Source organism: Buteo buteo, chromosome 1, assembly GCF_964188355.1.
Source record: "Buteo buteo chromosome 1, bButBut1.hap1.1, whole genome shotgun sequence".
In the NCBI taxonomy this organism is placed as follows: domain Eukaryota; kingdom Metazoa; phylum Chordata; class Aves; order Accipitriformes; family Accipitridae; genus Buteo; species Buteo buteo.
Genome location: NC_134171.1, coordinates 67,453,428 through 67,514,375, shown reverse-complemented (window position 1 = coordinate 67,514,375; position 60,948 = coordinate 67,453,428). Strand labels below are relative to the sequence as shown.

Here is a 60,948-nt window from a genome sequence, read left to right as displayed (position 1 = left end):
ACTTCAGAAAGGCTGTTTCAAAAACTTCCTGTTTCCACGGTAAGCTACTTCTTCCATTTAATTCCTAGCCTTAATGTATTTACAACCACTTTATACACATTTGTTCCTAAACCCCCTACATTTTCATTCAGAATGGAACTAGATCCTCCTATGACTAATGTTGCACTGGAAGGACTTGGGAGTCCCTTCTTCTTCAATATCATTAGAATTGCTTGTGTGTACATGGAGGGAGTCTGGAGCTTTTAGATGTGTACAGAGCTTACTGTAGAGAAGGAGTAATCTCTTTGACAGTCTCTTGCCTGTGAACAAATCGGGCAACGTGAAGCCCTTCTAATATTATTAGCTATGTCACATAAAACTAGTTTTAAGAAACAACAAAAAATCTTGTCAGTGCTTGTGGCAGCCTTGTTAACAGCAACTTACATCATCAGTCTCCCTTCAAGTCATAGGCTGGGATTCAAACTTCAATTCAAACATAAAAGCAGTGTGTCCTCTATCTCCAAGTAGAATAATTGTGTCACATCAGCTAGGTGATCCAAAGAGATCTCTCATTAGCCAAATTATTGACTATTCCAAAAGTAGATGATAAGAATTTTCCGTGGTAGATTGCCAGGTAACTAAGGGCTGCTTCTGAGCAAGCCATGTGAAACATGACTGGAAAGAGCCCATGCTTTGTCAATAGGCTTAAACCCAGTATACAGGGTCCACACCTCCAGTGGATCTTTCTTTAGGAGTCTGCCTATTGAGAAAAGTGGAAAAAAAACCCCAGATTAAAATAAGCATGACATCCAGTGTCCGGAGAACTGAAATTGTAGTAGAGATAAGCTACAGCCTTGGTATATTTGTGTGGACTCAAGGATAACAAAACACAGTTCATGCTGTCTATAATCAGAAGTTACCTGGTGCTTTTCAAATGGCTAGATGTGTTAGTCTCTGGGCCCATGTTACCACAATACCATGCGATTTCCTCAGAACCCCAAATAGTTTCCCAGAATATTCTAGCTATTGGTCTACAATCGTCTCTCAGTGTACCCATGCATTGCAAAACCTCTATTGCAGGGTTAAGAAATAGATTTAATGTGTCTTAGCTTTTCATTGATTTATGCAGACTGGTACTGATAATTATCTGTCAGCAACATTGTACATCTGTACACCAGCATACAGTACTTTAAACATGTAAAAATGACACTTTACCTTGAGTCACAAGAGGAAAGAAGAAACTCCTGGCTTTGTATGGTTTCATCATTTTGGCCAGCCAGCTTTTGCAAAAAAGGTTTTTTAATAGGCAAAATGAATGCTTAACCAAAACTTCTGGAAGAAGCCATGTACGAATGTCCCATGGCAAAACTACAACCAACTCAGTACTTGGGTGTCAGCTTCCTCATGTTCTTTATTTAATTTTTTTCATGCATAAATACTGCCTAAAAGAATGGGTTCTTCTCTCAACACCCAATTGCTACTATCAGATGTGAAACGTAGGCTTCTGAAAATGAACTGAAGCCCCAGCTGGAAGGTCTATAAATGTACCTCCTGAGGCAAGAGAAGTGGTTGCGGCTTGATGTAATGCACTGTCGTGCTTTAATCCCAGCTGGCAGCTAAGCCCCACCCAGCCACTCACTCCCCCCCCACCCCCGCAGTGGGATGGGGGAGAGAATCGGAAAAGTGAAAGTGAGAAAACTCATGGGTTGAGATAAAGACAGTTTAATAGGTAAAGAAAAAACTGCACTCACTGGTGGGGCAGTGTGAGGAGCAGAAAAGGCCTTGACTCTGTGTAAGCACTGCTCAGCAGTAATGAAAATATCCCTGAATTATCAACACTATTTCCAGCACAAATCCAAAACATAGCCCCATAGTAGCTGCCATGAAGAAAATTAAGCCTATCCCAGCCAAAACCAGCATATCCACTTCTGAAGTTCAAGCCAGCCACACAGGTCAGTCAGACAGGACGGGGTTTGGACACTACCTTGCCAGATGTATATTCACCCCAACAGTGTCTGTAGCTAGTGGGGATATTTTATTGCTAATGGATAACATGTCTGAAAATAAGGCTTGGGTATGAAAGGCAGCAGTTTCCCTGCATGATTTTAAGCTTACTTCTTCTTTTTCCTTAAATCAACTGATCAAGAAACAGACAAATTAGCTTGCATATTTATTTTAATCCTCTCATCTCTTCTCCTGCCTCCTTCTCCTCCATCATGTGATCATTTCTTCCTCAAAACACCAGATAGTTTTGTACATTGTCAGCAGTAAGAAAACAAGTGCAGGACTCTCTGGAATTTGATGAGCCTCTGACAGAAGACATTCCTGAGTGTTATTACACACTTGCTGTCACTGCATGTGCCACCCTCCTCTCTCAAAACATCCAAAGAAGGCTTCTGGAAAACAGTTCCTTCCCACAAACTCCTCCTGCTGGTGTTCCCTCATTTGGAGTGCAAATCTTTCAACCAGTTAGCTGTCTCTCCCCATCATTTCCTCTTGTCCCCTCTGAAGAGATAAACTGCAAATCCTGCAACTGATTTTATTTCCACTTTCAGGCACAATCAGAAAGGCATGGGGATATACTCTTATCAGCAGAAAATGCTGACTATCACAACTGAGCTAAGAGAGGACAGTTCCTGCAAAATCTGTGTTCTGGGAACTGGGAAGTGGCCAACAGAGCTTGAAAAATCTCTCTTAGCTGGCTAATAGGAATATTCACTACCTGTGTCTAAAACCTTACATTTTCCAGCAGATGCTACAGGAAGTAAATCAAGGTAAAGGAGTGATATCTATAAGGAAAATAATGAATGTCATATTCAATAGCTTCTAAATGTTACAGAGATGGACCCGTGCAGACAACACTTCAGCTGTTCCTTCTCCATGTCACCTGATGAAAGATCATGCAAGGAGATTTTCCTTCCCTGTTTGAAGGAAAGCCACAAACCACCTTTTTAGGAGAAGAGGACTGTCCTTAGCTTAGCTCTTCTTGTCAAAGCCAAAGAGGTAAGAGGTAATGCTTGCAGACACAGTTGCTGCAGTAATTCTATTCTCCAGCTTCTTCAAGAGGTGCCAATCTTTTGGCCACTCAAAGCCTCAGTTATCCCTCATAAGGAGGTCTTTGATCTAGCTTTTTCTATGATTTATGACACAATATTGAATTATTACCAAAATGACTCACCTTTGGGCAGAGATAAAGACTGCAGGAGAAAACATGCTGGACTTCAGCCTCTGTGATACAGACTCACCAGTTACAGATGCTTATCTTCTCATTCCCCTCACTCAGGAATCACAGCTGGTTCTTAAACATACCTATTACAAGTTTGAGGAAAAGACTCCCATGAAGTGGTCTTTGGTCCAGATTCTAGTAGAACAACTAGTGAAAAGGAAAAATGAAGCAAATTCAAACAAATACCAGGACTAAAGCATAGAACATCTTGAGTTCACAGCACAATCCATACCAAGAACTGAATTTATGGACTGGCAGTATTGAATTAATATAGAGGACTTTAACATTTATAAATGATGCAACCTTAAACAGGAAATATTAGTTGGGGAAAAAAAAAATCAATATAATTTTAAGTTACAGGATTTGTTTTTTCCTCCATGACTGTCTAAAGTCTGGGGGAAGACAAGACAAAACAAAAAACTCAAATTACATTGGCTCACATGCCTCCTAACACTCTGAGAAAGGAATCACATTTCTGTGACAATTTTCCAGTAGTAAAATAGCTTTTAAATTCAAGGTGAGATTGCTTTGTCAACAGGGCTTGATGGTATAGTTGTACCTGCTGTAGGGGATTGTATTACGTGACCTACAAATGCCATTCAATTCCTGTTTCTCTGTCACACAAACCACCCATCAGATTTACCTAAAATTGAAAGGTGACTCAATCTCCCTATCCAGAAATAATGCTGATATTTTTTGCATGAGTGTAAGCTGTAGCTTGCACCGTGATGATAAACTCCTTCCTGAGACACCCGAGGAAGATCTCTACCATGTAGGAGTTTCCATCACCATTCCTAGAGGCTTACTGAGCAATTCACATGCTTCCCACGTACCACATTTCCACCATCTGCAGCCTTCACGTGGTTTCCAGATGTCCTATTGCCACTAGCAGCCCTTTGTAAGGCAGCCTCCAGAGCAGGGCTTTCTCGCTGTTTCCAGGGCAATGCCAACACGGCCACATTGTAGCCCCAGCACACCAAAACACCACGTCCAGCCTAGGCAGCATCTCGGCACCTTCTCACCACCAGCCAGAAGGCTAAACTCAGGCCAGACTCATCTTGCTTCTAATTGCACAAAGCTGCTTAGTTTCTGATTTAGAGTCACGCCCTGCTTTTCTGCCTTTCGCCAGTCCGTTTGGCACATTCAGCCTTTCCCAGTACCCCACGTGGATTTTCAGAGCCGACTCTGCCCTGTCCCCCCGCAGCAGCAGGCAATGGCACACACCGCACCTGGAGAGACTTTTTCCCTCGTTGCCCTCCTGCAGGTGCTATAGGGGTGGGATTGCACTGTTGCTGCACATGCATGCCAGCTTATGTGTTTTTTTCTGCAGGGGAGCAGTGATTTGGAGCAAGAGGAATTGTGTCTAACAGGCTGCAGAGGGGATTTTTTGGAGATACGTTGCGAGGGCACAGACGTGCTTGAAAGAGCCAGGTGCAGTGAAGGGCACAGAGCTTTTTTTTTGGGGGGGGGGGGGGAGTGGATGTTTTATAAGTTGAGCAAAAAAATGGAGGTGGCCTGAAGAGTATCATTTGTGTACTTGAATAGGTCCAACTGGGCTTTCAGCCGGGAAAGGCTGTGTGCTCTTTCTGAGGGCCAGACACAGCATGCTGGTACATGTGAGCAGCATAGATCAGGGGAACAGATCTCTGATTTGGCTATTTTGCACAACTGCTTTCATTTTGGGTCATCTCATTCCATATAGAAAAGCCTTCATTTGCTTCTTCCCTCACCCCCTTCCCAAAATATACAAACTGCTATTTTTTTTTTTGGCTCAATGAGCAGGTGAGAAGCAGAAGTGGCCAATTCAGGAAGATGGTCTGCCCAAAATTGTAGGAGATACTTGAATGCTATTGTGAAAAAGATGTGGCACCTGGATATATTACTTTATTTTCAAGTTGTTGCACCTAGAAGAGTCAAAATGTAGACATTTACTTGATTTTTTAAATAGCTACTTCCAGGAAAGTACCATCTTTCCCTCAAGTTTGGGGTTTTGGTCTGTGAATACAGCTAATTTAGGCATTACACTTCCGTCCCTCAACTGGGTGGGTGTTGGATCAGATGCTCGTGGCTCTGTGGGAACACCAGGTGGGTGCACTCTGCAAGGCCACCCTCTGTGCCATGGGCTGCAGGCTTGCCTTCAGGGCAGCTGGAACCTGAGAGTGGCACCTCCAGCACCTAACATTCTAAAAAATGATAAAGCCATTTTCCAGCTACTGGGTCCACTTCGAGGCGTTTTTTTTTTGTTTGGTTGGTTGGTTGCTTTTTTTACAAAGTCTTGCAGAGGAGATGCCTGGCATGGTCTGTGTTTCACAACTGAACAGGTGAATCCTGCAGCAGGGCTGCAGGTTGCAGACAGTTTGCAAGGAGGGGAGCTGACTGTGTGTAGGAGGAGGGAATTGGTATCTGCTCTGAAGCTGCAAGTAGCTTCTGGAGGCAGCTACACAACCAAACTCCCTCCTCTCCTCTCTTCTTCTACTTGAAAAATCAGGCAGCCTTCAAAAAAAAACTAGCCTGGGTTTTGTGGAATGAAGGGCCATACTCTAAAGACATTGGGAGGAGGTATAGCATCTAGCTTGGTCCTTTCAGTCAGACAAAAGGAGATAGGTTTCATCTGAACTACCAAAATATATCCTAATTTGGTAGTCCCAGGCAAAAGTACTGTTTTTTAAAATATTGCATTCAGCTGTTAGTCTCTCAGGATCCATGTGAATGCATTTCATTTCTAAGTTTCTCTTTAACTTGTCTCTCAAAAGTAGGGATTGCTGTAGGGATTTTTGCTTTAGTGTTTTTATGTGTTTGTTTTTAAATACAAATAATAAAAAACTCCACAGACAGCTATCTTTACAGCCTATCTGAAAAGGCATACAAGTATAAAATAACCTATTTACTAACTGTTAGATAGAGAACAAAGATTAATCCTGATAAGGTTGAATTATAACGTATTTTCAAAAAAAACAGTTACTGAAACAAGAATGTGAGAACCAGGCATAAGCAACGGAGAACTTGCACAGCATTTATAAAAGTAAGTTGCTATATTAGTCCTCTGTAAAACAATAGTTCAGTCCTTCTCCACTCTAAAGTATACCAGAACTACAGTCTGAGCAAATGCAATATTATGAACCCAACTGTATTCTCACTTAGGTCAAGTTTAATCAAGACAAGTCTTAATTCAAACAGTAATATCGCAACCCTGATAAAGAGCAAGTTAAACCTCCCCTTGCATCGAACACCATCATGTTCCCAAGAGTTTCAGTGTTAGCTCAAGTTAATTATGTTTAAATTATTTCCTGGTGTACCGATGTAAAGATCATCATCTGACCCCTTAGAACAAGAGCAGCGAATTAAAGCTTAATGCCACTTACAGCAAAGCCTGCCTTATTGCACCCTCATGGTGGAGTTTGCCTGCCTTAAATTTTAACGCTGAAGGGATACATTGTTTAAAAAAAAATCATTGCTTAGTTATATTGTTTGGCTTCCTACCTCTTAAAATTCTTCCAGGAAGGTTTTCAAAGTCCTCACCTTTCAAATACCTTTGCCTTGCAATGGCACAAAACCAAAAAAATTGCTGCAGCCTTCCTTTATGCTTTTGCTCATGGCTTACCACACTGAACTTACAAACTACTGCAAGGCCTCAAGCTTTTAAATCTAGAAAACACATTAGCTGTTGTTAATGGTTTCACCACTATGTTGGTGATTTGCAATCGCCGCTTACTCGAACTTACTGGTGTAACAGCAAGCTTAAAGGCGGTAGCAGAGGGGGTCAGCTGGTTTTCCTCACTGCCTTGACAGACATTAAGTGCAGGCTGGGTCTCCAGTGAGCTGTCATACTTGGCTATCACAGACACAACTGAACATAAATGTTCACCTGTGGAAGTTTTCAGGCATAGGAGTAAATGTGTAAGTTGGAAGAAATTTCTAGCTACAGCACAGTTAAAGACAGACACCTTCCAAGTGAGGCAATTAAGAAAAACCCCTGCACTTCTTGGGCAGCATTCCTTTTTGTTTGTTTTTAAATGAGACCTTCAAAAAGGGAAGGGGCAGGAGTGGAACAGACTGAATAAAATTGCTCTCAATTTAATCTGTTTTACAAGGGAGTTTTCAAAGTTTTTAGCCTAGGAGCATCCAAATTATCAGGCAATTGGGACTTCTTTCACATACTGGGGTTATACAGATGCTCCAGCCACAAAACCAAACCAAACAACCATGAAGCAAAAGAATTTGTGTGAAGTTAGTGTTATTGAGCCACTGTGGATAAATCATTCTTGTGTTAAAGACATCCCTAATCTCTGCACAAATTAAAAAGCAACCACGAAGTACACAAGGGGACCTTGTCTGATTCTGACAAATGCTCTCTTCTGAACTTTTGCGGTATGCGAGTTTCTACAGACTGTAAAAAACTAAATAAAAAAAGCATTTAAAGCTTTCTCCTAGAGATTTACAGTTTGTGATCTGGTGGCTAGGAATGATGCCACCTGCAGCAGACAGGCCATTCTGTTGTCCTGCTGCACGCGGATCTTCACAGAAATAAAAGCTCACAAGCAGCAGATGTCTACAAGCTATTTTTTTTTCTATCTTACAGCCTCTGTTCAAAAGGGGTGGTACTACATTTGCTGTATACCAGATGAGATAAATATGATAACTTCAATGCTGACAAATTATTTAGGAGAGCATAGAAGACATATACCATGTTGTTTTCTAGCCAAAGCTTCGGAGGACATTGTCCTTGGTTTGAAGTAAGGTCAAATACACCAACACGTACAGACTAGCACTCTTTTTCATGCCACCCTAGCAGAAGCAGTGTTATCTACCAAATCTTACAGTGACTTATTAGATTAGCAAAGATCCTTTTGGTTTAATGGTTAGTGCAGTGGAGGCTTGTGTCCCCACTCAGTGACATTCTTGGCCTTAAGAGCTGTTATGAGTGTCAGTCTCCGGGCTTCCTTTATAGCTATGTCTTCTGTTTCTCTTGGGATAGGAAGTGTTTGTAAACATGTATTTTTGCAGCATGAAATTACTTTGGTTGCGTAATGACTATAATTTGTCAGTTTACAACAGAGGAAGCTAAGGACAAATTTACATTCTGCTTTTGAAAGTACATCTGGCATTAGAAGAGGTGAGGATGCTGCAAGCTAAAGGAAAAGCTTCCCCTCGCCTTTGTTCACTTCGCCAAGTGGCCTCCCTGGTTTTTGTTTGAGGCTGAAATTAGCTAGCTTGGGACTGGTTTGGAAACATGTCTTTGCTGGAGACAAGAGGGTCATTCAAGTGTGGGAAAAGCTATTTAATAACAAGGCATTAGATGGCTTTGAGCCTAAATTGAAACCCTAAATTTTTCCTTTCTATTTACTAGGTATATTTAGTCTTGAAGTACTACTGATTGCATGGGGCAATTTGGTCACTTTGCTCAAGTGTATGGGTGTAAAAGCTCTTAGGAGAAAATCCATCAAGGTAAACCAAAGGCTTTCAGATCAACATGACGTGTTTTGATTAAGCCTATTCCAGTTAATGTGAAAGCTAGAGTTAGCAGCCTTTGCTGCATGTTTGGGAAGCCGTATTCTTGAAATACATTTGATGTTACTTTTGCTTAGACAAACAGAAAGGTTATGGGGGATTTAAAAACCCAAATCCAGATTTGCGCGCTGCAGGATTTCTGCTTGGCCACTAACTAACCCTGAAGGTTTTTGAAAACATAAATGCCTATGCACTTTCCGATTAAAGCTCCCCATGTTCACCAACTTCTGCTTCTGGGACTGCTCAAAACACAGGTCTCCTCCAGCCTGAGGATTAGCCTGCAGATCCACGCTCATCCTGAACACACCAAGCCTGCGTACAGAGCCTTCCACATTCCCTCCTCTGGAGGTGCTTGGCACGCAGCATCTGCCAATGCCAACTTTTTCCAGGAAGGAGCAGGAAGACGTGTTTGCTTCCCAGCACAGAAATGGCACTGGGAAATGGGACCGAGAACTGCAGCTTTGGAGATGAATGCCTTGCCCTTTAGGATAACTAAACATGCATTTTCCTCCTCAGACAATCTCCACATCAAAGATCTCTGCTACAAAGAGCCACTGTGGGAGATAAGGAGGGTCTCATTCCTGACATAGCACAGAGATGCTCTCAAACCCAGCAAGGAGACTGAACCCTGAGCTGGGCAACTACTCTTCCACTGCTGTATGCTGCAGTAGACATGGAGGGGTGATGGCTGCACCCCTGCACCTCTCCTGGGCATGGGGGGAATGATAGTTCTTGCTTGGCTCTCAAGAGAGAAGAATTTGTTCTCTCTCTTCAGCAGCAGGTACCTCACTATAAATCACCGTAGCAAAAGACACAGTACTCTGACCAGAAATTTAAGGGTCTCTAGGATGTAGATAAAGTTTTCTGCAGCTGGCTTTGCCAGCATCCCCCATTCTCAAACGCCTAATTCTTACAAACATTTCAAAAATTACCTGATGCCAAGATTATCCTGAAGTCCCCGAATAAATCTGGTCATCCAGCCTTCTAGCTCCAACGTGGTGTACCCCTGGTGAAACTGGGAGTCTGCTGACATACAGCTTTGCCCAGTAAAACCTGTCCTTTCTGCCTGTGACCTGTGCCATGGCTGGCTGTCCTTTGCTGTGCTTGCCAAGGAGAGCCCTCCGCAGGGCAGTCTTCTCCCCCAGCGAAGGCTGGTCTCCTGGGGAAGCAACCCGAGTGGAGATGATGATCTTCAGCAGGGCTCATTTGCTTGGGTGTGGGCCTTCCAGCCCAGGCAGTCTGCATACCTGCTGAAGCCAGCATGCTTGGTCAGCTCTTTTTATCTGCTCTGGTCTCCTCCATGTGATAACCATTCTTCAGGTTCCAGGTTCTCCTGTTTGTTTTGAGAAAAGGACTCAAGAAAACTGTACAAATGATGGCTCAAAGGAGTAGAGAAGATCCTATGACACAGAGGCTTATACCCCTGCCAGTGAATGGAATTCATTTTTCCCTCTGCTGTTGCTCAAACATCTGGCTTCAAGACTTTGAGCCTTAACAAAAAAATTGACACGTGGCTCACTTTGTTGGTGTTTGCAGCTGTTCCACATCAGGTCTGGGAATAAAATTAATAACATGTAATTGAGCCAGCCAGAAGTTTTATAAAGCATTTCTTCTGACAAGAGAGGGTTAAACACACTCTTGGAAGTACAGTAAAAGGCTCATCTTCAACCTGAGTTTCAGCTAGCTTCAAATGCCACTGTACTCAATGTTTTGAAAACCTAGTCGTTAGAGTTCCTGAAGTAAGAGTTCCCTTCTAATCCTAAAAGACTGATGTGTTAGCATCTCCTCTCCCAGTGAAACACAGGTGACAGAGGGAAGCTCCTCTTTTAAAGCACAGCAAGGTGCTTTTTGCTGCTCACATCAATGAAGTAAAAGCCAGTGGTCACCTAATGAACAGCAAACAGGCCTCAGGTGGAGACTATGCAATGCCAGGAGCTTTGTCTTCTGTGAAGGAGCTCAGCCTTGGATATTTATTCAACTCCATATGTATTTCCTCTGTCCAGAAAACAACTATTTCTTGAAAACAGATTTGGAAAACTGCCTCACAAAAAATAAATCATTGTAAGCAACTGCTCAGTAAAGCTACTTGCTGCTAGAGGGTTTATGAAAGAGTCACTTCATGCACACAGCGTCCATAGCACTCAGAGCAGGCTTGCTGATGAGGAGCAGTGCCTCCCACATTTAACCAAGGCACAAACTGGACACTCCAAAGGGTTTAAAACTATTAAAAACTTCAAAGTATTATTTCCCTGATGGAAAACCAAGCTAGACACTGTCTCCCCTTACTAACCCCCACCTCCTGCTTGCACCCCTGCCACAGCCACACCATTCTGGTCTGGTCTTCCTGTCCAGTCTTGCAGGCAACCCTACGTTCACCGCAGCTTACGCCGCAAGCTACAGTTCTGTGAAGACGTGACATGAGAAGCAAGGAAAGGATATCACATGCATCTGAGCACCACAGAAAACTGCAGTGCGCTGCACGTTCTCTAGGACTTACAGCAGGGTTTGTGCCACAGGCTTGCATGACTGGAGGACAGTGGGCAGTTAAATGGGTAATTCTGGTCAGCAACATCCCCCTTCACCCATCTTTTTGCACCTCTTCCTTTGCTCAAGCAAGGCAGAAACCTCTTGGGCAACTACAAAAATGTAATGGGAAAAAATCTGGGTGAAACCTTGTTCTGTTCAGATCTCAGGGTTGAAAGGCAGCTATGCAAGGAGCAGGCTTTTCAAGGTCAACAGGCATAGTACCGACAGTGAAAATTGGCTGAGGGTCGTGGGGCTGGCAGTCAGTGGGTCCATCACACGGTGTGCAGAAGGGCGTGAGGAAAAGAGATTGCGGTAGCAATAGAAACGTCAGTCCAAGGATACCTGCTAATGCACAGATTGTCTGCGTCACCTCTTTTTAGATCATGGACACTGATCATAATGCTAGAAACTGCTGACTAGCTTTTAGTGGATTACTATGCACTACAGAATTAGGGTTTCCAGAACACTGCCTGTTTTAACAGCATACCTTGTTGTCTTGGGTTTTTCCTGAAGCCCACACCCAGAAAAAAATACATAGTAGCAGGACATGCTGTTGCAAACTGGTTCAATCTTAATTGTTAACCCAAGGTAATAAATCAGTAAGAAAATGTGGAGTAAAACAGAATCACAAGTTATTCAGGGCAAACTTTGCAATGGGCAGCACTGAGCATCAGCCAGAGTACTTGCTCCTGTGCTCTGCAATTCGGCTGCACGGTCAGCTAGCTGACCATGTAGTCCTTGTTCCTGCTGGTATTAATAGGAGACTGGCTGGAATGACATGCCACAACTCTCCAGACTGTTACAGCTTCTCTATATTTAAGCTGGTTATATGAGGTAGGTTTTTTTTTTCCATCAGGGCAATCATAATCTAAGATTGCCTCAGCTAAAGGGCTGTAGCTCTTTTCAGCACTGAGCAGCAGGAGGCTGCATCTCTCAGCAGCTCTTTTAAGGCCACCCTTGGTCATGCAGTCCCAGCCCTCAGCATTTCCATGTCCCCTGACAGGGGAGAGCCCTGTGTCTGCCTGAAAGCCACAGTGCTCTGCAGAGCTGGCTTACACCCAGCGTAGTCTCCCTGGTGTTCCCTGATATTCACCAGCTGCTTGCTTTTTGGCTACTGAAACCCCAGGAGGCTTCAGTGCAATAAATCATCTTTTCTGTGACCATAACCACTTCACCGTCTAGAAATATGAATTTTTGTCATATCCTGATGAGCATGCTGCTAGCCAGGCAGGGAGGTGCTCTCTGCAAGGGGTCAGTGCTCTGCAGCATGTGTCTCTGCAGAGCCAGTCCTTCCAGGTGTGTCCATTTGCAAGGAGGCTGGAGGTGAAGGCTGAAGGGAGGACGTGGAGGAGGAGGAGGAAGAAAATAAATGGATGGCTAGAAGCATGGCAGGACATAGTATTGCTTTTGTCAGTCACTGCAGGACTTACCTGCAGAGGTACTAATTTGTGCCCCGTAAAAATCACAGGGGATACTAGTAGAAGGGCTTTGGTTCTTGAAATCTTCACATTTACATTAGCAACTTTTGCATTTAATCCAAGTGAAGTCAAATATGTCCTTTTCCTGAAGAGCTCAAGCATTTGGGATTACAGACTTCATAAACATCCCTCTGTGTGAACACAAGCAGTTGTATGAGAAACCGGCCACTGAAGCCCTGGTACAGTCGCAGCAAAGGTGTTGGTTTTACTGTACCCAGCAGGGCTCCCCCTCACAGCTCTGGCCCTCCTGCTGCGGTGTCTTTCACCGAAGCTGCTTTCATGGTCCAGGCTTGCCCGTTCTTTTTCCAGATTGTGACTGCATTACTATTTTTGCTGAGTTGGCAGTCTTGTCCTATCTAGTCATAGAATCATAGAATCCTTTAGGCTGGAAAAGAACTTTAAGATCATCAAGTCCAACTGTTAAACACTGCCAAGTCAACCACTAAACCACATCCCAGGTCCTTTTCTGCCAGGCAGCTTTCCAGCCACTCTTCCCCAAGCCTGTGTGGGGTTGTTGTAACCCAAGTACAGGACCTAGCACTTAGCCTCATTGAACCTCTGTCGTGGTTTAATCTCAGCCAGCAACTAAGCACCACGCAGCCGCTCGCTCGCCCCCTCCGCCCCCAGTGGGATGGGGGAAAGAATTGGAAAAAAAAGTAAAACTCGTGGGTTGAGATAAAGACAGTTTAATAGGACAGAAAGGAAGAAACTAATAATGATAATAATAACAATAATACTATGACAATAATAATAATAAAAGGATTGGAATATACAAGTGATGCACAATGCAATTGCTCACCGCTTGCCAACCAACACCCAGTTAGTTCCCGAGTGGCAATTCCCCCACCCCCTCCAACCAGTTTATATACTAGATGTGACATCACATGGTATGGATTATCCCGTTGGCCAGTTTGGGTCAGCTGCCCTGGCTGTGACCCCTCCCAACTTCTTGTGCCCCTCCAGCCTTCTTGCTGGCTGGGTGTGAGAAGCTGAAAAGTCCTTGACTTAGTCTAAACACTACTTAGCAAAAACTGAAAACATCAGTGTGTTATCAACATTCTTCTCAAACTGAACCCAAAACATAGCACTATACCAGCTACTAGAAAGTAAGTTAATTCTATCCCGGCCAAAACCAGGACAACCTCATACAATTGGCCTCGGCCCATTGATCCAGCCTGTCCAGATCCCTCTGTAGAGCTTTCCTGCCATTAAGCAGATCAACCCTCCCTTCCAACTTGGTGTCATCTGCAAATTTACTGAGGGTGCCCTTGATCACCTCGTCCAGATCATTGATAAAGATATTAAACAGAACTGGCCCCAACACTGAGCCCTGGGGAACACCACTTGTGACCAGCCACCAACTGGATTTAACTCCAGTCACCACAACTCTTTGGGCCTGGCCATCTGTCACATCCCAATTTCTCAGGATGATGAGTCAGGTTTGCTGATTCTCAGATCAGGATTAAGGTGAAATGACACCAGGGATCCTTTAACTCACAAAACTCAGTTTTTATTTGCTCACAACAAGAATTGGCATGCTCACCACAAAAATTGGGATGAAACCATGTCAGTAAACTGTGTAAACATGTGCTAATAATACATCACCAAACATATACTACAGGCCTTGCTTATTTGGGGATAAGTTCAGGGAAGACAATAACGAGACCCCTTCCCATTGAGTCACAAGGTTCAGAGTGGACCCCCTTGCTTTCTAGACTCCCTCTCAGAGAAGGGCCTAGGGCGGCTGGATCCACTCAGTCCCAGACTTGGTCAGCGGTTTATGTCTAAAGGGATGAGGTGTAGGGAATACAGAAAAGGGGGGAGAGAGATGTTTCACCAGTCCTGGATTCAGCGTTGGTTCAATCAGCCAAGGGGTCCAGTTCCAGTAGGCTTACACACGTGGGGCTTCAGTTTGTGTCCTTTTATCACCCTTGCCCCTCCTTTGGGCAGGCACTCAAACTCATTAGGCTAATTAGGTAGCCTTTGGGCCGTGGGCTTGGGGGTTGTTTGGGGCGTAGCTTCCCCTTCCCTGCAGACCTGATCTTTAGCCATACATGGTGAGCTGCCCTGTTCAGCATACTAGAACAGCAGAACAGAACAGGGAGCTGTGCACCCTCCAGCACGCCCTCCCCCTCCTGTTGCTGATGGGTGCTGATGGGCTTCTTCTCACCTGTGGTTCCTTGCTAGGCAGAGGTCATGGTTATGCAGAACTTGCCCTGCCTCAACGTTTGAGACATTAACTCCTTCAGTCTCTCACACCATCCTGCCAGTTTTTTACCCAGTGAAGAATGTACCTGTCTGGCCACGAGCAGCCAGTTTCTCCAGAATGCTGTGGGAAACGGTGTCAAAAGCTTTACTAAAGTCCAGGGAAAAAACATCCACAGCGTTTCCCTCATCCAGTCACATCCCTTCTCATCTAGTACATTCCTCTTTGCGATGGCCTTTCACAACTTTCTCTTGCGTGTTCCCTTTCAAGTCATCTGTGCCCCAGACTGACTCCGTTGGGGTGATCCAGGCATCCCTTCTAGGCTGCGTGTTTAAACCTTCCTCTGATCATTCTGTTCCCTTGAAAAAACTCAGTCTGGTTGGCGTGTTTCTCGTAGTACTGTGCTTCAGCGTGGAGCGGCCACTCCAAATGAGCTGAGCAGAGCTCAGAGAAGGGTTATTCTGTGCATCCTGCGTATTCCTTTCTGCACCTACAAACCAGGCAGCCTGCCGACCTTGTGATCCCACTGGCCCTCAAGAAAAAGGGCAGGAGAAGCAGTTACATGCCACCTACTCCTTGCTTAAGCGTGGTTCCTTCTCCTTGCCGAACTGTCCCAAATAACTTCTGCGTCGTGCCCGGGAGCTGGCAGCCCCCCCGCTCTGCTTGTGTCGCTTACAGATGCGGCGACGCTGCCCTCCCCTGCCGTTGTGAAGGCTCCTGCCTCGCCAGACCGAAGCCAGAGCCCAGGCATGATTTGGGGTCCTGCTGCTCCGCTAGATACTTGGTGAAATGCTCGTGGAAAAAGGAACGGCTGTTTCTTTGGACTACGTGGTCTGCTTTGTTTGAAAGAAGGGAAAAAACCCCAACCAAGTTCAATGGGAGGGATGGCCGCGTATTGCGGAGGGAGGGCTGGCTGCAAACCTGTGTGGTTGGGTCTTCAAAGCGAGGCTGTTTGTGGGTGACACTTGCTTGTTATTTAGCCTGACCCTATTAGGGATGTTTGAGTCTTACAAACTGAGCCTAAAAAGGGAGACCAACAGTTAGACAGGAAAAGGAAAGTCAGCAAAAAAAAGGGCTGTACTCGGTCTGGCCAAAGGTTGACCTGAGTGTCCCGTGTCCAACGCTGACCATAAGGAGATGGCAACAAAAGCATAAAGCCAGAGCAGGTATTTAAGATACTCCAAGTACTATTCTGGCCTCTCGTAATTTTCAGCTCATCCTAGGCCACGTGCCGGTGTTACCTATTCAACAAACCTCGGTGTTGCCCAAACTTGTCTCAAACCCATGTAAATATTATGCATCCAGAAGATCCTTTGGCAAGAAGTCCTAGAGGTTTTCTGTCAGTTGGCTGAGAGGCCGTCACCGCAACAGCCATTGCGCCTTGACTTCACTGCCTTGCCACATGGCATGGAGACCCTGGTAGATGTCCGCTCAGCCCAAGCCATCCCCTCTCATGCATCCCCTGCACTCCTTCAGGAGCCTCCCTATGTCGTGGGGCTCAGCCTCTCCTCCCCACCGCAGCATGTTGCCTTGTACAGAGGGGCAGAAGGCAGAAGAGGATGGGGTCTGCCCGCTGGTTACCTTGTGTTGCCACACATGCACCGAATGAACTCAGTGTTCAGGGTTTCACCCCAGTCCTGGCAAGGACTTGCTCTGGAGCGGCAGCGCCCCCCCCCCCCCCCCATCTTCTGCTTATCTGTTTCTCAGAGTGGGTCTCTCTGGCTGTGTCCAAGATAAACACGTTTTTCTCCTCCAGTATGTGAAAACCAAGTTAATTTGCCTGGTGCATGCGATGAGCTCGCTGGGTGCAATGTTTCCAGAAAAAGTAGGGGGTTTTATGCTCCTTGACTAGAAGCCTGAGGTCCAGCCAGGTTTAGAACCCAGTCACTTACCCAGGTGAGGGCTTAGGAAGACATGAGGGAAGGCTTAGGAGATATACTGAGGGAAAGCCCTGACTTCTCCAGCGACCCAGCACAGATGGGCAGCTCACAACCAGACCCACGCTGACACAAGGCTTCTGCAAGACAGACAATGAGCAGGATCAGGCCTCCCTTGCCAGGCTGGATATGTCCTGGGGCAGGTGTCTGAGAAAACCAAGCAGCAGGCAGGACGCTGTCTGCTGGGCTCAGGTATAAATCAGGTGGATTGCAATATGGTAGATGCGATACCTCAAAGCATCACTAGTGCCAGTTGTGCAGGGGTTGAAAGTTAGCCTGCAGGATGCTGTACAAAGAAAAGGTTGTGCACAATTAGGCATGATTAGATTAAAGGCAGACGTGTTGTTTTTTCACATTCTTCTTCAAAACAAATATGAGTCAACTGTCCAGAGGCTTGCCTGCATCTTAGCTGCTACAGGAAGAAAGGACCTGGCCTGGTGTTTTACAGCGCTTCCACCTGAATTTGAAGTCAGAAACTTGTTTCGGTGCAGCTGGACATAGCACAGCACGGAGTCTGGCAGAGCTTGCTTCTCACTATCTCGGGATAGCCTACATTTGGCAGGTATGATAGTCTGTCACACCAGAAGCAAGGTCAAAGTACGCAGAGCTACACATGCTCTTCAAGTACATACAAACGCCAATGATTAGCCACAGTTAGATAGTTGATATAAGCTACTATTGGGCAATTAGAGCTCTTGCTATGCTTTCTTTAGAGGTGTGCACAATTCCTGCCAGATAGATAGCACAAGTATTTGATTTCTTGTGATCAAAGAGCAGGGTTCTAACAGCAGAAGTAAAAACCTATCCTCTTGCTCTTAAAGCTGCACGTGAGATATTAGCTCAAAACGTGATTGCCTGGTCACTTGGCATGGGAGCAACAACCGCTTGAGGAAGCAAACTGCTGCTATTGCACCTTGACTTAGGCAAATGCAAGTGAACTGGTGGCACTTAAATGGGGCTGAAGCCTTATGCCTTGACTTCCCTATGAGAAAGGAGTCATATTCACTTGCAAAAGATATGCCTGTGCTAATGAATTCCTAATAATACCAGTCTTTCTCACCTGTTCCTTTAGAGATCAAAACGTGTCCCTGTAATTCACAGAACAAGCAGCATTATTGGGAAGTCAGTGCAATATGTATGCAATGAAGAAATCATAACGTCTGTAGTATTCTGTGGTACATTAATGGTTGGACTTGAGAATCTTAAGGGTCTTTTCCAACCTAAGTGAGTCTATGATTCTATGTTTATGAGTGATACATTACCACCTGTTTCTGGAATCCTGTCAGATACAGGACTTATGTCTAAGTTTATGCTATTTGAAATTTCTAAACTATGAAATTGACTATCCATTTTATAATTGAGAAACTATTTGCAAGAGAAAGAGCAATTGTACCTTAGCTATGTGCAGATTCTTGTACAAGCTGGACAAAGGGACTCTGCACAGTGTGGCTTAAATGTTATGTAGGACAACTGAAGTCAACATTTAAAAAAAAAAAAAAGTTACTAATTCCCTCTGCTGCAACTGCACAAACAAGGATTACTTTGGCTGTCAGGCCAGTCCACTGCTATGCTAGTGTCCCTGAAAGCAGCTCTTTCCAACTGCCTCAGCAAATATGCCTTGGAAGTGTTCTGCCTGTTGAAACTAAAAATTTCCGGTTTCTGTGCAAGTAACAGTCCAAAACATTGTCTAGCAAGAGAAAACCCACCACTAACTTTCCCCTTCCTTTCCTCAGAAGAGCTGTGGATGCAGACCACAGGAATGCTCCCTCTGTGCTTCTCCAGTAGTTTTCTAAAGTCTGAGGAGGTGCACAGCACAGACATGATTTGCTGATTGTGAGTGTTTAACAGATGTTGCAGTCTTCTTTATAACTCAGAAACGAGATGCATTTGTTACCTGGTTGGTTTGAGGCTGCAGGAGGTGAAGGGCCTCAGACCCAATGCTTAGGAACAGGAAAGCAGGGGAGAGGCAGCTGCCAGCTGCTGCCCCTTCGTGCACGGTGAATACTGACAGGCCCGTGCCAGCAGCTCCAGGAATAAAGAATGGGAAGTGGTGTTCCAAATAAGACACTTTCACAACCCCTGTCATCAAGAAAACTGAAAGATTACTCATGTTTCCAGAGGCAGAATGTGTCAGGGTGGAAAGAGGAGTCACTAGGTTCTCCCTGAGCAGGAGCTTTAGTCTTGGTGTTGCCGCACCCTCCCCTCTCTGCCGTTTCTTTGCGGATACCTGGAGTGGAAGCAAGAGGGACCAGCGGTGGCTGGGAGCAGCAGTACTGTCCTTGTGACACAGTGGGGGCCCAGACACCAGAGAAAGTCCTACCTGGCCATCTCAGGAAGCGTCCCTACAACTGGAGCTCACCCGTTGAGCAAGCGCCACGCTCACCGCAGCGCTTCCAGTTGTTCGGTCTAGCCCAAGTGAGTGACCTCTCTTACTGGTTGTAAACCATGGGGAGAACCAAGAGAGCCAGGATCAGGTCTTGATGCCTGTGGCAGCCTCTTCTAGCTTCTCACTGGTGTGCTGTAGAGGCTGCGGGCAGCACCCACGAAAGTAGCAGCTTCCTACATGGAGGGAAGTAACTGCAGAGGGCAATGAAAGCATCGCTTTTCCATTCTGTCAGCTCCAGGTAACTGCAATAGCCACACTGCATTGCACACTGTGCCCCAACCACTTGGGGAAAGCACACGATGTTGAAGTGTGCATCTTTTGGAAAAGATTATAAGTTTGCATGTCTTTGGAGATGAGGCACATCATACAAGTTGCTTGCAGCAACAGTCAAGGATGGCCTGAATTCTTGAGGGGCAAAAGGTAGGAAATGAATAGCGGGCTTTGCTATTAAGAACACAACTTTACGGAATAATATAAAGGAATATAAATTCTTGTTAAGAAATCTACACCCACTGTGCATGCTATAGGAAATACAAGACAGGAGGACTTCTGTCCTAGTTTTATTTTTTTTTTACAACACCTGCTTCAATGAAAGATTGAAACAGTCAAACTAAAACAGACATTATATGCTCATACCATTTACAATATTTACATAATATACATTTTTTTTGCTCAACAGGTAATTATAGTGCAAGTGAAAAGAATCACTGGTGTAAAAAGTTAAATTTTCCTGCTTGAACTAACGAGTGGGGTAAATGCACTTCACAGTAAGCAAGCGTAGTTGTCACTTCACAGTGACAGGTCCTGCTGAGCTTTATTTACACCAAGCCTAAGCCAGAAAATTGATGACTGAGTTCACAAGTGATCCCTTCTTCATTCTAACATTGAATATCAGAATCGCAGTGTTGAACTTTCTATTGTGCAAATAGATAGCAACTAATTGCAAATGCTGTTGTATTAAATGCTAAAATATATTTTAACTTCCTTATTATACATGCTATAAAATTACACTAAAAAGTTCAAGTTTCCAAAGTAACAATTAGCTTTATATATATATAGTCTATATATAACTTTTTAATTTTAAATTTTTTAATTTATTTTTTTTTTTAAATACCCAGGATAAAGATATACCAGCTTCAGTATAGCTGTGGTTTTTCATAAGCATCTACCAAAGTACTGTACATAACCAAAGCCTCATCTAAGACTTAGTTTTCCGGGTATGCTACTTTGGTCACCCTTTCGTTCTCCCTCCCCTTCTTTTTAAAGTGCCTTTCCACACATCTCACTCCCTGGCTGTGCTACCTTTTAACCTCAGACTATGCTGCCCTTCTGGCAGAAGGGCTGAAATTCAGTCCCCTCCAACTAATAAGCCAAGTCACTTGGCCAGACGGACAAGCAGCTGGCGACGTTTTTCACCTCTTGGAGTGTTCCTTCAATAAAGTACTGCAATCTCCAGGTCAGACATAATTTAATTCGGTCAAATACCTGACATGAACAGGAACTACTTTAGACCGGATTTCATTTCATAGCCATGTACAGGCGTGCTTTTCCATACACAAGCTGTACCCACGCTACTATGGCCTAAGTGCAAAACAGAGTGCACGGTGGTCTCAGCTGCATGGTTCAACAAAAAGCAGTCAAATTTTACAGATACACCTTATCACCCACCCTAGTTATTTTCTCCATGGTTTTATCCTCAAGTAGCACCAACCATTTAAAATTTTCACCTTTAATATATATATACACACCCTTTAATATTTTTTATATATATATATATATACACACACATATACCTGGTATTGGTACGTTCACCACAGGAGAAACTTATTTACAATTAGTCGGAAAAATTAAATTGTATCAAGTTACAGTATACCAAAACAAAATTGGCATTTGTGCTTTCTGTTTGTACAGGAGTAATTTTTGTCATTTCAAAAAAAGTTTGTATTTTTATTCGCATCAAGACATCACATGATGAAAAAAGTTAGAAAACAGCTAGGATTGAGAATTACAGAGCATCAGCTTTCCTCACATGCCCCACTAAGTCTACAGAATAGCTGCTTTCTATAAAAATTCTCCATTCAAACACCTATGTGGTTACCCAAGCTTGCTTGAGGATCTTCTTAATAAATAATAACACAGAGCAGAAAAACCATGCATCCCGTCTTGCACTGTGCACATTCATGAGATAAAAGTTTCTGCCTTCACTGAGTAACACATTAATAAAACAGCAGTTAAACTTCACTTTTTACTCAGGACCTCAAAGTGCTTTTAAAAAGAATGAAATACCCCCATTCTACGTGGTAGTTAAAAGAGGCACAAGGAATAAGGCTTGAATTACTGTCTTCAGACACTGACCAGGCCGTGGAAACCCAGGGCTTAAACTCCAGATTCTCTCCAATCTGTTCACCAGGTTGGAGAATCCCATTTTCTCAGGTAATCTCTACTCTTGGATGTAGATGCTTGTTTATAATCTGTAACATTAACAAAAAAAATAGTGGCTCCACAGCCCAAACAGCCCAGCTGTACTTCAGTAAAGGTAGTTCTCTCTTGAAAGCATGAAATAGTTTCATAAGAAAGCTGTTTGATTAAAAACAGAGCTAAGTTTAACCTTCATAGCAACTTAGTAAATACAGGTAGTCTGATACAGCAGGCATAAGTAGCTCTTTGACTGGGCTAACAAGTATTTTCTGGGCAGTTGTAATTTCAGCACAGGGCTACGTAAAAGTGACCACCTGCCTCATCTGTTTATGCTTCAGTAACCACTGGAGACCAAAAAAGTATTGCTAAGATATATAATATTAAATAACTCATTAAAAACTAAAGGTGAATTTTTATTCTTTTTTAAAATACAAGGCCTGTCAGGCTGGGCGCTGAAGGCAGACTGCTGCCATCCACTTCAGGAACTAAAATATACAGCATGTGTACTGTTACTTTGCAAGCATTTTCATTGCTTCAGGAGTAAGAGATCTTCTGTGTCCTAATAGGAAGTCATAGCATTCACATTCATTTCAGGAAACATTAACCTCTGGCGGACCACAAACTACTCTTCCTTTAGCTATTATCTATGTGCACATTTGCAATGCTTTTCCACAGGCTTCTTGTAAACGGAGGTTTCTTCTAGTCCTCCGTTTCGACAAACTACCCTCTCAGAGATGGCTGCAGGATCCCTTTTTCAACGAGGTGAGATTTCAGGGATTTATACACGCTTAATTGTTGCTCGGGCTGAAGTATCAACAGCTGTTTCAGTAATTTGCTGGGACTTGGACCCCTGTCAATGAAAAAAGAATATTTTTTTTTGTGAGCAGGAGCTCTAAAGAAACTTTTCAACAGCTTTCCATTTTCCTCTTGCTGCACAAACAATGCCTTCCCTTTTTTGGGGACACCAAGTTACGGATTTCTCGCAGTCTATCTCTTCAGGACGCATGGGTGAGCATTACTGGCAAAGCATACTCCTTAGCTCAATTTGAACAGAAACTAAAAAGCATTTCTTGTATTTGCTGTCAAATGGGGATATTAAGAAGGCTTATGACAAGTAAGATTCACTGATTCATCCTCAATCACTGTAATCAACATTTTTCATCAACAGATCTTTTTCAGTTTAGTATCTGTTGCCAGATAAGTTGTGTACTGTTGAACTAAACGGAAAGTTGTCTAAGTTGGTAAAGAAAACCACAAATTAAACCAAGCTTTTCTAAATAACAGCCTCATTTTTAGCTAGTCACTTATTTACAGTCTACTTCTAAGATGGACCAAATACGAGGCAAAGGATCTGTTGTTAATTAGGTATCTAATAATTATTTAGTCATATGCATTTACAAAACTAAGGACATGTATCACTTTGGACACCCACAGCCCCTTGATCCCCTCCCTGCCCCAGGAACTAAAATGACTGACTGTAAGAGAATTGTCATTCCCATGATTTCTTCTTGAAAGCTGGTGTGGTTCAGGGAAGTTGAGCAGTATTTTTAAGAAGTTGTCTCCTCTCATTAACCATAGTGTTTTCATCTTACTCAGAAAATCCCAAGTTAAGTGACTGAGAAATACTGAAACTTAGAGGAAGAACTGCAGTCTCATAATCTACAGGCTCTTCAGGAACCACACAGGGAAAGCAGATGCTGCAGCAACCCTCCTGCCCAAAACCCCATCCTTATACCTCCCTGTAAAGGAGGTAAATTCTAGTAAAACTTCTAAGAGGCTGGTATGCAAAACTTTCTGGTATTCAGGGTACACAGGTTACCTTTAACAGTAGTCACAGAAACATTAAGGCATAGCTTGAACCTGACACAAATGCTAGGCAGTGACATATGTTTTCTTAATAGTTCTGTATTTGAAATCATTGCATAAATCAGATTTCGAAACCTGCAATCTCTGCTATGCTAACAGTGCGGGACATTACTTATATGAAGGAACTATGGTGCAGCTCCTATGCAAGCTTAAGCAGTTAATATTGTAAAAAGCCCATACCTTATGAAGCTGGTGATATAGACATGAACAAAAGTGGCCATCAAGTACTGACAATCAAAGCGATCCATTATCCCACCATGCCCAGGGATTGTGTCTGCGAAATCCTTTTGGGTGTGAAGGATGGGGAGAACCGGGGGGAGGGAAAAATCATGGTCAGTGATTCTGATGAAACACACTACGATGTATCACTTGACAGCAGCACATTAAGGCCGCAATTAAGCTACAGTTTCACTGCATTGAGCCAAAAAGTGCAAGAGCCTCCTTTGCTAAAGTAGTTTTTAACTGCAAAGGTGAGTCAAGGGGTGAGAAGAAAAAGAAGAGATGAAGCACCTTGTCCATAGTATCACACAAGAGGACAGTGGTAGGTCAAGTGCAGGTTTGCCAGTACTGAGTACACTTGTGTGCCTATACGTACTTCATTTTATAGCAAGCCTCTTAAGCTAAAGGCTGTCGTCTCTTGCCTCTGCAGAATCTAATTCTCCTCTTTTTTACTTTTATTGCTTTATCCTCTACTGGTAGCTGCCACTGAAGCACTTGTTACCAGGGAATATATATTTGCTACAAGAGAAGCAGTAACCTGCAGACTCTTTCCACTGTCTAACACTGGCTTTGCAAGTCGTACTGCCCATTCACCTGCTGTTTTTTTCACTGGTCTCTTGGTAACCATAGTTAAAAACCTCAATGTATGCATACAATAGAAATATATTTAACTGAATCAAAAAACCCTGTAGTGAAAAAATTATCACTACTTAAAGAAAAATATTTCTGATCCAAAGCTCAATACACTACCTTTGTGTTACCCAGCCTTGTCCGTAGAACAGGTTTATCAGTCAAATGACCCACATATATCCTTTTCTTCATCCACACTCACTTGTGCACTCACTGGGTGAAAACCCTGACCTTAGTCATGTGGGGTGGCTGCCAGCAAGTTAAACCAGTACTGTGCTGGTGCCACTCCAGCACTCCAGTGCTGAGCAGGCATGGAGTGTCTAACCTAGCCTATGTGCTGCCTTCAGTAATGATTCCACAATACCCCTGTCTTCCAACAGTCCTTTTGTCACCACCTTGGGGGCCAGAAGTATTAAAAAAATATTTACTTTTTAATGTTCTGCTTTAAGAATAAGTGCTGCTTTTCAGAAGCATTTTTTTCCCCCAAAAGCCCTTCTTCACACAAAGTCTTTTGCTACCTGGATGTACAGGTATGACAGCACATGAGGCTGTAGCTAGCAAAGTGCTGGACAAGCTGCTTGGACCGGCATAAGAAAGAGGGGTAAGTACAAGCACATGTATGGGGGTTCAGCACAAACAGAGAGGTTTATATGCTTCTGTGCAAAGCATGTGCCAAAACTGGTGGACAAAGGGAACAAGAAGAACAAAAACAAGCAACAGGATAAGAATTACAGCAGTCCTACCAAGACATAAAGAAGGTCAGAAGGAAATTTGGGGCTGCCCTCTTCCCATACTCCTGCTGCTACTTAATACCAGCCAGGGACAACACTGCCACAAGCAACAGCGCACATTTTGCAATAAACAGAGGTTAGCACGTCACATCATTTGCCAATACACACTTTTGTTATAAGGCGGCACTGTATTGGCAAAGGCAGCCAAACATCGCATGCTTTGGTCAACCTGACAAGTTAGCATCTGTGTACTACACAAATACTATTGGTAAAACACATCCAGCCACAATCCAAAGGGTAAACGACAGTCGGTGCTTCTTAGGCATCTACAGATTGCCTTTCATGTCAAGTATAGTATCTCACATCTTGCTTCTCTAAACCACTTCTGCAATGTGACCTGGATGAGTAATTATCAATCAAAATATGAAACCAAATTATTCTTAGATTTCCAACACTAAAGTCACATGTTGATGATGCAAAGTTTTAAGAATAACACATACATATATCTGATAAAACTAAGTACTGCTGCTGATGCTAAAAACCAGCTCGAACATCATCGCACCTTAGTAGGAACACTAGGTACTACAATGAAGGATTAAAAAAACCAAACAAACCCACCGATTTATTTAATTCAAAGAGAAAACCAAACAAAATTGGCTTACAGAAGTTGTTACACACCTTGATTTTGAAAGCTCTTTTAAATCCACTGGCAAAGAATCCTCCAAATGGCCCAATTAATGAGGCAAATGTTGACAGTGCAATGCTGTGCATCTGAAATGGGTACATATTCACTGTTTCCTACAAGAAAAAATAATTAGCACTGTATTTCAATATGTTTGATTGTAGGCATTTTAAGCTTAAATATTTTTAAATGGGGCTCTTACAGAGCAAATTTCTGCAAAGCTCCAGTTTTCCTGACACAAACTAATACTGTAGAGAAAGGAAAAGTAGACACACTGCAGAAAGCTGCTGAAAGGTCTGGTCATGTGAACAGGATGAAGTATTTGGGGTTGCTAGAGCAGCTGACTTTAACAAATGATGTGGTTTTCAGCCAATCCTTTAGCTGATCATAAGGAACAATACTACTAATCCTGTAACGTACGATGGGACTCTCTAGTCTTTCCTGGCTCTGCTTTTCCAGCTCCGTTTCCTGTAAACAAAGGAGCTTTCCACAAATTCCTAGTATTGCTCTAGTAAGTGACCCAATGCTCTCCACAAACTTGTCACCTTCACGCAATTCACTGTCACTTCTTTCAAGTGCTCTCACAAGATAGATATGAATTTCTCACTAGTCCATCATACTGTCGCCTTTGTGTATGTACAGCAATAATGGGAGATAAAAGGTTTACCCCCATTAATACTTTTTGGGTTGCATTTAAACAGATATTTTTCCTCTCAGCCTGTTCACAGACTTGAAATTTGTTTTGATCCTTTCAGGTTCTTACAGATAAGAGAGACTTCACTGGCAACAGATATCTGCTTTCCTTCCTGACACAGATTAGAAAAAAGGGGGGGGGGGGGTGGGTGGTTGGGGTGTTTTGGGTTTGTTGGGTTTGGGGTTTTTTTTGATTGGGGTTTTCTGGCTTGTTTGGGTTTTCTGTTTTGGGGGTTGGTGTTTTGGTGTTTTTTTGTAACTCAGCTTTGAGCACTTTCAAGTCAATGGTAAAACCTCCAGCCTTTGAGGGAATGCTATGCTGGCCTCATCCCTGAGGGCAGAGCACACCTTGCTAGAAAGTCTTGAAAAATACCATCTGTAGCTGAAAAATCCTGTACCTTGTGTTTCTAATTTGCATGACAGCTGGCCAACACCAATTAACTCCTTGACTGGTTTGTGCAGTTATCTCAAGACACCTTTCTTTTAGGCTAAACTATTCAGTTGGTCAAACAGAAAAGTTTATGAGTTGGAATTAAGTCCATTTTGTTGGAAGAACACAAGGCTCAACATCTTTTGACACCAAGCAAAATGTCTTCCAAACATAACATCTGGTCATACTTCTGAGAGAGAACATCAGGAATTGAGTAACAGAGGGAAAACCAAACCCAGGCTGTTGCCCAAACAAGTAGATTCAATTTTACTTTCTATAAAGTGCTAAAACTAATTCTTTCCTCAAAAGGCTTGTTAGAGCCTGGAAAAAGTACTCCAGAAGTGCCCACGGAACTACAATCTCTATTTAGTGTTAACTGATAGCTCTCTATTAGACTGGCACAGAGCTGGGCATTCCCATCTCATTGCCCTTTACCAAATACACAATATAGCTGGACGCAGATTTTTCTCTGCTCAGTCCACATCATGTTTTTGTGCAGAAAAACCTTTATTAAATTTGCAATCAATGCCACAGTCCCTGAGGCAACAATACATTAATTCGGTGTGAAAATCTAAGAGCTCCTTCTAGATGTAATCTTGCTTTTCCAAGTACCAACTGTAGCCATTAATTACTTTTAGTCTTAGGTTTGGTTGCTACAGTTTCCAGTTTGTGCTTTCTTCTTGTAACCATATCAACTTTTCTCCTTCAGTGTTACACCCATGTAACCACAGGTAACATTCATTGCCTTCCCCAGTGCTGTGCACTCACTCTCTGTGCTGAGTCACTGCACAAGAGAGGGGAGCACTGCAGAACCCGCTTGTTCTGCATTTATCCCAGTCACCTCCTCATTGCCCTAAAGGAAAGATAATGACAGACCTCTTTGTTTCTCTTTGGTATTCTCTTCCTGTTGGAGTGCCTCTAGAGCCTGTGACTTTGGAAGCACTGCTTTGTATGGTAGGATAATTGATGACCTATTTCCTGACAGGTAAAGATACAACAGCTTACTTAAAAAGAATTTGCAGGCTGGGTGTGAGGAAAAGGGTTGGTGACTACATTACTCATACTACTACTGGAACTATTACTGGTAGTCCTTTTTCACTCAGCACAGAAATAATGGGATTAACTCGCAGGATGGTATGTGGTGAAGAAAGTACAAGTCCAATCCTACTAACAGCAGTTACACACTAGCTGAAAACAGAATGAACTTCTACAAGATTACTTAATCTTGCTACTAATTTGGGCCATAACAAGCCTTTGTCCACTTTCCACAAAAATGTAAAGGTTGCTCTTCAAAAATAGGTTTGTCTGCAAAATGCTTAAGTGACATCCATTGCCAGCACAAAGAGAATACCGGCCACAAGAACACAGGTGGGTTTCCTTGGGTTACTCCAGCAATGCATTTAAATTCTGCTTGGGTGACCACCTCCCCTGTCTGAGCAACAGGGAGGCTCATGGTATCGATTCAGTTCTTACCCTTCAAGCCTTACCAGCATTCATATACCTTCCTAAAAAGGTTTAGAAAACCATTCGAGCTGCAAAGTACGATTTCAATTTTAACCAAAGCCTTGATTTTTTCCTTACCCATCCCAACACAGCCTGAAGCAATGGTGGCACAGAGTACTTCTTCATCTGAAAGAGCTCTGAAGGTTCACACTCTGTCACAAATCTGTTGGTTTCGCTGTTATATTCCACAGGGCAGACAAAGTACTGATGTTGAGCCAAAAAGTAGGAAAACTGAAAAGCAAAACAAGGACTCCTGACATAGGCATTTGTTGTTACAGTCAAAAATCATACTGTAATGGATGACTTTGTCATCACAAGCTGAGGATAATGAAAATCTTTTTAATAACAAAGAGACCCAGAATGGAGTAAAATTAGCCTGTTTAAATTAGAGAATGCCTCAACAAGGCAGACAAATGTGGACGTTCAATGCACTTAGTGATGATTTCCCAACTTGTTTTCATTTTCATATCTCTCAAATTCATATCTACTGGATGTTTCTGCATTATGAAATCCCAAAATGTTAGCCACTCATCATTTCTTTGCAGTTCACTTCTCCATTAAAACTTGAACTATTGCTTCTACCAAGTTTGGCTGTTACGAGTTCTGCTGACCTTGGGGATAAATAACTTACCAGAACAGTTACTGTATGCTGTTAATCATGTTCTATGCACATGGTCAGCATAAACTACTTCTCAGGAGGAATGTCATTATAAAGTATGTAATAAAAAAATACTACTTTAGAAAGATAAATAATGCTATCTATAAACTTCAATTTCAAAATAGATGCAACTAATAGATAAAACAATTCCAGATATATTAACAGTATTGGCAAAAATGGTCACTATAACCTATTCAGGAGAGGTGCAAGCCTTGCCTAGCCTTTCTAGCTAGTTACGAATTGGCAGAATTCTCTAGCCACAAAAAAACCCTAACTCTTAGGCTTTCAGCAGTTTGAGATGACCAAATTTGTCAGTAATTTCACTTCAAGTAAAAACAGGAAGTTGAAGACTGAACCTACACAAGGAAAGTCCTGTGGTTACTTACAATAAATCCAAATACAACTGTGGAAAAGAAGCCTCCAATGAACCCTTCCCAGGTCTTCTTGGGAGACAGCTAGGCACAAAAGAGATAGCGTTAGCCTCATCAGTTGCATCACTGAACCCTTTTTTACTCTATTTCTGGACCTTGTTTGTGAAAATCAAGCTCCTACTCGGTTTTGCAAAGATATGTGTGAAATACTGAATGTTAGCAGCCGCAGCCACTGAACGTGACAGATAGAGGAGTATGGCAAGGACCTGTCCGAGACAAGGAGGGAAAGTGTCACAGTTTGGTTGGTGCCACTGGGCAACTTGAGGGAACAGAGAGCTCCCTTCCCATCTGCTGCTGCTGTCTGGAGGCTGCTGCCTGCCTCTGGCCACAGCTGACCCTGATTAAACAGCTGAGCTCCTTCAAGCAGAAGACTTGGAAACCTTCATGAGCATGCTATGGCTCTGCTAGAGACCTCTGCTAGCAAGTGCACATTTAGATAGCAACAGAAGCCTGGGCGTTAGGCAACTACTGCTAGGGATGCCCCTCGGGAGACACTAGCTTCCTACATACAGACTGGCAAACTAATACAGCAAATAACTGCAGGCCTCAAGAGACCAGCGTAGCAAGCTATTTTCTTGATCAAATTCTATCACATTTTCAATTTAGGAACAGTTTAATATCAGAACCAAGTAAATACCCAAAAGTTAACATGGCAACATCATGAAAATAGTAATTCATGGCTTTCTGTAGGATCTTGTATATTCTACCAGAATAGGAAGATTACTACTTGAGCCCTTCCCAGTGCTACGTCAGCAAGGTCAAATGAGGAACAGGTATCTACGACCTAGAGGCTTATTTCAAATTACAGTTTCTGTACAGTAAGCGTGCAGTTAAACCTGAATATGAAATCCAAAAATGTAGCGATTATAAATGATGATGCAATAGACTTGAACTTTATTATACTGTAATGTCAATAATATGTTCACATTAATCCCAGTTTCCACTTACAAATCTTCAGAAACAGGTTAGTCAATTTGTTTTTTTAGCAAAGATGTGTATCATGCAGTACAGCAGAAAGTATTTTTTCCCCATGAACATTGTTTTTGAACAAGTATCAAAAATGCTATAAATTGTAAAAGGTTGTTAGTGAAGTGCCTAAGTACATACCTTAATTAATGGAGTTCTGCCAAAGAAGAATCCAAAAATGTAAGCGGTAATATCATTGCAGATAACACTTGAAATTGGAACCAGAAACCTAGAGAAAGACATTAAAAGTTTCATGGAGAAAAAGAAAAGCTGCCCAAACCTAAACACAGGACAGAAATTGAAACAGCAACATTTCTTTCTGGGAAATTTTTCTGTAGTATTTAGAAGGAATTACATTTCATAACGTGCTCACCTTGTTCCGTTATGAGCAGCATATTTAGCTATACTAGTTTTAGTCTTCAGCCAATCAAGACCATTACAAATCCATGTTAGTTCAAGTTAAAATATCGTTTTGGTGCATGAGCTTAAAATATGAACAGGCTGGCTTTTTCCTATCAGGCTTGAAGACTGGTACCACAGTTAAGAAGAAATCAACAAATATAGACATGTTAATGTTATTGGTAACATCAAAGCAAGCAAATTCCTTGTAAAGTTTAATGATACTTAAATTTAAAAAAGAAAAGTTTTCCTTTTTTTCCTCTTCTCAGTTTGGAGCAGCCTGTGTTAGCTTTCTAAAGCTTCTTTGCATGCAGACAGCACCTGTTACTCAAGTCTGCTAACCTCTTTTTTTTTCCCCCTTTTCAAAGCAGGGATGTAATAATAAGCCAAAAGTCAGATTTTGTGGCCATCTGCCAAATTGCCTAGCACCAGTGGAAATACGAAATAGTAGCTTAGCAAGGCAACCAGGTTCAGTTTTTGGCACACGATCATGCTTTGTCAGAGGCTTTGGGTTTTCTTTCTAACTATGAGCACGTCTTTTCTGCAATAATCTCCCCAGCCGTACATTTATCAGGAAAAGAAAAAGGAAAACATGCAGTATTGTGTCCTTGGAAGAACACAAACCATCTTCCATGTGCTTCTTCCTTCCTCCTCTTGTAATTTACCCTGTCCCTAAAGAAGTGGGAGGTGGGAAAACATACCCTCTCTTTCAGGAGTGGTGTTAAGTAATCAAGTTTAACCGCATCATCAGAATTTAATATATCACTGGAAACGGGGCATTAAGATGGCCAAACAATATCCAAGATTTAAACTCTTAAAATATTTCAAGTAATCTGAATTTATCTGAACAGGGGAGTGAGCAGGGAGGGTGGGAGAGAAGGCGGCGAGATTGGGGATTTCAAATTAAATGGTCCAACTTCACTACCTCTGAGCAATCTGAAGCTCCCAAGTAATTGAAGAAGAATTGCTGGATATTCATCCATTCAGGAAAATGCTATGGAAACTATTTCACCAAGCATGCAAGCAATCCTATTCCTTGCAAGTAAATGAAGTGGTTGTTCAAAACTACCGTATTTGTGGCTGCCAACCTAAAGAGGTTTCTCCTTCCCCTCCTGTATCCTTTATCTCATTGCTCCCAACTCCCCTTCCAACTAGACATTAATGGTCTTTTAATTTGTGCTGCTTTAACTGTTCCCATGATTATTCCATAACCAGATCTATGTAAAAGAACCAACCTTTCAATGCAATAGACTTACAAATCAGTTTATTACTGTCCCCTTACCAGATCATGCCTTCAAAGAGATTTTGGATGACAAGATGAGATTGAGTTACAGTGATCAGCAAAGTGACATGAGTCCATGCGAACTGTTAACAATGCAACAACACAACAGTTAGTGAAAACACCGATCCATACACCTTGATAAATACTGGCATGTCAGCTAGAGGAGCTATTTAGGAGCTCACAGGAAAGACCAGTTCTAGTGATAATGCAAGAAATGTGTGCATACAGTATATCACAAGTTACCTGGCTTTCTGAAGCAAGTACTGAAACTTTAACAGGTTTCCCCATCACTTACCTCCACCCAGAATTTTTTAACATGCAGTTTAACATCTGATTTAATAAGACGTACACCTTCAGCATGAAAGCAGCAAAGAAACGTAAGCAATGTGATATTCTGTATATACATATAACAGACATGTTAGAACTGTAACAATAAAATGGCAATGAACTATTCATGAACGAGTCGTGTTACACAGATGTGGATATCTCTCATAACGGAATACCAGTCCTCTTATGAAACATGAAAGTTCTCAGGATTAGCAAAAACAAAGTGTTAATTTTTCTGCGCATGGTCATTTAAACAGTCATTTTCTTCACATTACTGTACGTATTTGGTGTTTATTCCGTAGCACCAGTGTACAATAAACTGGTTTCCAAACAGCTTACCAATAAAGATTCTCAAATAGATTTTATTTTCCAAAAACTTTTAAATCAAGAACTGGTAGTTTTTCCACAAAACACCGAATTTAAGCACTCTACATGTCTGGGCAATTTAACACTCAGAGAATTAAAGAAGTAGGACATTCCATCATCTCATGTGTTTTCCTATGGCAGCCAGCATCTACTTCCAGTTAAGACAACTCAAGAAGGCTGAAAGGGGGGGGGTGCAAAAACTGACTAAAGGTTTCTGAAAATATTACCTGCTGGTTAATTAAAGCATCTCTGCAGCAAAAGTTTTAGTATTTGTACAGTGCTATTGGAACACCACCTAAACATTGCCACCAGAGATGAGGAAAAGGCTGAGGTACTCAGTGCCTTCTTTGCCTCAGTCTTTAATAGTGAGACCAGTTATCCTCAGGGTACTCAGCACCCTGAGCTGGAAGGCAAGGATGGAGAGCAGAATATACCCCCCCATAATCCAGGGGGAAATAGTTAGGGACCTACTAAGCCGTCTGGACACTCACAAATCTATGGCACCAGATGGGATCCATCTGACAGTACTGAGGCAGCTGGTGGAGGTGCTTGCCAAGCCACTCTCCATCATTTATCAGTAATCCCGGTCAACAGGGGAGGTCCTAGATGATTGGAGGCTTGCTAATGTGATGCCTATTTACAAGAAGGGTCAGAGGGAGGATCCAAGGAACTACAGGCCTGTCAGCTTGACCTTGGTACCGGGGAAGATTATGGAATAGTTCATCTTGAGTGCGCTTACATGGCATGTGCAGGACAACCAGGGGATGCATGAAAGGCAGGTCCTGCTTGACCAACCTGATCTCCTTCTACAACCAGGTGACCCACCTAGTGGATGAGGGAAAGTCTGTGGATGTTGTCTACCTGGACTTTAGTAAGGCCTTTGACACTGTCTCTCACAGCATATTCCTTGAGAAGCTGGTGGCTCATGGCTTAGACAAGTGTACTCTTTGCTGGGTAAAAAACTGGCTGGATAGAGAAGCCCAGAGGGTTGTGGTGACTGGAGTTAAATCCAGTTGGTGGCCAGTCACAAGTGGTGTTCCCCAGGGCTCAGTATTTGGGCCAGTTCTGTTTAATATCTTTATCAATGATCTGGATGAGGGGATTGAGTGCACCCTCAGCAAGTTTGCAGACAACACCAAGTTGGGCAGGAGTGTCGATCTGCTCGAGGGTAGGAAGGCTCTACAGAGGGATCTGGACAGGCTGGATTGATGGGCCGAGGCCAACTGTCTGAAGTTCAACAAGACCAAGTGCCGGGTCCTGCACTTGGGTCACAGTAACCCCATGCAGCGCTACAGGCTTGGGGAAGAGTGGCTGGAAAGCTGCCCGGCAGAGAAAGACCTGGGGGTGCTGGTTGACAGCCGGCTGAATATGATCCAGCAGTGTGCCCAGGTGGCCAAGAAGGCCAACGGCATCCTGGCCTGTATCAGAAATAGTGTGGCCAGCAGGAGCAGGGAGGTGATTGTCCCCCTGTACTCGGCACTGGTGAGGCCGCACCTCGAGTCCTGTGTTCAGTTTTGGGCCCCTCACCACAGGAAAGACATGGAGGTGCTGGAGCGTGTCCAGAGAAGGGCAACCAAGTTGGTGAGGGGCCTGGAGCACAAGTCTTATGAGGAGCAGCTGAGGGAGCTGGGGCTGTTCAGCCTGGAGGAGAGGAGGCTGAGGGGAGACCTTATCGCTCTCTGCAACTACCTGAAGGGGGGTTGTAGTGAGGTGGGTGCTGGTCTCTTCTGTCAGGTGGCTGGAGATAGGACGAGAGGAAATGGCCTCAAGCTGCGGCAGGGGAGGTTTAGATTGGATATTAGGAAAAATTTCTTTACTGAAAACGTTGTCAGGCATTGGAACACGCTGCCCAGGGAAGTGGTTGAGTCACCATCCCTAGAGGTATTAAAAAAAGCACATAGACAAGGCAGTTCAAGACATGGTTTAGTGGGCATGGTTGATGGTTGGACTCAATGATCTTAAAGGTCTTTTCCAACCTAAATGATTCTATGAAAACCAAATGGCTACCCTCCTTGTCTGTCCAAACACTGTGTTACCACACAGTGGATACATGTCTTCCCTCTGTTTTCCTGCAGTTCTTAGGTAGTAACACCTTAATGTTTTCTTAGGTAGTAACACCCTAATGTTTTCTGGGCAGGCACCAAGTGATATGACTGACACCACTTTTTTTCTGCCTTCTTTCCAGAAGGGGGAAAAAGGAAAAAAAAAAAAAAAAAATCATGGAAAATTTACCTTGTGCCAATCTGAAGACGAGGACTTATTTTGCAGGTTAGAAGATAAAGACCACCTCTCCCAGAAAAGCTGCATCTCCCTGTCAGGCAAGTTCTCCCACAATCACGGTAAATTTTTTTGAGTAAAAGATTTTTTTATATGCTCATACAGGGCTCAGCTAAGTCCTAGTCTAGAATTAGGGATCCTCAATGGTAAAGTGCTACCTAAAGCACTGTGGAAACAGAGGGGTTAACTGCAGTCCTAGAGCTTTAGGAGATCTTTAAGGTTGCACAATGCTCTGACTGGTCAAGTTCTTTAAAGACAGAAGCTGTACTGCGTTACTGGTTTACTGTTGCTTCTAATCATTCCTATATATAGGAAGGGGGGAGGTTCAGTGGGACTTTTGGGGTTTGTTTTGGTTTGGTTTTGGGTGGGTTTTTTGTGGTTTGTTTCTTTTTACCTGTGATGTTACAAAATCAGTTTTTGACCTATGAGATACACATAAGAAAAAGGTTCATGCTCTTGATTAGCTACTATGCTGTTTATCAGGTGGACAAATAGAAGAGATGAGAACACCAGTTTCTTTCAATAGGTTAATGATCTATTGAGGCACAGCAGAGCAGAAGACCAGAACTGCTATTAAGTGTCACAGAATAAATCTTCCACACAGGGGTTAAGATCAAGTTCCCTTCATAGTACTTCAGTGAGGCCTCTACAACACTTGAGTCACAAGAACCACTCCCACGCTATGCTGAACTATATGGCTTCAGACCTGGGAGGGAGATGCACACCCCTTTCTCCAGGAATCTCTTTCCTATCAGCCTAAGGGAAATGTATCATGTTGTATATGCACAAGGCCTCACCCATGAGAGCTTGTATTGACTGAAAGGTCATATCCCATGATATAATTATAAGCTGCAAGGTGAACAGATAGCAAACAGCCCAACACGACTTAATTTCATGTTACTGTCAGTTTAAGCACATTTTCCACACCCTTTTCCAAGCTATTTTATGAACATAGGGACATGACTGTTTCTAGTGACATTCATAATGTGAGTGACCACAGCAAAGTGGGTAATACACACCATGTAAAACTGCAGACGATAATGTTTCTTCACTAAACTCAAAACAAACATGCAGAAGCCTGTAAAACAAAGCAAGTGTAGTTTGTACCATCTTATATTTAATTACACTAAACTGTGATATACCAGTAATTCTCTTCCCTTGAAGCAGCTTTTAATCCCTCTGCTGCTGGGAGTGTTTGCTTGTATTCAGTTAAGTGTACCTATAGAATTATTCTCATCAGAGCACAAGATTTAGTTAACATCAGTAAAAAGCATCCATTTAATTACAAGGCCCCATCGTAGACATCAATTTTTAGGGGAGGAGACCATCACCTTTAAAAAATGCTCAGAACACTCAAAAACCAGGTCGACAAGCTGGTTTTAAATAATTAACAGAAATAATTGAAAGGAAAAGACCAGCTTGCCCCTTTCCCCCAGACAGGCATATGGTTGCATGCAAGGCAAGCGTAAAGTGCAGGCATTGGAGAATTCAACTGACTGAAGGAAATATTCTGGGGGGCTAGCAGAGCCCCTGGGACAACTTTGTATGCCAGTAGGGGTCGGAGGCCCTCAAAAGACCCTTAACACTGGGGACAGACCTTTAGTGATCCCACGATCCCAATGCGACAGCCGCCAAGGGGCTCTGCTGCGCTCTGCCTCCTGCTTTTGCTCATGACTGGTTTGTCTCATCTCTCCCCTCACCGCCCTTCAGTGGTCATGAGGCATTAGTTAAGTCAGTTTCCTCATACCAAACCCAGCTGAAAAAAGTCAAGTTTTGCAAAGCTGGTTTCAATTTTGCGATCTAAGCACCCAGTAGAATTTTTATCTGGTTTAAAAAAAAAAATTAACGGTAGACAGACTGACAGTTCATCATGAAGATCAGGTTTCTTAATATATTTTACAAGTATTTGCAGCATAGCAGTCTCCTGTCCCTTAGGCCAATCCGAGTCTTCAATTGATTTAATTTTAGGCTAAAGTAATATTAACTGCATTGCTGAAAACACTGTGGACTATATTTACATGTTCACAAAGCAATACCCCACAAGACTGCCAGCTTTTGTCTCTTCTTCCTAGAGACGAGACCTTTAAAAAGTCTTTCTTTGGATAAGGAAAAAAATCTATCCATGAGGCAAGCATCTGAATATCTTGCAGGCAAAATAAAGCCTCAGTCATTTTGAATAATCAGTTTAAAATATATTAGTAAATCTGATTGCTGTAGACCTGCCAGAACACTTGCACAATAAAGCACCAACCCAGCACAGCAATTACATATGCAAGTCATCTCCACTGACTGCCAAAATAGCGTTCACGTATTCAGGTACTGAGCCCCAGTTCTTCATAAATCGAAATTACTTAATGCTTACTTCTCTTGAGCACTATTGGCTCAACTTTCTGAAGATCATCTACTTGTTTAGGCTGCTTTCTTCTTCTCAGTGAATGCAAAATTTATATTCATTTTTTCACAGGAAAACCTGAACTGCAAACACCTAATTTCCTTGAACATCAAGAGGAAAAAGAAACTGAAAGTGCATAAAGTTGGGGTACGATTATTTTTTTTTAAAGAGAAATAAGCACAGAAACAAATGCAGCATGAAGTTTCATTCTTGCAATTACCTTCACTTACCCGTTAAATAGAGCGCAAAAGATATAAACCTGTGGTAACGAATTAGGAATTGAAGCTGTTCTCTTCTCTGAACAAATGTAGCAAAATAATCAGCTACAGTCTCTCCATAAAAGAAGTAGTTCACACAGAGCAAAAAGTACCTACAACATAAAACAGCTAGAAGTTATTTTAACAAAATAATATATATTAATTGTCATTCTTAAAAACAAAACAAACAAAAAACCACAACAAAAACACCACATAAAAGAAAAACCAGAAGGGTAGTAAAGACATGTGATAAAAATAAAATTCAAATATAAATCCAGTCTTATACTTTTGGGTCGGTGCCTCCTCTGACGAGCCAATTTTTGTAATTTACTTCTTCTAAAGCAACTGCACTAGAAAACCAAGCACATTTTGCAGGATACAGTTGGAAGATTCATTCATCCTTAACTACAGTATTGAATACTCCACACCTATGCAAGTTCTTTTCAGATATTCTAAAAGCAGAGAACAAGTATCCGCTATCGTCGATAGCAATTGTGCATGTTCTTTTCCTGTATGCTAACAAGGGTAGTTTATGATTTCTGCCCTACAAACAGGAAAAAAGGTACTTGCATAACGAATCCTCTGAGGACAGTGAATCTGACATGGGGCTTGAGGATCTGAATGTAACTAAACCTGTCATCTGGCCTGAAGACTCTCATCTGAAAGAGTTACTGCTGCATCTCCTGCTCCACTCCACCATGCAGTTTGCCTTTTAGCTTTCTTGACTGACCAATAATCTCACAGGGTTAAATCCATCAACTAACTAGTAAATGCAGCTATGACTACAAGTTTTTCAAAACAATTTTGTGGGAGTAAGTCCACAACAAAGTTCAACTGATGTGAAATGTCACCTTCAGCCATCTCTTTTTGCAGGATCTTCAGAGAAATTCCTTTCAGTCAAAACAGTCAGTACACAAGTAATTCTGTCACAGGTTTTCATACAAGTTCAGTTACTCAGCTTTCTAGAGTTAAGTCACAAATGGGATCCTCAAATGCCAAGGCAGCACTCAATAAAAACCAATAAATAGCAAATCCAAAACCACTAGGAGATGCAACATACTAGGCAACGTACTCTTCGGCTTATTACCAAAGTCAGCCACAGAAGATAAAAACTTGTGATTCAAGACTGGATCTCCAGATAGTCTCAGAATGATCCATACTCATTCTCTTCCCCCTAGCAAATGTTAACACTCACTTTGCAAGGCTTCACATGTCTAAATAAGCCAAATAGGTGATGTTCGGACAACTAACAGGATTCTCTCATCTCATTGAGATGTCTTGGTATTTAGTCTCAGTGGCAAGATGTTGGACTGAAAGGAGCTTTGATGTTAACTAGTGTGGCAATGCAGAGGAGTTGATTTTGTGCTCCACATATGAAAGTGACAGTGATCAACTGCCAAAGTAGGCTAAGTGGTAGAGTGCACACCTCCTCTAAAAATTTTGGGAAGACCACAGAATCATTCATGCATGAGTCTGCTCTAGCTGCAGGACCAGAAGCCATGGAATAAAGCAGACAATAGATAAGTCCCCCAGATAATCCAGGAGTGACCAGAGGGGAACTCATTAGCATTTACAGAAGAGCCGACAGCTGGAATCCACTCCATTACACAGTAAAGTTGCTTCTAGAAGTGAAGAAGCAACGTGACAAGAGACAGGGAATAACCTAGCTATTTCAATTCCTTAAAAAACCAAACCAAACATGAAACCAAAACAACACAACATAGGTCATGTCTGAAGCATTATGTCCTTAAGCACTTTAGAGACTATATTTCCCCAGCACCTTACATAATACTGACTCTAATCAAAAGCCTTTATTTTTCCTCCCAGAGCTCAGAAGAAGAGTTGATTTCCCCAGTTCTATCCAGCCCTATATAAGCTAGACATTGTCACAAGTATCTGGGATTTGCCAGAAAAATTAATCTCATCTTTTGGCTTTCAGAAGATCCCCTAACACTGTATTTATGCAGTCCTGTGATTAAGTGTACGATTGGAAAGGATTTAAAACTTGTATATTATTATTTTAATTCTTTGTGTGTGTGAAGAGGAGCCTTTAAGATACCTGTTCTATATATTTCCTGTGCAAGGTTAACAGCCAAAAAAAAAATAAAATAAAAAAATCAAAGCAGTTCAGGTAATACATATCAGATGATTATTTGGCTATGCACATTTTTAGATAGCTTACACATGCTCAATTCTGACTTAAAGCATATATGCATGCATACATATATGGGTACATATATACATATTTATAACAAGGAAAAAAATTGAAGTAGTAAAAGGCCAACTGACTTGTCCAAGTTCACAGGTGGAAGACAAATACAGAATCCTGTATTAGAGACAGATGTCAAGTTTTATGTCTGCACATGACCTACAAAGCTATCATTCCACCAGGACAGGATATGAAGAACACGAAGATTTAAGTTTCACATCCCTACTTATTGATGTTCTTGCTTGCTACTCACCAGCTGAGGGATCTAAACCATGGTAAATCATACGAGTGGTAGACTCTGTAACCTATAGTAATGATTTCGTGGTAACACTTCACTTGGATGCTTAAGACCTAAAATAAGAAAAATAAAAAGCTATGTAAATATGCTGCAATTGTTTCTTAAAGGCAGTAAGTAGTACTGCAACCTGCATTAAGGGGAGAAATTATTCTGAATTCAAATTCCACAGGAAACAGACAGCTTTAAAGCAAGTCCAAGGAAAACTAAAGCTCCATCTAACCCCCCCCCCTCCCCCAAAACCTCAAAACCACTAGGTATGCTGAGAAAAAACACATTGGGTTAGCTGCAAGAATATGCTCATGAAACAAGGGAAAGCTCCTGACTTTTCTTCATTAAAACAATTTGGCAGCAGCAGGTCAAAAGTACTTCCTGTAAAGAAGGCTCTTCTATTTCTTTTGGCTAAGTTTTATCCTTAAATTTAGTTTAAGAAATATTTTCTAGCCCAAATGGAAAAAACTAGCTGTTCAACACAACTTGGACACCCAGGTCTTCCACTTGCAAGCATCTCATTAAGGGCAATTAGCACTGATGATTAGAAGCAAAGCTCGTCTAACCCAGGTCTGAATGTCACACCCTCCACAGCCTTTATTTTGTTTTGCTGATCTCACTACTTCAGCGCTTGCCCATGCAAGTCTGGTTGTATGTCCTGTCAGTCTTTGGGCTCCAAAGGACTCTCTGCCAGTCCTGTCTAATCCACAGTCACCAAACAAATTGCCCTGCCCAGATATCAAATATTGCCAAACACAGGTCATCAGTAATCCCATGCAGAGGCAGGAGTAAGAACCTACCCACACCGATCGCACATGCTGGCATGCTAGACTTTGCAGTATTCTCTTACCACCTGCATTCATTAATAAATTTCATCTTGCTCAATGTGTGAACACAGTCTAAAACAGTCTTACACCACCTCAGTGAGTTAATTTTGAAGCTCCCCTATCTCATGCTCTTTCTTCTACTTAGCCTACATTAAAAAACTTAAATGCTATATGCAAGAGCAACATTAAGGACTGCAACTTACAGTGGAAAAGGACACTGGGGTCCAAAGGCGTGAAAGCTTGTGCCCGTTACCTTGGTAGCAGGCAAATATAAAACATGCCTCCCAACTTTTTAGAGCAGTCTCAGGGCTTGTCCTCCAAACTTCACTGGATTACCCCTCCAACAAGTCTCTGAGCATTTTCAGTCTCAGTATTAAGATGTGGTTTTAGCATGACAACTCTTGCTTAAATACAAGCTATTTGATTCCAGTGAAATGAAATTCAGCTGGGTTTTTCCTCCATTCTTCTTACGTAGTCTCAATTGTCAACTTTATGAACAGTTTATTATATTGGAAGACAGAGGTTTGCTTTATGGCACAACAGAGGAAGAACTCTATTCCAATTCTATACTAATTACTTTTTGGTTCATGTCTTGTTAGTTTTGCCCATGATTGCAATCTCAGAGTACATGATGAATATACCGAATCACGCTGCAAATTAATTTGTTCTTTTTTGTTCCTTATCATCATTTTCAAGCGTAACAGACTACTAAAGGAAAGATTGTGAAAAAAATATCTCTCTACAATGACCTACACTTTAAAGGGGCTTTTTTTGTTGTTTCTTCACACACAAAAAAGAAAATCCTCCACCAATGAAACAATGAATTACTAGTTTGCTATGTCATTCACCTGAAAACAGGACATATAAACCAGACTAATTCAGATGTAACGCAGACCATAATACTCGTGAAACAGCATTGCAGTCTCTCAGGACAATACAGGCAAAAAAAGGGAGTTTATGACCTTTGGAGGAAGGGGCAGGCAACTCAGAAAGACTACAAGGATGTTGTGAAGTTATACAGGGAGAAAAACAGAAGGGCCAAAGCCCAACTAGAACTGGCTACTGCCGTGAAAGACAATAAAATTTGTTTCTATAAATACACGAGCAACGAAAGGAGGGCTAAGGACAATCTCCATCCTTTATTGGATGCAGGGAGAAACATAGTGACAAAGCATGAGGAAAAGGCTGAGGTACTTAATACCTTCTTTGCCTCAGTCTTTAATAGTAAGACCACTTGGTTTCGGGGTACCCAGCGCTCTGAGCTGGAAGACAGGGCCAGGGAGCAGAATGAAGCCTCCATCGTCCAAGGGGAGATGGTTAGCGACCTGCTACACCACTTAGACAGACACAAGTCTATGGGGCCAAATGGGATCCACCCAAGGTTACTGAGGGAGCTGGCAGAACTGCTCACCAAGCCACTTTCCATCATTCATCAGCAGACCTGGCTAACCAAGGAGGTCCCAGTTAACTGGAGGTTAGCAAATGTGAAACCCATCTACAAGAATGGCTGGAAGGAGGATCTGGGGAACTACAGGCCTGTCAGTCTGACCTTGGTGCCAGGGAAGGTTATGGAGCAGAGTGCCATCACATGGCACAAACAGGACAGGTGATCAGGCCCAGTCAGCAGGGGTTTACAAAAGGCAGGTCCTGCTTGACCAACCTGATCTCCTATGAGCAGGTAACCCGCCTAGTGGATGAGGGAAAGGCTGTGGATGTTGTCTACCTGGACTTTAGTAAGGCCTTTGACACTGTTTCCCACAGCATTCTACTGTAGAAACTGGCTGCTTGTGGCCAGACAGATGCATTCTTCACTGGGTAAAAAACTGGCAGGATGGCCAGGCCCAAAGAGTTGTAACTGGAGTTAAATCCAGCTGGCAGCCGGTCACAAGTGGTGTTCCCCAGGGCTCGGTGTCGGGGCCAGTTCTGTTTAATATCTTTATCAATGATCTGGATGAGGGGATTGAGTGCACCCTCAGCAAGTTTGCAGACAACACCAAGTTGGAAGGGAGGGTTGATCTGCTCGAGGGTAGGAAGGCTCTACAGAGGGATCTGGACAGGCTGGATCAATGGGCTGAGGCCAATTGCATGAGATTCAATAAGGCTAAGTGCCGGGTCCTGTACTTGGGTCACAGCAACCCCATGCAGCGCTACAGGCTTGGGGAAGAGTGGCTGGAAAGCTGCCTGGCAGGAAAAGGACTTGCGGGTGTTGGTCAGCAGCTGGCTGAATATGAGCCAGCAGTGTGCCCAAGTGGCAAAGAAGACCAATAGCATCCTGGTTTGTATCAGAAATAGTGTGGCCAGCAGGACTAGGGAAGTGATCGTCCCCCTGTACTCAGTATTTGAGGTGTGGCCTCACCAGTGCTGTTTTCAGGTTTGGGCCTCTCACTACAGGAAAGACATTGAGGTGCTGGAGTGTGTCCAGAGAAGGGCAATGAAGTTGGTGAAGGGTCTAGAGCACAAGTCTTATGAGGAACGGCTGACGGAACTAGGGTTGTTTAATCTGGAGAAAAGGAGGCACAGGGGAGACCTTACCGCTCTCTACAACTACCTGAAAGAAGGTTGTAGCAAGGTGGGTGTCAGTCTCGTCTCCAAAGTAACAAGTGGTAGGACAAGAGGAAACAGCCTCAAGTTGCACCGGGGGAGGTTTAGATTGGCTAGTAGGAAAAATTTCTTCACCAAAAGGGTTGTCACGCATTGAAACAGGCTGCCCAGGGAAGTGGTTGAGTCACCATCCCTGGAGGTATTTAAGACATGTATAGATGCGGCACTTAGGGACACGGTTTAGTGGTGGACTTGGCAGTGTTAGGTTAATGAATGGACTTCACGATCTGAAAGGGTCTTTTCCAACCTAAATGATTCTATGAATACAATCCAAAAGGTTTTTCACAGGATGCCATGAAAAAAAGTAAAATCACATCTTGACAGTTAAACAAACTTAGAGCAAAAAATCAAAGCAGTTACCCAGAAGTACCAATTTCAGTGTTTTAGAAGCCACATCCCTGTCTGTTACTTGCTGTGACCACGAAAGACAGTTAAACCATTATTAAATAAAAATACCTGCAATAAAAATGATGGAAAGAAGCAGTATAGTCTGACTGGGTATGCAGGGTGTATGATTATTACTATTATTATTATTAATAATAATAATTTCACTTCATAACCTAAAAATGCACTTTATCTCTGTACCTTGGAATGGGATGTAGCTCCGCTCTACAGATAAACCCAAGGCCACAAGGCAGCCCTGTAGAGAAGTAGGGAATTAACAGAGCTTGCCTGAGGAAAGCCTTTCAGTGCCAGTCACAGACAGAAGACCAGAGCTGCCTGCTTTCCTCAGCCTCAAAAATGAAACCGTTGTGTCTTTGGTTTTGGGTTTTTTTTTATTGTTGGGGTTTTTTTCAAAACAAACCTCAAAGAATATAACAGTAGGTGATGGGAACTGGACAATGAAATGGATGACAGTAGTTTAGTAAACTTCAAGGCAACAATCATTCAACTTCTTAGAGTTACTTTAATTCCTACTTTAAAAAAATAAAATTAATTACAGCATATAAATCCTTAATCCACAAGGGCTAGTTGTGAATCTGTCCAATGTTTTTCAAAAGTATTTACATTTACACAAATAATAGACAAATTGCTCTAAATTGTCTGTGCAGTTTGCTTCTAGCTGTCTTAGGCACGACGAATGAAGAGATCAAGTAACTCTTGTATGGCAGAATGTATTTAAACAAACTTACCAGAAGCATCAGCATAAATGATCCCAGGTATATGATCAGAAAAAACACAGAAATCATAGCTAGAGTGAGAATTCCACGAATCCACCAATTTTTCCATCTATTTAAAATGAAAAGATTAAAAAGCACACAGTTATAAATGAAAATAAATGCCACTAACTAGAGATTAAAGTGTATTAGAAACAGTGGGAGTTCCAGAAACTTTCATGCTTAATAAAACACATAGCAAGAAACACAGAATCAACCAACTATCCAACTAAATAGGGTACACAGTAAAAGGAATTAAAGGTAGCCACCTTTCTTCTTCCCCCATGCTCCCCCCATCCCAAATGTCATTTGCAATTAACTGGATCAATCCCATATTGAAGCTGCTGTGAAAATACATCAGGACCCTCAAAAAGCATCACATAATCAGCAAGACTGATGGGTGCCCAGCCATGTAAAAACTTACATATGAAAGAAAGGCTGCCAGGTAAAAAGCATATGATTCTTTGTGGAGTAACAGTCAAAAAACCTCAGGTGATCACCAACTATTTTGCCAGGTAGAGGGTTATCTATTGAAAGAGTCCTTTGCTTTTGTAAAGGACGGAACCAGGACAGGAAAACATCTGACAATGAGGGGTCAAACTAGCTGTACTCTTTTACCCTTATAGATCTTTGCAGCTGCTTGTGGCTACTTAAGGAAACCAGAATAGAAATTCCTGTTACCATAGAATCATTTAGGTTGGAAAAGACCCTTTCAGATCATCCAGACCAACTGTTAACTTAACACTGCCAAGTCCACCACTAAACCGTGTCCCTAAGTGCCGCATCTATACATGTCTTAAATACCTCCAGGGATGGTGACTCAACCACTTCCCTGGGCAGCCTGTTTCAACGCTTGACAACCCTTTTGGTGAAGAAATTTTTCCTACTAGCCAATCTAAACCTCCCCCGGTGCAACTTGAGGCTGTTTCCTCTTGTCCTATCACTTGTTACTTTGGAGATGAGACTGACACCCACCTTGCTACAACCTTCTTTCAGGTAGTTGTAGAGAGCAGTAAGGTCTCCCCTGTGCTTCCTTTTCTCCAGATTAAACAACCCTAGTTCCGTCAGCCGTTCCTCATAAGACTTGTGCTCTAGACCCTTCACCAGACATGCTACAGCACCTCAATGTCTTTCTTGTGGTGAGAGACCCCAAACTGAACACAGTACTCAAGATGCAAAATGCCTTATTTGAAAAAATAAGAGTTGTCTTTAAAAAAACCCAAACAACTGGGAAGTATTTGCTGCTGGATGGGTTTTGTTTGTTTGTTTTTGTAATTTCTAGAGTAACCAAAATGTTATTTCCCACACATACAGCCACTACCAACACCCTATCCTCAAAGGCCACTATTCTGAAAAAAAATCAAGAGCCTAGTTCATTTAAAAAAAATAAATTAAAAAAACCTCATCACCTGCTCCGCTTTGCCATGAAAATGTTTCTAGTTGTCAACAGCCTGTATTTTATTGTTCATATTACTTTTCATTAAGTTTTTCTCCTCTTTTGCCTGTGTTTTTCCCTTCAGGAATTTTGCCTCTAAAAGTACACTGAACCAAATATCATAAGTTACTGCTAAACACTGAAAATCCTACTATAGCTTAAAGATATTCTGCCTAATGTTCTGTTTTATATCAGTCTTGTGTTTCATTGCTGCACCAGGAGATACACCTGATTCAGGGGCCACTGTTAGTTTTGCATCATACTCCAGTTTTAATGTAAACTTCAACTATATCAATGTGATTTTCAAGGATGTTATTCATCAGCAGGTTAATGGCAGCTAAAGCCACTTAACTGGATTTGCCCTAAGTATCAGAACAAAGGCACAACAGGCTTAATCATAACAGATGCTTTATGTTCCTCTATGATGTGGGCTACAGAATAGCAGCTTGCTCCTAGTGGCATATGTATAGCGAGCAAGACTTTTAGAAGAATTCAACTTCCCTTAAGAATAATGTTAAAATACCACATAGTAACTTCAGGGTGTTGACAAGCACAGCACTGGAAAGATAGCTTCAGTAAGAAAGACAACAAGCTCCAGAATCTAGGAAGCCACTATTGTATCCTAACTCCCTACTGGAAAGTTATGGATACTATTTCCTCTAAAGGCCAAATACAAAAAGAAACAGTATTTCTGCGAATTACAGTGCAACTCACTCATGTTATGTATTATGACAACAGCTCTGGTGGGACTGCCAGTTACTAAACTAGTGGGTCATTTTGAATCTAGCATTCATAAAGCACCAAGAATTTAATTTTGCACTCAAAGCACCTTTGTGCAAACACTCCAATAAAGAATTTCAAGCACGTGAAACGGGAAAGGTTTCACCTGCGTCTCTTAGTTGCAGGCTTTGAGGTATCAGCATGAAAGTGCCCTTTGGAACAAGTCTGATTTGGAAACCTAAGACTTCCACAACGTTTGACATGGTAAGAGAACTCTGAAAGTGATAGGAACTAGACACTCTTTGCAGTGTGATGGCAGTAGAGAACGTCACATTCTGCTCACAGCTGTGCAGTTTAGAAACATGCTTTTTGAAACCTGGGAACAATATGTTTGTTTATAGCTCCCAGACATCACAAAAGAAACAGACAACAGATGAGAAAAGGAGCAAGTAAAAAACCTGTAGTTTCATGCTGCTATTGGAGATACCTACTGGAGATGTTTTTGGGTTTTTTTGTTTTGTTTTGTTTTTTTACAAGGATTTGAAAGTTTTTAATTGTAGTCTGGATTGGAGGTCCTTCCTCTGACTCCTGGAAGACCTAAGTTGCGTCTAAAATATACATTGTATTGGTTTGCCATGTTGAATGTAAGTTATATATGATACCAAAAAACTACCTAGTAAAATGAACGTGCGTATGTGATCTATCACACACCTAAATGCTCTTTCATTGCATTAGTGAAAAAAAATGTAATGCAAATTGCCACCTCCAAAAGAGTTTGACTGATCAAGTGTTGTAGAGGGACTGTATAAAAAATTATACTAGGAACTTTATTCGTTAGCCTCCATGAGTATGCAGGTCCCCATGATTATCTGTCTATCTATACACATACACACACCCCTGCATTTGCTAGCCCTTAAGCTCCTGTGAACAGGGCTTGAAGGCAGAAACCTAGGTTTGAAAGGAGATAGCAGGAAAAAATTAAACATTGTTTAAAAAGTATGAAAAGAAAAGCTATATTGTATTTAACTGTAAATAAAAATTATTTAGAAGTGGAAATGCTGTCACAAAAAGCTAGCAAAGCTCACCGAGAGAATTGATACTTCTTCCCTTTTCATTTATGCACAAATACCGCCCACCCTTAACCTTGGATATAGGAAATCAGTTTATTATAACCCCTAGAAATAGTTGTTCTAGATATCAAACCCAGTGACTATTCTTTAGCCCATTTTATTGCAATGCTCAGACTGAGCAATGGCAAATGTTTACGTAAACCGTAGCTAAACATTGCAGCAGCTGACTTGGAAATGCATGCAATGGGCAATCTTCAGGTATATGCAAAAAATATTACACTGAAGGGACTATAAAAGCATAAATGAATCAATGATATCCAGTAAAAATTTATCCTTGAATTGTCATGTGTATCATATGATATTTAAAACTGCAGTACAATCTGTAAGAATTAAAACTGCAACATAATCTGTAAGAATTTGAGCCAACAGCTATCAAATTTGAGAGCTGTTTGTTTTACTATACCTGGCAGACAAGCCTGACAAAGCCCTTTTGAGGATTTCTGGAGTGCTGTCTGTTGGTGGAGGAACATCAGGAACATCTGAATCACTTCTAAGATCCAACTCACCAAGTCTTTCTTCCAAATCCACTTCCTATGGAAAAAAAAGAAGAAGAAAAAAAAAAGAAAACAAACACAATATGCAAGATTATTAGTTATCATGTCAAAAAATAGTATTCAGAGTCATAAACATTACTTTAGGAACTGATAATATCTACATTACTTTCTAAAAAGACAACAATGCTGTACTAGTGAAACTGTCGATGTTGTAGGAGACAAATGTATCCCAATAAATGTTTATAAGAAGGCCAGTACTCAGATGTTGTGACATTACCTGTTGTGCTCAGGAAACTTCACATTCTAGGCATTTTTTCAACCCATGTACATAAGCATGACAATATATGTTTCCAGAAATACTACAGCTGACAGAGAACACGTGAGTTTAACAGAAATCCCCAACCCTCTAACACATTCCCTTACCTACATCTCAGACTAACCTTTTATGGAATAAGGATAAGGGTCTTCTGGTGGTTTACTGTCACATTAAGAAAAAAAAGGAAATGGAATGCATGAAAAAACAGTGCCTTTGTACAATGCAAAGAGGTTGCTAGCACAGTCTCATACATACATATGCTAGGACTTGAACCCTCTAGCTCGAAAAGAATGACCCAAAACAAAACTGTGAAGTCACCAAGTGTCCTATGGACACAGTATTACTCAGAATAATTTCTTGTATGACTCCAACACTGCAGTTGTTTCTTCAGTATTCACTAATGACCACTCAGGAAGACATCATCTAGACAGACTGTGTGTCTAACCCAAATGCAAAATAGGCAGTACATATTTTGGTGACAATGTACAAATTGTCACCAACGGTCAGAGTAGACGGTCATGACTATTTTTCCCTCAGTTAAAGCCAACACTAAGGGTGCTGTTGATTCAGTTCACTCGTCGTAATGTTACAAACACAACTGCAGGGAGTCAGAAGGCTGCGCTCAGCCCTGGTGCAGCAGTAAGGCAGAGAGCTGTCTCTAGTTCAGTGTCTGGCTCTCTTGAGACCTGAATTTCCTCCCGACCTCCCTGACTTGCCTCACGTCCTTACAATCCCAAACAGCTTCCAGCCCACCCTGCTACCTCAGGTTCATCAGTTCTTAACAGCTCTTGGGACTGTGAAGTAACCACGCTTGAAAACTTTTCTCACCACTGCTATATTGCTATTTCTCAGCCGCCCTCTCTTTCCAACTTCCTCATCGCAGATCTTGGTTCTTTCTTCTTAATCTGCTTCCATGAACATGACTGCTTTTCTTTCCTACTTTTCCTTAACAATATTTTCTTCCCTTGTTCTAAGTAGTTCGGGCATTTTGGAAGACGGCAGAGATATATCCTCCCTCTTGCCTCCTCCACAAGACACCACAGAACTAAGGGGGCCTCCCATCCCGGCCATCGCAAGGTTACTCTGCTTACAGGCTGTAGCCTTTTCCTCTCAATCCGTTGGCCTTTTCCAGGAAGCTACACTTCAGTGTAACCATTGCCTCAGTGACTGACCTTTGCAAACGACGCGGGTGGAAAAGAGAAGGCTTTTCAAGCCTCGCCGTCCGAAGGAGGAAGCCCTGGATGCCCGGAGGCTGCGCCGCAGCGGCGGCGGGGAGGGGCTGGGGGTCTGGCCCCGGCCCCGGGAGCTGACCAGGGTGCTGCTGCGGCGCTGTGCTCTCCCCTCGGACCCTCCAGGGACGCTACTCCGAGGGAAAAAAACACCATCCTCTCAATTTTTAAGTTGTTTTGACCTTTGCAGAACCCGAGACGGTGAGCTGACGCTATAAACATGCACAAGGAAAACGGGTAGCGACAGGAAAAGCAATTCTGTTTTTTTTAACACGTTAGGCCTGTGTTTTTCTCATTCCTTTTATGTCCCACACACGTGCCCAAGATGAAATTCTTGAATGGATTTTACAACATTTGCTTCTTTGAAAAACACGATCAATGCTTTCCCTATTCCTTGAAACCCCACAGTTGAATAATTATTAGGCAGACATTGCATATAACTGATACAAGTAAGAAAAGCAAATATGCCAACTGTGGTCCAGACTTTGGAAAGTCTGTAGAACACCTGAAAAAGCACATAAATAAATAAAAAATTACTGTGCTTGCAACCCTGTTATTTAGAGATATTTCTCATAGTGTTGTACCATAGCTGAGGAAATAAATTATAGATGCAATTGGGGGATCCCAAAGCCATGTTCCAACTACTGTGACATGTGCTGGAGTGCAGCAAGCTGTCTGTACAGTTCTAGAAGACACTACTCACTGTGCAGATGATAGACAGTAATGCCAGCCCTAAGACCACGACTTAATGTCTTTATTATTTATCCCTGCTTGCACATAGCAAAGATGTTCTCTCTTTTAAGCACTCTCAACTAAGAATACCCCTAAACTTTTTTTGTTCCATTTTTGGGCTTTTGGTATTGCAGAAGATGCTTCCATACTCAACTGGTGCTTAAAAATTAAAAAAAAAAAAAATCATAATTAGCTTTATCCCTCTGATATTTAACACACAACTGTCACTTACAAACCTCATTAGAAGCAATGTTTTAGATTTGCTATTTCCAACATCTGAATTCACAGGTGCATGGCATTTTTCAGAGTATCTGAACGCCTTCAAGAAGGAGTCTGTGTTTATCCAATGTGTTTTTCAGTAGCTCATGCTTCATACTGCTGCTACTGGGAGCTTGGCTGGTGCAACCTGCAAGCTGCATAGAACTTGGTGCATTTGGTCATTTTTTTAGCTTTACGTTGTTACAATAACCAGTGGGAGACAACCCCCCAAATATCTTCAACTTCCCTTTGTAACATACCTCAAAAATTACTTTGAACACTTGATTTTCCATTTAATTGCTATAATGGCCACAACCATTTCCTGAATAAGGTGTTTAGTTTACAAAGTCAGAAGCCAAAGAGGAAGTTGTTCACCAAAAGCTACTTAATTGTCTTCTGCATCATGAAGTGCTTAGAGAACCCCATCACTGGGGGACAAGTCTTTCTTGCTAATGGTTTTCTTAATTATTTTACATGATTGATTACAAATGTTCCAGTTCATAGCCATGAATAAAAACAATCATTATGGAAGTAAACACTAAGCTAATCACTATCAAAATCCTCAAAACAAAACAAAAAAAATCAAGAGTCTTGCTACTTCAGCTTGACCTTGTAGAAGCAGTTTTGGAGTTCAATATAAAACCAAGCAGCCCTTTCCTCTCCTGTTCTTCAGGTTTGGGATTTGGCCAAGCTGAACACACAGTAACGACAAGGTCCTGCAAGGGGTATTAATTGAAATGCCATGGGTTTCATACCATCAGCAGGTATTTACAAGGTTTTCAAAGGTTAATTGAAAACAGCATAAGTTGTACTGTCCTAAGTGACTAAGACACCTTTCAAACCCAACTCCAAATTAAGCGTTTGATCAAGGTGTTTTCATTTTTTTTCAGAGTTCTCAAACTGCAGGTGACAGAGCCTTTTACATGCAGAATGTGTGCCACTCCCATCTCCTTGATTCACATCCCAAGTGTCTGTAATGGATAGATGTTGCAATGAGGTCACTGCCTTGCTTCTCTTCATTTGAAGGCACATGTTCATTCAAGAGAACCTATCTGATCAGCTCATAGAATACAAGTCCAACAAGGCTGAGATGATGCAGGCCTAACAAGTACAGGGAAGAAGGCAAACATGACAGTTATTCACATGCTACAAACAGCTCAGCACATAAAAAACATGCCTATCTAACACACTACAATGCTCGTCAGTTTTCATCATTTCCAAAGTACCGCGAGACAAAGGTTTATTTAGTTGCGGGGGTTTGTTTTGTTTTAATTTTGGTGTTCTTAAAGACAAGACTTTCATCCTTAGGCTAAATCTTCTGTACAAGACCACAAATACTTGGCCATACAAAGGAGGAATTCAAACAGTCAAGAGCCTGAGCCTCCTTAACAGGATTTCAGAATATGTGACATCTTGCCACAAATTAAGCTTCCATGTGGATTTCTGCTTACTGGCTACTTTGCAACAGCTACCAGAATACAGCCATGTGTCATGCAGAAAAAAAGAGACATGTCAACCTTTCATCATCTAAAAGGACATACGCATCTGAATTGTTGTTTTGTACCACACGTCCTCCACTACAATTAACACGTGCCGAGTGAACCACACACACGAATTATTCTAGTTACAAAGGCACTTGCAATATTTTACTTGTACTGCATGTTTTTCCAGGACACAATAAGGAACTCCCAAGTAGAGAGCAGCTATGGTTTTTCTTGGAGAATGCAGCATCTACACAAAGAGCAACTGAGAAAATGAAGACATTTTACAACATCTTATGTGAAAAAAGTTAGCAAGCAAATGAACTTAATTACTGTCATTTTACCTGTGTGTTACTTAAGTTTTCTCCTTCAGCTTTGACTTGTCTGCAGTCTGCCCCATAAGGTTTACAATGAAGTCAACAGTTCAGTTAGACCACATGGTAGCATATTTAATTAGATGTACCTTGATACCTTCCCCTGAAGTCAAGATATCAAAGTGTCAGAAGATCCTGAATAATGAAACCTTTTTTTCCGAACTCTTAAAGCCTGACATATGCAAAAACACAAGTGAGAGAACTGCACACACTGAATCAAAGACCAAAACCTACAGAACTTTTACTACCTGCATTAGTACTAATTCACCACTTCCAAGAAAACAAGAGGTTTGGAAATGGTCAACTGTCCTGGTTTTGGCTGGGATAGAGTTAATTGTCTCTCTAGTAGCTGGTATAGCGTTATGTTTTGGATTCAGTATGAGAAGAATGTTGATAACACACTGATGTTTTCAGTTTTTGCTAAGTAGTGTTTAGACTAAGTCAAGGACTTTTCAGCTTCTCATGCCCAGCCAGCAAGAAGGCTGGAGGGGCACAAGAAGTTGGGAGGGGACACAGCCAGGACACCTGACCCAAACTGGCCAAAGGGATATTCCATACCATGTGACGTCATGCCTAGTATATAAACTGGGGGGAGTTGGCCTGGGGGACAGATCACTCTCGGGAACTAACTGTGCAAGTGGTGAGCAATTGCACTGTGCATCACTTGTTTTGTACATTCCAATCCTTTTATTATTATTACTGTTGTTATTATTATAATTATTAGTTTCTCCCTTTCTGTTGTATTAAACTGTTCTTATCTCAACCCACAAGTTTTACCTTCTTCCTTCCAATTCTCTCCCCCATCCCACTGCGGGGGGTGCGGAGGGCAGAGTGTGAGTGAACGGCTGCGTGGTGCCTAGTTGCTGGCTGGGGTTAAACCACAACATTAGTAAAGAATGCAAACAACTGGAATTTTAAAAGAAGCATGAACACACACAGATCAATCTCTAAAACTTTAACTGACTTATAAATATTAAGTATTTGAATGCCAAACCATTCCTTTTGCTCCCAAGGGCCACAGAGTATTTATGAAGGCACCATGACAAGACATTCTTAGGAAAAAAGTGTCCAGGGCAAGCAGCAGCAAATAAGAAAGGGACTACCAAAAAAAATCACTCCTGCATGCACAGGGCAACGCAAAGAAACAACAAACTTATGAAATTGCAAAGCCCTACGGGGCAAGGGCATGTTCAAGGGAATTTTGCAAAAAGCCATCAGCTCAACAAGCTAGTGAGCAATTGAAGACACCAAGACTTGCAGAGCTTGGGAACTTCAAGAAGGAGCTTCACAAAGGGCATACCATATTGCTTCATACAAAACCAGGGAAGTTAACTTTTATTTGAAATGATATGGATGTAGAAATGGCTACCAGTTGTTTCCAGTTAGTGGTAAAAACCCACACAAATGAGAAAAAATCCAGCTTCACGTAAATTCAGTAGGAAATTAATATCTATGCACATAGTAAGCATAACATGAGAAGTATCAGATTACATACTGAAAACAGGACTAAAAGTAGAAAAGATAAAACCTTCCAGACATATTTAGTGTTCGTGGAGTTCTTCAGCAAACACAGAGCGCTTCTCCACTTGGGCAAATGAAGTACATTAAAGCATGTCACCTTTACATATCTGGAAGTCTGAGTTAATTGGGTCAACAAGAGCAGAAGCAGCACAAAGCAGTTACCATATGAAAAGAGACAACCAAGTTTTCTCCTTCATTACAAGTGAGGAAGAGGGTGATGTTTCTGAGCTGTGTACTAGGAAGCAGCGGAAACCCACTGCATCATGGCCATCCTGAGTAGTTATGAACAAAAGAACAAGTTTTGGGTCCAAATACGCAACTACCACGCCAAATAGGTCATCTCAAAATGGCCAAAGGACAATAAGGGATCCACTTGTTGTAAAGGTCAGACGAGGTAGAGCATAAAGACAACCATCTAAGAAGGCATATAATGTGGCATCTGTGAATCCAGATGACCAGATGCTTCCCATCAAATCACCTACAGCAGACATTACCTCTATACTCATATTCAAAACAGACACCCAAACTGTGACCCATTGATAGAAAACTCAGTACAAAATGCTGGTTTATCTTTATAGTTACCAACACTGAAGACAGCTTAATATATATAATTGATCCTTAACGTTACTTGTGAGCCACAACAAGAGTCACCGGTACTGTGCATATTGCACATAGGTTGGACAACTCTTAATGGGAACAAGAAGGGTCCCCCAAATAATCCATCAAAAAGTCTTCTGTGTGGTGGAAAAGGCTTTCCATATGTAACAGTTCAAGCAATCATCATAAATGTATGTGTATTGAAATGTATCTCCTGTAACCAACATCCTAGCTGCATACACAACAGCAGAGTCCTTCCCGTTTCCACATATCTGAAACTGCATGAAACACTGGACTGTTGAGCAGCTAAAGTAAAAGCGCAGTAGGCCCATAGGCAAGCACAGCGTTTTCATCTCTGGAAATCACGCAGGTAAACCAAGAATAATGTTAGCAAGTTTTAGGTGTACACTTTTGAGATCCAGCAAGTAGAGGCTTTGAACAGGAAGATTTCTTTGAAGGCGGCTCACTGTGCACCTCAGAAATGAGCTTAGCCTACAAAATAAAGCAAACCTGAACAACGCTACAGAAAAACAGCTTTTTGAGCACACTGCTACAGGAAATCATGTTTAAAAGTTATTTCTCATCTAGAGAGGAATACTCTCTGCACAGCTATAGTCTAAACATTACCTCATTTGATCACAAGCCCTCAACGCAGCACAGTACTGCAAATTTTCAAGTTCATTGGCTTTGAGTTCATGCAACCAAAGCGCAGAATAAAAAACGACTATCAAGTTTCACTTTCCAGTTCCTTGCGACAACACCTAAAGCAGACTGCACACTCTGCATCTTCGAATCCATGCAGGTTTAAATAGTCACCAATTCGGGAGCCCTCCACCATGTATTGCGAACTCAATGTAGCCATCAGAAAGCTTTTTTTTTTTTCTTTTTAATTCCAGTTACCAAAATGAGAACATCTCTTTCATTTTATTCAGACAATTAGCAACCATGATGTGCTTAGCTTTTGTAGAGATAAGCCTTAACTCCACAGCAAACAAAAGAACAGCACGGTGGCTGTTTTGCCACTATAATGAACCTGATGCATAGACATAGTATTTCGAAAACCTCCTGCCTTAGCAGAAATGTTATACTGTAAGTCCTTCCCGGGCCAGAGGTGAATGCCTATCACTTAAAAGGCCATAAAACAGAAACAGTTTCTGGGCGAGTGCTGACACAGCCTTTAAGCGGAGCAGATCACCATTCCGGGTTTGCTTCCGTGCTGCCACTGGCACAACCACGCCGAAGCACGCTCTCTGCCCGGCCCAGCTACTTCGGCAAGGGGTGAACCCCAACACACAGCCTCACGGGTCGACGGCGTTCAGCTTTTGCTGCGGGCCCGGAGACGAAACGGGACGCTCTCCTTTCAGTCTCGCCGGGGGTGGGTGGGTGGGTGGTGGACACGCGTGGGCCCCTAAGGCCGGCGCACCGGGCGCTGAGGCCACTTGGCGCGCCGCCCGCTCGCCGCTCCCGCCGCGCAGGACGAACGGCAGCGCTACAGCGCGGGGAGGGGCGGGGGAAGGATGGCTCTCCGAGGCGAGGGGCGCAGCGTGGCGCCCCACGCGCGTCGCAGTCGGGGCCCGGCGATCCCGGGGGGGGGGGGGTCGGGGGGGGGGGGGCAGCGCCGCTCCCCGGCCCCCGCCCCTCCCCTCCCCGCGCGGAGCGGGAGCCGCGCGCACCCGCGCACCGGCCCCAACGGCCACCGGCCTCGCGCCCTCACCTTGTCGCTCCCCGCCTCCTCCTCCTCCTCCTCCTCCTTCTCCTTCTCGTCGGCGGCCGCCCTCCGCCGCCGCGCCGACATCGCGTCGCGGGAGCCCAACGCCCACCCAGCGGCGAGCGGGAGCAGGCGGGGCCGGGCCAATCGGGACGGGGAGGGCGCGGAGGCCGCGCCGCGGAGCCCGGCCGCCGCCGCCGCCGCCGCCTCCTCCTCCTCCTCCTCCTCCTCCTCCTCCTCCTCTTCCTCCTTCTCCTTCTCTGAGAAGCCTGGCGCTATACCCCCCCCCCCGGGGAGGGGGGCGCTCTCGCTGCGGACGCCGCCGCCACAGCTCGGGGGCGAGGCCGGACCCCACCGCCCCGGGAGCGGAGAAGCGCCCGCGTCCCCGCGGCGGCGGCGGCGGCTGAGGCGGAGAAGGCGGGGCGGGGTCGCCCAGGTGCGCCCGCCGCTCCGCCCCCGACACTGGCCCCGCCCCCGGCCGGCGCAGGGGGCGGGGCGGGGCGGGGCGGGGGGGTAGCGCGGCGGCGGGGGGGAAGCGACCGCCCCGGCCCGCGGTTCTCCCGGCCCGTTCACCGCCCGCCGCGGTGGTTCCCGTCGGCCAGGGGCCCGGTGGATTCGTGCGGTGGGCACCCGCAGCCGAGGCGGACGCCCGGGCCGCCACCCACTCGCGTGGCTCCTCCCGCGCCTCCCCGCAAAGCCCTGCGACACGGGCGTGGACCTCAAGGTTGTTTTCTCCCGGGTTGCCCGAACGGCCCCGGGCATGCTGCGTGCCTGCAGTCCATCGGTGAAATCCCCAGGGAGACAGGGCAGGCGTCTCCACGCAGCTCTGTATGGACACCCGTGGACGCCGGTGCTGCAGCCCACGCGGGCATGGCTGGTTGCCTGTGGAGCGCTTTGCTTTCCTCCAGGATACTTAGGTTCACCCGCTGTATGTCTGTTTGGAAAGGCAGGTTCGGTGCATGCCCCGTTCCTGCCCCACCACGCCACGTGCCCCGCAAAGCACGGTGCCACCGGCTTGCACAGAAAAGTAACGCACCTGCCCCAGGGTTCACAGTCAAGAAAAATGCTCTGTGAGGGCAGTTGAACGTGCTCCGTAAGAGATATTACACCGTCAGCTCTATCTTCCTCTTAAAATAGCCCCTATTTATAGACAGGCAACCCCAGGAGCTGTGCAGGGAGCGGCTGTGAAAGGCACACAGCGCACGGACCCTCTTCGCCGGAGCTGCGCCTGTGCGGGAGACAGCAGGGGCAGGCCTGGGTGCGCAGCGAAGTGGGACGCGTCCCTGCGCAAGGACAAGCAGACCCTGCTGAACCTGACGAGCTGTCCAGAAATCACCCGTCTGATGAAACTTGCTACAGTGCAGCGTCATCCTGGCTCTCTGGCCAGTTCAGATGATGGCATTGGAGCACTTCTCAACTCTAGCACACTGCTGTCGGGTGATCAGGAGAGCAAACGCTACCTTCACTTCCCAAAGCCTGCTGAATTCCTCTGGCCACCCCGTTACAGTGCCCATCCCGCTCCACCATGTTCATATGTGTCCTGGTTTCAGCTGGGATAAAGTTAACTTTCTTCCTGGTAGCTGGTAATAGTCTTATGTTTTGGATTCAGTATGAGAAGAATGTTGATAACACACTGATGTTTTCAGTTTTTGCTAAGTAGTGTTTAGACTAAGCCAAGGGTTTTTCAGCTTCTCATGTCCAGCCAACAAGAAGGCTGGAGGGGCACAAGAAGTTGGGAGGGGACACAGCCAGGACACCTGACCCAAACTGGCCAAAGGGATATTCCATACCATGTGATGTCATGCCCAGTATATAAACTGGGGGGGTTGGCCTGGGGGGCGGATCACTCTCGGGAACTAACTGCGCGAGTGGTGAGCAATTGCATTGTGCATCACTTGTTTTGTATATTCCAATCCTTTTATTATTATTATTGTCACAGTATTATTGTTATTATTATCATTATTAGTTTCTTCCTTTCTGTTGTATTAAGCTGTTCTTATCTTGACCCACAAGTTTTACTTTTTTTTCCGATTCTCTCCCCCATCCCACTGGGTGGGGGAGGAGTGAGTGAGCGGCTGCGTGCTGCTTAGTTGCTGGCTGGGGTTAAACCACGACAGTATGGCTACTGACAGTCTAGCCATGGCAACAGCCAGCTGCCCCAGAGCATTCCCATAAAGACACTCAGTCTAGATGTCACCTCCGTGTCCACATACTGGCTTACTGTGTCTGTAAACACAGGGCCAGCACCTCTTGCAAGGCAGTGTCTAGCTGTGTCTGCTCTCATTTATGTTACCCCCATGGTGACTAGTTTCACTGAGCTTGATTGGCTTTATTTCATTATTTGGTTTTATTATGTAAACAACATTATTATTATATCCCTCTGAAGGTATGCTTGGCATGTTTTTAATGACAACACCATGGTTCAGGAAGTTAGAGTGAGCTGCTGTGAGTAGGCACGGATTGTGGCGTTGATAAACTGACTCAGACCTTGCTGCCGAGAAGCACGGGCCCTGCGGTGTTCAGGAAGAACAGCCGTTTCTGTGAAAATGTTTTACCCCTTCACAGCTGACAGTGTCAGGAGGTAGCATGCCTGCAGCATCCCCAAGCACATGCAAAAACCGGGTGTGCTAAGAGAAGGGCTGCTCCAGCAGAAGGCAAACCAGAGAGCCAACACCAGACCGGACAGGCCACAGAGGCACAGTTTCTGCCATTGGGTCCTTCATGGACAAAGGTGACAGCAGCAGCCCACTGCAGATCAGCGATACGGCCATGTGGCCTGGATCCTCCAACACTTTACTCATACTAAGTATAATTTTAAATGTGTTTCTCCAGAAGTTAAATATTATAGGGGAAAATGGAGTCGAAACTCAGCTCTCCTTCCTGAAAATATGCGAGGGTGGGAAACAGCTCCCCAGCAGGGAAGAAACCTAAACCATACAGGGTGAGCTGGGTACAGAGTGGATCCCAATGGGTAATGAGGCATCCTTTCCACTCTCTCTTCTTTCAGTATGTTTCTACTATTGAGTTTTCCCTTGCAAGCGTTTCTCCTTGCAAAGCTTTCAGAAGAAACCACTGTTTCCCTTACTTCAAGCACAAGATGTGTGTTTACTCTGTTGGCCCTGCAATGCAAGTAGCTGTCCAGAAGAAAGCACAAAAATTGATTTTCTCTGCACAGAGAAAATAAGAAGTGGTTTGTCTGGTCTCCGCAGCTTTGCCACCCATAGTGGCTGCGGTGCGTGGAGCAGACATCCAGGCTGTTTTCCCCAGCGTGCAGATCCCATATGTGGGTCTGTAGCCTGGGATGGGGTGGACACTGACTGCCCTACAGCCACCATGGAGCAGCCGGGTTTAGCTGAAGAAGTATATGCCTTGTTATAGACCTTCCTAGTAAACCTGGCCTAACAAATACAGGGCTGAGAATGATTAGATGCTACACTTTTGCCACAGAAAAGGCCCTTCTGTGGTCAACAAGACAGAGACAATGCTTCAATACCTGCGTAAAGGTCATCAAGCATATCTTTATGTCCCATCCAGAAGAGGAGTAAAAGCCTCCATTTCTCCTACATCTTTGCTCCACCCTTAACCTAAACAGTAAAGGGGAAAAGAATTCACCTAGAAAAGCTCTGAGGAAAAAATATTTGTTTAGCAAATGGTGTGATGGAAGAAAGTAACAATAATGGCAAAGGAGGAAAAGGTGAAGTACTCAAAACGTATTAATGAGCAGATGCAAGGCGAGTGCAAGAAGATGAGTCACTGCATTTTGGGAATAAGAGAGAGAGCAAGCAATGAACAACTGATGATGGTGGGGTGTGGGAATGAGCAATCTTCTAGGCAGGGCCACCAGGAGAGAGAGAATTAAAAACAAGGACCAGGCTCTGATGGGATCAGGCGGGATCCCAGCCCCAGCTTCGCTCCTTCTGTCTCCCAGCAAGGTGCTCCTGCTGCTGCCACGCACCTTTTCACCCGTGGAGTGCACAGAAATGTGAGGACGGTCAGCAAAACAGCTGTATTGCAGCAAAGCGTTTCAAGCCTCTCCAGCCCAGAGAAAAGAGGCAAGGGGCTCCCAGAAGAGCTGCGAGGCAGGGGGCTTAGAGAGCAAG

The 60,948-nt window shown here is 43.2% G+C and overlaps 1 protein-coding gene across 1 annotated transcript; it reads right to left on the bottom strand.

The window, feature by feature from the left end:
• Positions 1-19,880: 19,880 nt before the first annotated feature.
• CDS1 (CDP-diacylglycerol synthase 1) lies at positions 19,881-56,959 on the bottom strand. The gene is made up of 13 exons (XM_075023377.1): positions 56,855-56,959; positions 48,542-48,669; positions 44,830-44,926; positions 40,236-40,333; positions 37,747-37,886; positions 36,144-36,202; positions 32,155-32,237; positions 30,615-30,702; positions 29,463-29,531; positions 28,497-28,649; positions 25,789-25,908; positions 23,711-23,814; positions 19,881-22,514 (listed from the first exon to the last, which is right to left on the bottom strand). The coding sequence occupies exons 1-13, from the start codon at positions 56,933-56,935 to the stop codon at positions 22,385-22,387; spliced, it is 1,350 nt and encodes a 449-aa protein (XP_074879478.1). The 5' UTR covers positions 56,936-56,959; the 3' UTR covers positions 19,881-22,384.
• Positions 56,960-60,948: the final 3,989 nt, after the last annotated feature.

What these genes read in the sequence shown, in the direction of transcription:
- CDS1 (XM_075023377.1), bottom strand. Translation starts at nt 56,935, where the DNA reads ATGTCGGCGCGGCGGCGGAGGGCGGCCGCCGACGAGAAGGAGAAGGAG. An exon ending in AGGAGGCGGGGAGCGACAAG is followed by an intron (nt 48,670 to 56,854) that starts GTGAGGGCGCGA and finishes TTTTTTCCATAG; the next exon opens with GAAGTGGATTTGGAAGAAAG. An exon ending in CAGTTGTATTTGGATTTATT is followed by an intron (nt 28,650 to 29,462) that starts GTAAGTAACCAC and finishes TTTGCTTTTCAG; the next exon opens with TTTTCCTACTTTTTGGCTCA.